Here is a 66035-nt window from a genome sequence, read left to right as displayed (position 1 = left end):
AAAGGCACCAGCCCTTAGGCTTAGGGAGCCCCAGGCCAGGGGCGCCACAGCCCTTAGGCTTTTGGCGACCCAGGCCTAGGGGGTCACAGAGCTTCGGCTTAGGGAGCCCCTGGCCTGGGGCGCACCAGCCCTTATGTTTAGGGATCCCTGGCCTGGGGCGCCCCAGCCCTTAGGCTTTGAGAGCCCCAGGCCTGGGGCGCCGCAGCCCTTAGGTTTTGGGAGCCCAAGGCCTGGGGCGCCCAATCCCTTAGGCTTCTTGAGCCCCAAACCTGGGGCGCCACACACCTTAGGTTTTGGGATCCCCAGGCCTGATGCGCCCCAGCCCTTAGCCTTAGGGCGCGCCAGACCTAGGGCGCCCCAGCCCTTAGGTTTTGGGAGCCCATGGCCTGGGGCGCCACAGCCCTTCAGCTTTGGGAGCCCCAGGCTTGGTGCGCCCCAGCTCTTAGGCTTTGGTAGCCCCCGGCCTGGGGCGCCCCAGCCCTTAGGCTTAGGGAACCCCAGGCCTGGGTGGGACCCAGCCCTTTAGCTTAGGGAGCCCCAGGCCTGGGGCGTCCCAGCCCTTAGGCTTAGGGAGCCCCAGGCCTGGGTAGCCACAGCCCTTAGGCTTAGTGTGCCCATGGCTTGGGACGCCCCACCCCTTCGTCTTAGGGCGCGCCAGGCCTAGGGCGCCCCAGCCTGAGGCTTTATGAGCCCCAGGTCTGGGGCGCTCCAGCCTTTAGGCTTAGGGAGCCCAAGGGCTGCGAAGCCCCAGCCCTTATGCTTTGGGAGGCCCAGGCCTGGGGCTCCCCAGCCCTTAGGCTTAGGGAGCCCAAGGCTTGCGACGCCCTAGCCCTTAGGCTTTCGGAGCCCGAGGCCTGAAAGGCCCCAGCCCTTAGGCTGAGGGAGCCCCACGCCTGGGGCGCCACAGCCCTTAGGCTTTTGGCGACCCAGACCTAGGGGCTCACAGCGCTTCGGCTTAGGGAGCCCCTGGCCTGGGGCGCACCAGCCCTTAGGTTTAGGGATCCCTGGCCTGGGTCGCCGCAGCCCTTAGGTTTTGGTAGTCCCAGGCCTGGGGCGCCAAATCCCTTAGCCTTTTGGAGCCCCAAACCTGGGGCGCCACACACCTTAAGTTATGGGATCCCCAGGCCTGATGCGCCCCAGCCCTTAGGCTTCAGGCGTGCCAGGCCTAGGGCGTCCCAGCCCTTAGGCTTTGGGAGACCCAGGCGGGGGCGCCCCAGCCCTTCAGCTTTGGGAGCCCCAGGCCTGAGGCGTCCCAGCCCTTCGGCTTAGGGAGCCCGGCCTGGGACGCCCCAGCCCTTAGGCTAAGGGTGCCCCAGGCCTGGGACGCCCCAGCCCTTAGGCTTAGGGAGCCCATGGCCTGGGACGCCACAGCCCTTCGGCTTTGGGAGCCCCAGGCTTGGTGCGCCCCAGCTCTTAGGCTTTGGTAGCTCCCGGCCTGGGGCGCCCCAGCCCTTAGGCTTAGGGAAACCCAGGCCTGGGGCGACCGAGCCCTTTGGCTTAGGGAGCCCCAGGCCTGGGGCGTCCCAGCACTTAGGCTTAGGGAGCGCCAGGCCAGGGGAGCCCCAGCCCTTAGGCTTAGGGTGCCCATGGCCTGGGACACCCTAGCCCTTCGGCTTCGGGCGCGCCAGGCCAAGGGGGCCCCAGCCCTTAGGCTTTATGAGCCCCAGGCCTGGGGCGCTCCAGTCTTTAGCCTTAGGGAGGCCCAGGCCTGGGGCACCCCAGCCCTTAGGCTTTTGGAGCCCCAGGCCTGGGGCGCCCAAGCCCTTAGGGTTAGGGAGCCCTAGGGCTGTGAAGCCCCAGCGCTTAGGCTTTGGGAGCCCCAGGCCTGGGGCTTCCCAACCCTTAGGCTTTGGGCGCACCAGGCCTAGGGGGCCCCAGCCCTTCGGTTTAGGGAGCCGCAGGCCTGGGGCGCCCCCGCCCTTAGGCTTAGGGTGCCCATAGCCTGGGACGCCATAGCCCTTCGGCTTAGGAAGCCCAAGGCCTGGGGCGTACCAGCCCTTAGGCTTAGTGAGCCCCAGGCCTGGGACGCCCCAGCCCTTAGTCTTAGGGTGCCCATGGCCTGGGACGCCCCAGCCCTTCGGCTTAGGGCGCGCCAGGCCTAGGGCACCCAAGCCTTTAGGGTTTGGGAGGCCCAGACCTGGGGTGCCCCAGCCCTTAGGCATAGGGAGCCCCAGGCCTGGGCCGCCCCAGCCCTTAGGCTTTGGGAGCCCCAGGCCTGGGGCTCTCCAGCCCTTAGGCTTAAGGAGGGCCAGGCCTGGGGCGCCTCTACTCTTAGGCTTTCGAAGCCCCAGGCCAGGGGCGCCCCAGCCCTTAGGCTTAGGGAGCCCAAGGTCTGCGAAGCACCAGCCCTTAGGCATTTGGAGCCCCAGGCCTAATGCGCCCCAGCCCTTAGGCTTAGGGAGCCCCAGGCCTGGGGCGCCCCAGCCCTTAGGCTTAGGGAGCCCATGGCCAGGGGCGCCACAGCACTTCGGCTTTGGGAGCCCCAGGCTTGGTTCGCCCTAGCTCTTAGTCTTTGGTAGCCCCCGGCCTGGGGCACCCCAGCCCTTAGGCTTAGGGAACCCCAGGCCTGGGGGGACCCAGCCCTTTGGCTTTGGGAGCCCCAGGCCTGGGGCATCCCAGCCCTTAGGCTTAGGGAGCCCCAGGCCTGGGTAGCCCAAGCCCTTAGGCTTAGGGTGCCCATGGCTTGGGACACCCCAGACATTCGGCTTAGGGCGCGCCAGGCCTAGGGCGCCCCAGCCCTTAGGCTTTATGAGCCCCAGGCCTGGGGCGCTCCATCCTTTAGGCTTAGGGAGGCCCAGGCCTGGGGCGCCCCAACCCTTAGGTTTAGGGAGCCCCAGGCCTAGGCCGCCCCAGCCCTAAGGCTTAGGGAGCCCAAGGGCTGCGATGCCCCAGCCCTTAGGCTTTGGGAGCCCCAGGCCTGATGCGCCCCAGCCCTTAGGTTTGGGAGCCCGGGCTCCCCAGCCCTTAAGCTTAGGAAGCCCAAGACTTGCGACGCCCCAGCCCTTAGGCTTTCGGAGCCCCAGGCCTGAAAAGCCCCAGCCCTTAGGCTTAGGGAGCCCCAGGCCTGGGTCACTCCAGCCCTTAGGCTTTTGGCGACCGAGGCCTAGGGGGTCACAGCGCTTCTGCTTAGCGAGCCCCTGGCCTGAGCGCACCAGCCCTTATGTTTAGGGATCACTGGCCTGGGGCGCCCCAGCCCTTAGGCTTTGGGAGCCCCAAGGTTGGGGCGCCGCAGCCCTTAGGTTTTGGGAGCCCCAGACCTGGGGCGCCCAATCCCTTAGGCTTTTGGAGCCCCAAAACTGGGGCGCCACACACCTTAGGTTTTGGGATCCCCAGGCCTGATGCGCCCCAGCCCTTAGGCTTAGGGCGCGCCAGGCCTAGGGCGCCCCAGCCCTTAGGCTTTGGGAGCCCCAGGCCTGGGGTGCCCCAGCCCTTCAGCTTTGGGAGCCCCAGGCCTGGGGCGTCCCAGCACTTCGGCTTAGGGAGCCCCGGCCTGGGACGCCCCAACCCTTAGGCTAAGGGAGCCCCAGGCCTGGGATGCCCCAGCCATTAGGCTTAGGGAGCCCATGGCCTGGGGGGCCACAGTCCTTAGGATTAGGGTGCCCATGACCTGGGACGCCCCACCCCTTCATTTTAGGGCGCGCCAGGCCTAAGCGCCACAGCCCTTAGGCTTAGGGAGCCCAAGGCTTGCGACGTCCCAGCCCTTAGGCTTTGGGAGCCCCAGGCCTGAAAAGCCCCAGCCCTTAGGCTTAGGGAGCCCCAGGCCTAGGGCACGCCAGCCCTTAGGCTTTGGGAGCCCCAGGACTTGGGAGCCCCAGACCTTTGGTTTTGGGAGCCCCAGGCCTTGGGCGCCCAATTACTTTGTGCTTTTGGAGCCCCAAACCAAGGGCGCCACACGCCTTAGGTTTTGGGATCCCCAGGCCTGGGACGCCCCAGCCCTTAGGCTATGGGAGCCCCAGGCCTGGGGCGCCCCAGCCCTTCGGCTTTGGGAGTCCCAGGCCTGGGACAACCCAGCCCTTAGGCTTAGGGAGTCCATGGCCTGGGGCGCCACAGCCCTTCGGCTTTGGTAGCCCCAGGCTTGGTGCGCCCCAGCTCTTAGGCGTTGGTAGCCCCAGTCCTGGGGTGCCCCAGCCCTTAGGCTTAGGGAACCCCAAGCATGGGGGGACCCAACCTTTGGCTTAGGGAGCCCCAGGCCTGGGGCGCCCCCGCTTTTAGGCTTAGGTGCCCATGGCCTGGGACGCCCCAGCCCTTCGGCTCAGGGCGCACCAGGCCTAGGGCGCCCCAGCCCTTAGGCTTTATGAACCCCAGGCCTGGGGCGCTCCAGCCTTTAGGTTTAGGGAGGCCCAGGCCTGGGGCGCCCCAACCCTTAGGCTTTGGGAGCCCCAGGCCTGGGGAGCCCCAGCCCTTAGGCTTAGGGAGCCCAAGAGCTGCGAAGTCCCAGCACTTAGGCTTTGGGAGCCCAAGCCTGATGCGCCCCAGCCCTTAGGCTTAGGGAGCCCCAGGCCTGGGGCGCCACAGCCCTTAGGCTTTGGGCACACCAGGCCTAGGGGGCGCCAGGCCTTCGGCTTAGGGAGCCCCAGGCCTGGGGCGCCCCAGCCCTTCGGCTTTGGGAGCGCCAGGCCTGGGATGCTCCAGCCTTTAGGCTTAGGGAGCCCCAGGCCTGGGATGCCCCAGCCCTTAGGCTTAGGGAGCCCATGGCCTGGGGCGCCACAGACCTTCGGCTTTGGGAGACCCAGGCTTGTGCGCCCCAGCCCTTAGGCTTTGGTAGCCCCAGGCCTGGGGCACCCTAGCCCTTAGGCTAAGGGAGCCCCAGGCCTGGGGGGACTCAGTCTTCGGCTTAGGGAGCCCCAGGCCTGGGGCGCCCCAGCCCTTAGGCTTAGGGTGCCCATGGCCTGGCATGCCCCAGCCCTTCGACTTAGGGCGTGTCAGGCCTAGGGCGCCCAGGACCTTAGGCTTTGGGAGGCCCAGGCCTGGGGCGTCCCAGCCCTTAGGCTTAGGGAGCCCCAGGCCTGGGGCGTCCCAGCCATTAGGCTTAGGGAGCCCCAGGCCTGGGGAGCCCCAGCTCTTAGGCTTAGGGTGCCCATGGCCTGGGACGCCCCAGCCCTTCAGCTTAGGGCGAGCCAGGCCTAGGGCGCCCGAGCCCTTAGTCTTTATGAGCCCCAGGCCTGGGGCGCTCCAACCTTTAGGCTTAGGTAGGCCCCTTAGGCTTAGGGAGCCCCAGCCCTTAGGCTTTGGGAGCCCCAGGCCTGATGCGCCCCAGCCCTTTGGCTTAGGGAGCCCCAGGCCTGGGGCTTCACAGCCCTTAGGCTTTGGCGCCCCAGGCCTAGGGGGCCCCAGTGCTTCGCTTTAGGGAGCCCCAGGCCTGGGGCGCCCCAGCCCTTTGGTTTTGGGAGCCCCAGGCCTACTGCGTCCCAGCCCTTCCGCTTTGGGAGCCCCAGGCCAGGGACGCCCCAGCTTTAGGCTTAGGGAGCCCAAGGGCTGCGAAGCCCCAGCCCTTAGTCTTTGGGAGCCCCAGGCCTAGGGCACGCCAGCCTTTAGGCTTTGGGAGCCCCAGGACTTGGGAGCCCCAGCCCTTAGGCTTTGGGAGCCCCAGCCCTGTGGCGCCGCAGCCCTTAGGTTTTGGGAGCCCTAGTCCTGGGGCGCCCCAGCACTTAGGTTTTGGGAGCCCCAGGCCTTGGGCGCCCAATCCCTTAGGCTTTTGGAGCCCCAAACCTAGGGCGCCACACACCTTAGGTTTTGGGATCCCCAGGCCTGGGGCGCCCCAGCCCTTAGGCTTAGGGCGCGCCAGGCCTAGGGCGCCCCAGCCCTTAGGCTTTGGGAGCCCCAGGCCTGGTGCACCCCAGCACTTTGGCTTTGGGAGCCCCAGGCCTGGGGCGTCCCAGCCCTTCGGCTTAGGGAGCCCCAGGCCTGGGACGCCCCAGACCTTAGGCTAACGGAGCCCCAGGCCTAGGACGCCCCAGCCCTTAGGATTAGGGAGCCCATGGCCTGGGGCGCCACAGCCCTTCGGCTTTGGGAGACCCAGGCTTGGTGCGCCCCAGCTCTTAGGCTTTGGTAGCCCCCGGCCTGGGGCGCCCCAGTCCTTGGGCTTAGGGAACCCCAAGCCTGGGGGGACCCAGCCATTTGGCTTAGGGAGCACAGGCCTGGGGTGTCCCAGCCCTTAGGCTTAGGGAGGCCCAGGCCTGGGGCGCCCCCTCCCTTAGGCTTAGGGTGCCCATGACCTGGGACGCCCCAACCCTTCGGCTTAGGGCGCACTAGGCCTAGGGCGACCCAGCCCTTAGGATTTATGAGCCCCAGGCCTGAGGGGCTCCAGCCTTTAGGCTTAGGGAGGCCCAGGCCTGTGGCGCCCCAACCCTTTGGCTTTGGGAGCCCCAGGCCTGGGGTGCCCCATCCCTTAGGCTTTCGGCGCACCAGGCCTAGTGGGCCCCAGGCCTTCGGCTTAGGGAGCCCCAGGCCTGGGGCGCCCCAGCCCTTCGGCTTTGGGAGCCCCAGGCCTGCTGCCTCCCAGCCCTTCGTCTTAGGGAGCCCCAGGCCTGGGACGCCCCAGCCTTTAGGCTTGGGGAGCCCCAGGCCTGGGATGCCCCAGCCCTTAGGATTAGGGAGACCCAGGCTTGGTGCGCCCCAGCTCTTAGGCTTTGGTAGCCCCAGGCCTGGGGCGCCCCAGCCCTTAGGCTTAGGAGGCCCCAGGCTTGGGGGGACCCAGTCTTCGTCTTAGGGAGCCCCAGGCCTGGGGAGTCCCAGCCATTAGGCTTAGGGAGCCCCAGGCCTGGGGCGCCACAGCCATTAGGCTTAGTGTGCCCATATCCTGGGACGCCCCAGCCCTTCGGCTTAGGGCGCGCCAGGCCTAGGGCGCCCCAGCCCTTAGGCGTAGGGAGCCCCAGGCCATGGAGGACCCAGCCCTTAGGTTTAGGGAGCCCCAGGCCTGGGGCGCCCCAGCTCTTATGCTTTGGGAGCCCCAGGCCTGGGGCACCCCAGCCCTTAGGCGTAGGGAGCCCCTGGCCTGGGAGGACCCAGCCCTTAGGCTTTAGGAGCCCCAGTCCTGGGGCGCTCCAGCACTTAGGCTTAGGGAGGTCCAGGACCGTGGCGCCCCTACCCTTAGGCTTTAGGAGCTCCAGGCCTGGGGGCCCCAGCCCTTAGGATTAGGGAGCCCAAAAGCTGCGAAGCCCCAGCCCTTAGATTTTGGGAGCCCCTGGCCTGATGCGCCCCAGCCTTTAGGCTTAGGGAGCTCCAGGCCTGGGGCGCCACCGCCCTTAGGCCTTGGGAGCCCCAGGCCTAGGGGGCCCCAGCCCTTCAACTTAGGGAGCCCCAGGCCTGGGGCGCCACAGCCCTTAGGCTTAGGGGGCCCCAGGCCTGTGGCGACCAAGCCCTAAGGCTTAGGGAGCCCATGGCCTGGTGCGCCCCAGCCCTTAGGCTTTAGGAGCCCGAGGCTTGGTGTGCCTCACCTATTAGGCTTTGGTAGCCCCAGGCCTGGGGCGCCCCAGCCCTAAGGCTTAGGGAGCCCCAGGCCTGGGAGGACCCAGCCCTTAGGCTTAGGGAGCCCCAGTCCTGGGGCGCCTCAGCCCTTAGGCTTAGGGAGCCCCAGGCCTGGGGGGACCCAGCCCTTAGGCTTAGGGAGCCCCAGGCCTGGGGCGCCCCAGCCCTTAGGATTAGGGTGCCCATGACCTGGGACGCCCCACCCCTTCGTTTTAGGGCGCGCCAGGCCTAAGCGTCACAGCCCTTAGGCTTTGGGGACCCCAGGCCTGGGTCACTCAAGCCCTTAGGCTTAGGGAGCCCAAGGCTAGCGACGCCCCAGCCCTTAGGCTTTTGGAGCCCCAGGCCTGAAAATCCCCAGCCCTTAGGCTTAGGGAGCCCCAGTCCTAAGGCACGCCAGCCCATAGGCTTTGGGAGCCCGAGGACTTGGTAGCCCCAGCCCTTAGGTTTTGGGCACCCAATCCCTTTGTGCTTTTGGAGCCCCAAACCTAAGGCGCCACACACCTTAGGTTTTGGGATCCCGAGGCCTGGGGAGCCCCAGCCCTTAGGCTTAGGGCGCGCCAGGCTTAGGGCGCCCCAGCCCTTAGGCTCTGGGAGCCCCAGGCCTGGGGCGCCCCAGCCCTTCGGCTTTGGTAGCTCAAGGCCTGGGGCGCCCCAGCCCTTAGGCTTAGGGAGCCCCAGGCCTGGGGGGACCCAGTCTTCGGCTTAGGGAGCCCCAAGCCTGGGGAGTCCCAGCCCTTAGGCTTAGGGAGCCCCAGGCCTGGGGCGCCCCAGCCCTTAGGCTTAGGGTGCCCATGGCCTGGGACGCCCCAGCCCTTAGGCTTAGGGTGCCCCAGGCCTGGGCCGCCCCAGCCCTTAGGCTTTGGGAGCCCCAGGCCTGGGGCGCTCCAGCCCTTAGGCTTAAGGAGGCCCAGGCCTGGGGCGCCCCAGCCCTTAGGCTTTGGGAGCCCCAGGCCTGGGGCACTCCAGCCCTTAGGCTTAAGGAGGCCCAGGCCTGGGGCGCCCCTACTCTTAGGCTTTGGAAGCCCCAGGCCTGGGGCGCCCCAGGCCTTAGGCTTAGGGAGGCCAGGCCTGATGCGCCCCAGCCCTTAGGCTTAGGGAGCCCCAGGCCTGGGGCGTCCCAGCCCTTAGGATTAGGGAGCCCCAGGCCTGGGGCGACCCAGCCCTTAGGCTTCGGGAGCCCATGGCCTGGGGCACCCCAGCCCTTAGGCTTTGGGAGCCCTAGGTTTGGTGCGCCCCAGCTATTAGGCTTTGGTAGCCCCAGGCCTGGGGCGTCCCAGCCCTTAGGCGTAGGAAGCCCCAGGCCTGGGAGGACCCAGCCCTTAGGCTTAGGGAGCCCCAGGTCTGGGGCGCCCCAGCCCTTAGGCTTAGGGAGCCCTAGTTGCGACGCCCCAACCCTTAGGCTTTGGGAGCCCCAGCCTGAAGCGCCCCAGCCCTTAGGCTTTGCGAGCCCCATGCCTGAGGCGCTACTGCCTTTTGGCTAAGGGAGGCCCAGGCCTGGGGCGCCCCAACCCTTAGGCTTTGGGAGCCCCAGGCCTGAGGCGCTCCAGCCTTTTGGCTAAGGGAGGCCCCGCCTGAGGCGCCCCCACCATTAGGCTTAGGGAGCCCCAGGCCTGGGGCGCCCCAGCCCTTCGGTTTACGGCTCGCCAGGCCTGGGGCACCCCAGCCCTTAGGCTTAGGTAGTCCCAGGCCTGGGGCGCCCCAGCCCTTCGGTTTACGGCTCGCCAGGCCTATGGCACCACAGCCCCTAGGCTTTGGGGGTCCCAGGCCTGGGGCGCCCCAGCCTTTAGGCGTAGGGAGTCACAGGCCTGGAGCGCCCCAGCCCTTAGCCTTTGGGAGCCGAAGGTCTGGGGCACCCCAGCCCTTAGGCTTTGGGAGCCCCAGGCCTGAGGCGCTCCAGCCTTTTGGCTAAGGGAGGCCCAGCCTGAGGCGCCCCAACCCTTAGGCTTAGGGCGCCCCAGGCCTGGGGCGCCACAGCCCTTAGGCTTTGGGCGCACCAGGCCTAGGGGGCCCAAGCCCTTCGGCTTAGGGAGCCCCAGGCCTGGGCCGCCCCAGCCCTTCGGCTTTGGGAGCCCTAGGCCTGCTGCGTCCCAGCCCTTTGCCTTAGGGAGCCCCAGGCCTGGGACGCCCCAGCCCTTAGGCTTAGGGAGCACCAGGCCTGGGACGCCCCAGCAATTAGGCTTAGGGAGCCCATAGCCTGGGGCGCCACAGCCCTTCGGCTTTGGGAGACCCAGGCTTGGTGCGCCCCAGCTCTCAGGCTAAGGGAGCCCCAGGCCTAGGGCTCCCCAGCCCTTAGGCTTTGGGAGCCCCAGGCCTGGTTCACTCCAGCCCTTAGGCTTTGGGAGGCCCAGGCCTGGGGCGCCCCAGCCCTTAGGCTTAGGGAGCCCAAGGGCTGCGAAGCCCCAGCCCTTAGACTTTGGGAGCCCCAGGCCTGATGCGCCCCAGCCCTTAGGCTTAGGGAGCTCCAGTCCTGGGGCGCCACAGCCCTTAGGCTTTGGGAGCCCCAGGCCTAGGGGGTCTTAGCCCTTCAGCTTAGGGAGCCCCAGGCCTGGGGCATCCCAGCCCTTAGGCTTAGGGAGCCCCAGTCCTGGGGCGCGCCAGCCCTTAGGCTTTGGGAGCCCCAGGCCAGGGGTGACCCAGCCCTTCGGCTTAGGGAGCCCCAGGCCTGGTTCGTCCCAGCCCTTAGGCTTAGGGAGCCCCAGGCCTGGGGCGCCCCAGCCCTTAGGCTTAGGGTGCCCATGACCTGGGACGCCCCACCCCTTCGGTTTTGGGTGCGCCAGGCCTAAGCGCCACAGCCCATAGGCTTTGGGGGCCTCAGGCCTGGGTCACTCCAGCCCTTAGGCTTAGGGAGCCCAAGGCTTGCGACGCCCCAGCCCTTAGGATCTTGGAGCCCCAGGCCTGAAAATCCCCAGCCCTTAGGCTTAGGGAGCCCCAGGCCTGCGGCGCCACAGCCCTTAGGCTTTGGGAGCCCCAGGCCGGGGTGCCCCAGCCCTTAGAATTTGGGAGCCCTAGGCCTGGGGCGCCCCAGCCCTTAGAATTTGGGAGCCCCAGGCCTGGGGCGCACCAGCCCTTAGGTTTAGGGATCCCTGGCCTGGGGCGCCCCAGCCCTTAGAATTTGGGAGCCCCAGGCCGGGGTGCCACAGCACTTAGAATTTGGGGGCCCCAGGCCTGGGGCGCCCCAGCCCTTAGGCTTAGGTAGTCCCAGGCCTGGGGCGCCCAAGCCCTTAGGCTTAGGTAGTCCCAGGCCTAGGGCGCCCAAGCCCTTAAGCTTTGGGAGCCCCAGGCCTGGAGACCCCAGCCCTTCGGCTTAGTGCACGCCAGGCCTAGGGCGCCCCATCCCTTAGGCTTTGGGTGCTCCAGTCCTGGGGTCACCCCATCCCTTAGGCTTTGGGAGCCCCTGGCCTTGGGCGCGAATGCCCTTAGGCTTTGGGAGCTCCAGGCCTGTGGCGCACCAGTCCTTTGCATTTGGAGGCCCAGGCCTGGGGCGCCCCAGCCCTTAGGCATTGGGAGCCCCAAGCCTGAGGAGCCCCAGCCCTTAGCCTTTTGGAGCCCCAGGCATGGGGCACGCCAGCCCTTAGGCTTTGGGAGCCCCAGGACTTAGGCGGCCCAGCCCTTAGGCTTTGGGAGCCCCATGCCTGGGGCGCCGCAGCCCTTAGGCTTTGGGAGCCCCATGCCTGGGGCGCCGCAGCCCTTACGTTTTGGGAGCCACAGGGCTGGGGCGCCCCAGCCCTTAGGCATTGGGAGCCCCAGGCTTGGTGCGCCCCAGCTATTAGGCTTTAGAAGCCCCAGGCCTGGGTCGCCCCACCCATAGGCTTAGGGAGCCCCAGGCCTGGGATGCCCCAGCTCTTTGGCTTAGGGTGCGCCAGGCCTAGGGCGCCCCAGCCATTAGGCTTTGGGAGCCCCAGACCTGGGGCGCCCCAGCCATTAGGCTTAGGGAGCCCCAGGCCTGGGGCGCCCAAGCCCTTAGGCTTTGGGAGTCCCAGGCCTTAGGCGCTCCAGTCCTTAGGCATAAGGAGTCCCAGGCCTGGGGAGCCCCTACTCTTAGGCTTTGGGAGCCCCAACTTGGTGCACCCCAGCTATTAGGCTTTGGTAGCCCCAGGCCTGGGCGCCGCAGCCCTTAGGCTTTGGAAGGCCCAGGCCTGGGGCGCCCCAGCCCTTAGGCTTAGGGAGCCCATGGCCTGGGGCGCCCCAGCCCTTAGGCTTTGGAAGGCCCAGGCCTGGGGCGCCCCAGCCCTTAGGCTTAGGGAGCCCATGGCCTGGGGCGCCCCAGCCCTTAGGCTTTGGGAGGCCCAGGCCGGGGCGCCCCAGCCATTAGACTTTGGTAGCCCCAGGCCTGTGGCGCCCCAGCCATTAGGCTTTGGTAGTCCCAGGCCTGGGAAGACCCAGCCCTTAGGCTTAGGGAGCCCATGGCCTGGGTTGCCCCAGCCCTTCGGTTTACGGTGTGCCAGGCCTAGGGTAGCCACAGCCCTTAGGCTTTGGGGGCCCCAGGCCTGGGGCGCCCCAGCCCTTAGGCTTAGGGAGCCCCAGGCCTGGGAGGACCCAGCCCGTAGGCTTAGGGAACCCCAGGTCTGGGGCGCCCCAGCCCTTAGGTTTAGGGAGCCCAATGCTTGCGACGCCCCAGCCCTTAGGCTTAGGGAGCCACAGGCCAGGGGCGCCACAGCCCTTAAGCTTTGGGCGCCCCAGGTCTAGGGGGTCACAGTGCTTCGGCATAGGGAGCCCCAGGTCTTGGGTGCACCAGCCCTTAGGTTTAGGGATCCCTGGCCTGGGATGCCCCAGCCCTTAGAATTTGGGAGCCCCAGGACTGGGGCACCACAGCCCTTAGGTTTAGGGAGTCCCAGGCCTGGGCCGCCCCAGCTCTTAGGCTTTTGGAGCCCCAGGTCTAGGGCGCCCCAGCCCTTAAGCTTTGGGAGCCTCAGGCCTGGGGCGCATCAGCCCTTCGGCTTAGTGTGCGCCAGGACTACGACGCCCCAGCCCTTAGGCTTTGGGAGCTCCAGTCCTGGGGCGCCCCATCCCTTAGACTTTGAGGGCCCCAGGCCTGGGTTGCGAATGCCCTTAGGCTTTGGGAACTCCAGGCCTGTGGCGCACCAGTCCTTAGCATTTGGAGGCCCAGGCCTGGGGCGCCCCAGCCCTTAGGCTTTGGGAGCCCCAGGCCTGTGGCGCCGCAGCCCTTACGTTTTGGGAGCCACAGGGCTGGGGCGCCCCAGCCCTTTGGTTTGGGAGCCCCAGGCTTGGTGCGCCCCAGCTATTAGGCTTTGGAAGCCCCACACCTGGGTCGCCCCAGCCCTTAGGCTTAGGGAGCCCCAGGCCTGGGAGGACCCAGCACTTAGGCTTAGGGAGCCCCAGGCCTGGGGCGCCCCAGCCCTTAGGCTTTGGGAGCCCCAGGCCTAGGTCACTCCAGCCCTTAGGCTTAGGGAGCCCCAGGTCTGGGGCGCCACAGCCCGTAGGCTTTGAGAGGCCTAGGCCTGGGGCACCCCAGCCCTTAGGCTTAGGTAGTCCCAGGCCAGGGGCGCCCCAGCCCTTCGGTTTGCGGCGAGCCAGGCCTAGGGCGCCACAGCCCCTAGGCTTTGGGGGCCCCAGCCCTGGGGCGCCCCAGCCCTTAGGCTTTTGGAGCCCCAGGCCTGGTTCACTCCAGCCCTTAGGCTTTGGGAGGCCCAGGCCTGGGGCGCCCCAGCCCTTAGGCTTAGGGAGCCCAAGGTCTGCGAAGCCCCAGCCCTTAGACTTTGGGAGCCCCTGACCTGATACTCCCCAGCCCTTAGGCTTAGGGAGCTCCAGTCCTGGCGCGCCACAGCCCTTAGGCTTTGCCAGTCCCAGGCCTAGGGGGCCCGAGCCCTTCAGCTTAGGGAGCCCCAGGCCTACGGCGTCCCAGCCCTTAGGCTTAGGGAGCCCCAGTCCTGGGGCGCGCCAGCCCTTAGGCTTTGGGAGCCCCAGGCCTGGGGCGCCCCAGCCCTTAGGCTTTGGGAGCCCCAGGCCTAGGTACCTCCAGCCCTTATGTTTAGGGAGCCCCAGGTCTGGGGCGCCTCAGCCCTTCGGTTTGCTGCGAGCCAGGCCTAGGGTGCCACAGCCCCTAGGCTTTGGGGGCCCCAGCCCTGGGGCGCCCCAGCCCTTAGGCTTTCGGAGCCCCAGGCCTAGGGGGTCACTGCGCTTCGGCTTAGGGAGCTCCTGGCCTGGGGCGCACCAGACCTTTGGTTTTGGTAGTCCCAGGCCAGGGGCTCCCCAGCCCTTCGGTTTACGGCGCGCCAGGCCTAGGGCGCCACAGCCACTAGGCTTTGGGGGCACCAGCCCTGGGGCGCCCCAGCCCTTAGGCTTTGGGAGCCCCAGGCCTGAGGCGCTCCAGCCTTTAGGCTTAGTAGCCCCAGGCGTGGGGCGCCCCAGCCCTTAGGCTTTTTGAGCCGACGGCCTGGGGCACCCCAGCCCTTAGGCTTTGCGAGCCCCATGCCTGAGGCGCTACTGCCTTTTGGCTAAGGGAGGCCCAGGCCTGGGGCGCCCCAACCCTTAGGCTTTGGGAGCCCCAGGCCTGAGGCGCTCCAGCCTTTTGGCTAAGGGAGGCCCCGCCTGAGGCGCCCCAACCCTTAGGCTTAGGGAGCCCCAGGCCTGGGGCGCCCCAGCCCTTCGGTTTACGGCTCGCCAGGCCTGGGGCACCCCAGCCCTTAGGATTAGGTAGTCCCAGGCCTGGGGCGCCCCAGCCCTTCGGTTTACGGCTCGCCAGGCCTAGGGCACCACAGCCCCTAGGCTTTGGGGGCCCCAGGCCTGGGGCGCCCCAGCCTTTAGGCGTAGGGAGCCACAGGCCTGGAGCGCCCCAGCCCTTAGGCTTTGGGAGCCGAAGGTCTGGGGCACCCCAGCCCTTAGGCTTTGGGAGCCCCAGGCCTGAGGCGCTCCAGCCTTTTGGCTAAGGGAGGCCCCGCCTGAGGCGCCCCAACCCTTAGGCTTAGGGCGCCCCAGGCCTGGGGCGCCACAGCCCTTAGGCTTTGGGCGCACCAGGCCTAGGGGGCCCAAGCCCTTCGGCTTAGGGAGCCCCAGGCCTGGGCCGCCCCAGCCCTTCGGCTTTGGGAGCCCCAGGCCTGCTGCGTCCCAGCCCTTTGCCTTAGGGAGCCCCAGGCCTGGGACGCCCCAGCCCTTAGGCTTAGGGAGCACCAGGCCTGGGACGCCCCAGCAATTAGGCTTAGGGAGCCCATAGCCTGGGGCGCCACAGCCCTTCGGCTTTGGGAGACCCAGGCTTGGTGCGCCCCAGCTCTCAGGCTAAGGGAGCCCCAGGCCTAGGGCTCCCCAGCCCTTAGGCTTTGGGAGCCCCAGGCCTGGTTCACTCCAGCCCTTAGGCTTTGGGAGGCCCAGGCCTGGGGCGCCCCAGCCCTTAGGCTTAGGGAGCCCAAGGGCTGCGAAGCCCCAGCCCTTAGACTTTGGGAGCCCCAGGCCTGATGCGCCCCAGCCCTTAGGCTTAGGGAGCTCCAGTCCTGGGGCGCCACAGCCCTTAGGCTTTGGGAGCCCCAGGCCTAGGGGGCCTTAGCCCTTCAGCTTAGGGAGCCCCAGGTCTGGGGCGTCCCAGCCCTTAGGCTTAGGGAGCCCCAGGCCTGGTTCGTCCCAGCCCTTAGGCTTAGGGAGCCCCAGGCCTGGGGCGCCCCAGCCCTTAGGCTTAGGGTGCCCATGACCTGGGACGCCCCACCCCTTCGGTTTAGGGTGCGCCATGCTTAAGCGCCACAGCCCATAGGCTTTGGGGGCCTCAGGCCTGTGTCACTCCAGCCCTTAGGCTTAGGGAGCCCAAGGCTTGCGACGCCCCAGCCCTTAGGATCTTGGAGCCCCAGGCCTGAAAATCCCCAGCCCTTCGGCTTAGGGAGCCCCAGGCCTGGGGCGCCCCAGCCCTTATGCTTAGGGAGCCCCAGGCCTGGGGCGACCGAGCCCTTAGGTTTAGGGAGCCAATGGCCTGGGGCGCCCCAGCACTTAGGCTTAGGGAGCTCCAGGCCTGTGGCGCCCCAGCCCTTAGGATTAGGGTGCCCATGACCTGGGACGCCCCACCCCTTCGTTTTAGGGCGCGCCAGGCTTAAGCGCCACAGCCCTTAGGCTTTGGGGGCCCCAGGCCTGGGTCACTCCAGCCCTTAGGCTTAGGGAGCCCAAGGCTTGGGACGCCCCAGCCCTTAGGCTTTGGGAGCCCCAGGCCTGAAAATCCCCAGCCCTTAGGCTTTATGAGCCCCAGGCCAGGGGCCCTCCAGCCTTTAGGCTTAGGGAGTCCCAGGCCTGGGGCGCCCCAACCCTTAGACTTAGGTAGCCCCAGGCCTGGGGGACCCAGTCTTCGGCTTAGGGAGCCCCAGGCCTGGGGCGCCCCAGCCCTTAGGCTTAGGGTGCCCATGGCCTGGGACGCCCCAGCCCTTCGTCTTAGGGCGCGCCAGGCCAAGGGCACGCAAGCCCTTAGGCTTTGGGAGCCCCAGGCCGAGGGCGCCCCAGCCCTTAGGCTTTGCGAGCCCCAGGCCTGCGGCATCCCAGGCCTTCGGCTTAGGGAGCCCCAGGCCTGGGACGCCCCAGCCCTTATGCTAAGGGAGCCCATGGCCTGGGGCGCCCCAGCCCTTCGTCTTTGGGAGCCCCAGGCTTGGTTCTCCCCAGCTCTTATGCTTTGGTAGGCCCCGTCCTGGGGCGCCCCAGCCCTTAGGCTTAGGGAACCCCAAGCCTGGGGGGACCGAGCCCTTTGGCTTAGGGAGCCCCAGGCCTGGGGCGTCCCAGACCTTAGTCTTAGGGAGGCCCAGGCCTGGGGCGGCCCCGCCCTACGGCTTAGGGTGCCCATGGCCTGGGACGCCCCAGCCCTTCGGCTTAGGGCGCCCCAGCCCTTAGGCTTTATGAGCCCCAAGCCTGGGGCCCTCCAGCCCTTAGGCTTAGGGAGTCCCAGGCCTGGGGCGCCCCAACCATAAGGCTTTGGGAGCCCCAGGCCTGGGGCGCCCCAGTCCTTAGGCTTAGGGAGCCCAAGGCCTGCGAAGCCCCAGCCCTTAGGCTTAGGGAGCCCCTTGGCCTGGGGCGCCACAGCCCTTAGGCTTTGGGCGTATCAGGCCTAGGGGGCCCCAGGCCTTCGGCTTAGGGAGCCCCAGGCCTGGGGCGCCCCAACCCATCGGCTTAGGGAGCCCCAGGCCTGGGGCGCCCCAGCCCTTAGGCTTTGGGAGCCCCAGGCCTGGGGGGACCCAGTCTTCGGCTTAGGGAGCCTCAGGCCTGGGGAGTCCCAGCCCTAAGGCTTAGGGCGCGCCAGGCCTGGGGCGCCCCAGCCCTTAGGCTTAGGGTGCCCATGGCCTGGGACTCCCCAGCCCTTCGGCTTAGGGCGCGCCAGGCCTAGGCGCCCCAGCCCTTAGGCCTGGGGATGCCCAGACCTGGGGCGCCCCAGCCCTTAGGCTTAGGGAGCCCCAGGCCTGGGCCGCCCCAACCCTTAGGCCTTGGGAGCCCCAGGCCTAGCGGGCCCCAGCCCTTCGGCTTAGGGAGCCACAGGCCTGGGGACCCCAGCCCATAGGCTTAGGGAGCACCAGGCCTGGGGCGACCGAGCCCTTTGGTTTAGGGAGCCCATGGCCTGGGGCGCCCCAGCCCTTAGGCTTTAGGAGCCCCAGGCTTGGTGTGCCCCAGCCATTAGGCTTAGGGAGCCCCAGACCTGGGAGGACCCAGCCCTTAGGCCTAGGGAGCCCAAGTCCTGGGGCGCCTCAGCCTTTAGGCTTTGGGAGCCCCAGGCCTGGGGGGACCCAGCCCTTAGGCTTAGGGAGCCCCAGGCCTGGGGCTCCCCAGCCCTTAGGATTAGGGTGCCCATGACCTGGGACGCCCCACCCCATCGTTTTACGGAGCGCCAGGCTTAAGCGCCACAGCCCTTAGGCTTTGGGGACCCCAGGCCTGGGTCACTCCAGCCCTTAGGCTTAGGGAGCCCAAGGCTTGCGACGCCCCAGCCCTTAGGCTTTGGGAACCCCAGGCCTGAAAAACCCCAGCCCTTAGGCTTAGGGAGCCCCAGGCCTAGGGCATGCCAGCCCTTAGGCTTTGGGAGCCCCAGGACTTGGGAGCCACAGCCCTTAGGTTTTGGGCGCCCAAACCCTTTGTGCTTTTGGAGCCCCAAACCTAGGGCGCCACACACCTTAGGTTTTGGGATCCCCAAGCCTGGGGCGCCCCAGCCCTTAGGCTTAGGGCGCGCCAGGCCTAGGACACCCCAGCCCTTAGGCTTTGGGAGCCCCAGGCCTGGGGCGCCCCAGCCCTTCGGCTTTGGGAGCCCCAGGCCTGGGACACCCCAGCCCTTAGGCTAAGGGAGCCCCAGGCCTGGGACGCCCCAGCCCTTAGGCTTAGGGTGCCCATGGCCGGGGACAACCCAGTCCTTCGGCTTAGGGCACACCAGGCCTAGGGCGCCCCAGCCCTTAGGCTTTATCAGCCCCAGGCCTGGGGCGCTCCAGCCTTTAGGTTTAGGGAGGCCCAGGCCTGGGGCGCCCCAACCCTTAGGCTTTGGTGGCCCCAGGCCTGGGGCACCCCAGCCTTTAGGCTTAGGGAGCCCAAGAGTTGCGAAGCCCCAGCCCTTAGGCTTTGGGAGCCCAGGCCTGATGCGCCCCAGCACGGAGGCTTAGGGAGCCCCAGTCCTGGGGTGCCACAGCCCTTAGGTTTTGGGCACACCAGGCCTAGGGGGCCCCAGGCCTTCGGCTTAGGGCGCCCCAGGCCTGGGGCGCCCCTGCCCTCTGTTTTGGGAGCCCCAGGCCTGGGGTGCCCCAGCCCATAGGCTTCGGGAGCCCATGGCCTGGGGCGCCCCAGCCCTTAGGCTTTGGGAGCCCTAGGCTTGGTGCTCCCCAGCTATTAGGCTTTGGTAGCCCCAGGCCTGGGGCGCCCCAGCCCTTAGGCGTAGGGAGCCCCAGGCCTGGGAGGACCCAGCCCTTAGGCTTAGGGAGCCCCAGGCCTGGGGCGCCCCAGGCCTTAGGCTTAGGGAACCCAAGCTTGCGATGCCCCAACCCTTAGACTTTGGGAGCCCCAGCCTGAAGCGCACCAGCCCTTAGGCTTAGGAAGCCCCAGCCTGGGGCACCCCAGCCCATAGGCTTTGGGAGCCCCAGGCCGGGGGCGCTCCAGCTCTTAGGCTTAGGGAGCCCAAGGCTTGGGATGCCCCAGCCCTTAGGCTTTGGGAGCCCCAAGCCTGAAAAGCCCCAGCCCTTAGCCTTAGGGAGTCCCAGGCCAAGGGCACTCAAGCCCTTAGGCTTTGGGAGCCCCAGGCCTAGGGCGCCCAGCCCTTTGGCTTTGTGATCTCCAGGCCTGGGGCGTCCCAGTCCTTCGGCTTAGGGAGCCCCAGGCCTGGGACGCCCCAGCCCTTAGGCTAAGGGAGCTCCAGGCCTGGGACGCCCCAGCCCTTAGGCTTAGGGAGCCCATGGCCTGGGGCGCAACAGCCCTTCGACTTTGGGAGCCCCAGGCTTGGTGCGCCGCAGCTCTTATGCTTTGGTAGCCCCCGTCCTGGGGCACCCCAGCCCTTAGGCTTAGGGAACCCCAAGCCTGGGGGGACCCAGCCCTTTGGCTTAGGAAGCCCCAGGCCTGGGGCGTCCCAGCCCTTAGTCTTATGGAGGCCCAGGCCTGGGGCGCCCCCGCCCTTAGGTTTAGGGTGCCCATGGCCTGGGACGCCCCAGCCCTTCGGCTTAGGGCGCACCAGGCCTAGGGCGCCCCAGCCCTTAGGTTTTATGAACCCCAGGCCTGGGGCCCTCCAGCCTTTAGGCTTAGGGAGTCCCAGGCCTGGGGCGCCCTAACCTTAGGCTTTGGGAGCCCCAGGCCTCTGCCGCCCCAGCCCTTAGGCTTAGGGAGCCCAAGGGCTGCGAAGCCCCAGCCCTTAGGCTTTGGGAGCCCAGGCCTGAAGCGCCCCAGCCCTTAGGCTTAGGGAGCCCCAGGCTTGGGGCGCCCCAGCCCTTCGGCTTTGGGAGCCCCAGGCCTGCTGCCTCCCAGCCCTTCGGCTTAAGGAGCCCTGGGACTGGGATGCTCCAGCCTTTAGGCTTAGGGAGCTCCAGGCCTGGGATGACCCAGCCCTTAGGCTTAGGGAGCCCATGGCCTGGGGCGCCAAAGACCTTCGGCTTTGGGAGACCCAGGCTTGGTGCGCCGCAACTCTTAGGCTTTGGTAGCCCCAGGCCTGGGGCGCCCCAACCCTTAGGCTTAGTGAGCACCAGGCCTGGGGGGACTCAGTCTTCGGCTTAGGGAGCCCCAGGCCTGGGGCTTCCCAGCCCTTAGGCTTAGGGTGCCCATGGCCTGGGACGCCCCAGCCCTTCGGCTTAGGGCGCGCCAGGCCTAGGTCGCCCCAGCCCTTAGGCTTTGGGAGGCCCAGACCTGGGGCGCCCCAGCCCTTAGGCTTAGGGAGCCCCAGGCCTGGGCCGCCCCAGCCCTAAGGCTTTGGGAGCCCCAGGCCTGGGGCGCTCCAGGCCTTAGGCTTAGGGAGCCCAAGGGCTGCGGAGCACCAGCCCTTAGGCTTTGGGAGCCCCAGGCCTGATGCGCCCCAGCCCTTAGTCTTAGGGAGCCCCAGGCCTGGGGCGACATAGCCCTTAGGCTTAGGGAGCCCCAGGCCTGGGGCGCCCCAGCCCTTAGGCTTAGGGAGCCCATGGCCTGGGGCGCACCAGCCCTTAGGCTTTGGGAGCCCTGGGCTTGGTGCGCCCCAGCTATTAGGCTTTGGTAGCCCCAGGCCTGGGGCGCCCCAGCCCTTGGGCTTAGGGAGCCCCAGGCCTGGGTCACTCCTGCCCTTAGGCTTTGGGAGGCCCAGGCCTGGGGCGCCCCAGCCCTTAGGCTTAGGGAGCCCAAGATTGCGACGCCCCAGCCCTTAGGCTTTGGGAGCCCCAGCCTGGGGCACCCCAGCCCTTAGGCTTTGGTAGCCCCAGGCCTGGGGCGCCCCAGCCCTTAGGCTTAGGGAGCACCAGGCCTGGGGGGACTCAGTCTTCGGCTTAGGGAGCCCCAGGCCTGGGGCTTCCCAGCCCTTAGGCTTAGGGTGCCCATGGCCTGGGACGCCCCAGCCCTTCGGCTTAGGACGCGCCAGGCCTAGGGCGCCCCAGCCCTTAGGCTTTGGGAGCCCCAGGCCTGGGCCGCCCCAGCCCTTAGGCTTAGGGAGGTCCAGGACCGAGCGCGCCCCTACCCTTAGGCTTTTGGAGCTCCAGGCCTGGGGCGCCCCAGCCCTTAGGCTTAGGGAGTCCAATGGCTGCGAAGCCCCAGCCCTTAGACTTTGGGAGCCCCAGGCCTGATGCGCCCCAGCCCTTAGGCTTAGGGAGCTCCGGTCCTGGGGCGCCACATCCCTTATGCTTTGGGAGCCCCAGGCCTAGGGGGCCCCAGCCCTTCGGCTTCGGGGGCCCCAGGCCTGGGGCGCCCCAGCCTTTAGGCTTAGGGAGCCCATTGCCTGGGGCGCCCCAGCCCTTATGCTTTAGGATCCCCAGGATTGGTGCGCCCCAGCTATTAGGAATTGGTAGCCCCAGGCCTGGGGCGCCCGAGCCCTTATGCTTAGGGAGCCCCAGGCTTGGGAGGACCCAGCCCTTAGGCTTAGGGAGTCCCAGTCCTGGGGCGCCACAGCCCTTAGGCTTAGGGAGCCCCAGGCTTGGTGCGCCCCAGCCCTTAGGCTTAGGGTGCCCATGACCTGGGACGCCCCACCCCTTCGGTTTAGGGTGGGCCAGGCCTAAGCGCCGCAGCCCTTAGGATTTGGGGGCCCCAGGCTTGGGTCACTCCAGCCCTTAGGCTTAGGGAGCCCCAGGCCTGAAAAGCCCCAGCCCTTAGGCTTAGGGAGCCCCAGGCCTGGGGCGCCCCAGCCCTTAGGCTTAGGGAGCCCATTGCCTGGGGCACCCCAGCCCTTAGGCTTTGGGAGCCCCAGGTTTGGTGCGCCCCAGCTATTAGGCTTTGGTAGCCCCAGGCCTGGGGCGCCCCAGCCTTTAGGCTTAGGGAGCCCAAGCTTGCGACGCCCCAACCCTTAGGCTTTGGGAGCCCCAGCCTGAAGCGCCCCAGCCCTTAGGCTTAGGGAGCCCAAGGGCTGCGGAGCACCAGCCCTTAGGCTTTGGGAGCCCCAGGCCTAATGCGCCCCAGCCCTTAGTCTTAGGGAGCCCCAGGCCTGGGGCGACATAGCCCTTAGGCTTAGGGAGCCCCAGGCCTGGGGCGCCCCAGCCCTTAGGCTTAGGGTGCCCATGGCCTGGGGCGCCTCAGCCCTTAGGCTTTGGGAGCCCTGGGCTTGGTGCGCCCCAGTTATTAGGCTTTGGTAGCCCCAGGCCTGGGGCGCTCCAGCGCTGGGGCTTAGGGAGCCCCAGGCCTGGGTCACTCCTGCCCTTAGGCTTTGGGAGGCCCAGGCCTGGGGCTCCCCAGCCCTTAGGCTTAGGGAGCCCAAGCTTGCGATGCCCCAGCCCTTAGGCTTTGGGAGCCCCAGCCTGGGGCACCCCAGCCCTTAGGCTTTGGTAGCCCCAGGCCTGGGGCGCCCCAGCCCTTAGGCTTAGGGAGCACCAGGCCTGGGGGGACTCAGTCTTCGGCTTAGGGAGCTCCAGGCCTGGGGCTTCCCAGCCCTTAGGCTTAGGGTGCCCATGGCCTGGGACGCCCCAGCCCTTCCGCTTAGGGCGCGCCAGGCCTAGGGCGCCCCAGCCCTTAGGCTTTGGGAGGCCCAGACCTGGGGCGCCCCAGCCCTTAGGCTTAGGGAGCCCAAGGGCTGCGAAGCCCCAGCCCTTAGACTTTGGGAGCCCCAGGCCTGATGCGCCCCAGCCCTTAGGCTTAGGGAGCTCCGGGCCTGGGCGCCACTGCCCTTATGCTTTGGGAGCCCCAGGCTTAGGGGGCACCAGCACTTCGGCTTCGGGGGCCCCAGGCCTGGGGCGCCCAAGCCTTTAGGCTTAGGCAGCCCATGGCCTGGGGCGCCCCAGCCCTTATGCTTTAGGATCCCCAGGATTGGTGCGCCCCAGCTATTAGGAATTGGTAGCCCCAGGCCTGGGGCGCCCGGGCCCTTATGCTTAGGGAGCCCCAGGCTTGGGAGGACCCAGCCCTTAGGCTTAGGGAGTCCCAGTCCTGGGGCGTCCCAGCCCTTAGGCTTTGGTAGCCCCAGGCCTGGGGCGCCCCAGCCCTTAGGCTTAGGGTGCCCATGACCTGGGATGCCCCACCCCTTCGGTTTAGGGTGGGCCAGGCCTAAGCGCCGCAGCCCTTAGGATTTGGGGGCCCCAGGCCTAGGTCACTCCAGCCCTTAGGCTTAGGGAGCCCCAGGGATGAAAAGCCCCACCCCTTAGGTTTAGGGAGCCCCAGGCCTGGGGCGCCCCAGCCCTTAGGCTTAGGGAGCCCATTGCCTGGGGCACCACAGCCTTTAGGCTTTAGGAACCCCAGGCCTGAAAAGCCCCAGCCCTTAGGCTTAGGGAGCCCCAGCCCTGGGGCGCCCCAGCCCTTAGGCTTAGGGAGCCCATTGCCTGGGGCACCCCAGCCCTTAGGCTTTGGGAGCCCCAGGTTTGGTGCGCCCCAGCTATTAGGCTTTGGGAGCCCCAGGTTTTGTGCGCCCCAGCTATTAGGCTTTGGTAGCCCCAGGCCTGGGGCGCCCCAGCCCTTAGGCTTAGGGAGCCCAAGCTTGCGACGCCCCAACACTTAGGCTTTGGGAGCCCCAGCCTGAAGCGCCCCAGCCCTTAGGCTTAGGGAGCCCAAGCCTGGGGCACCCCAGCCCGTAGGCTTTGGGAGCCCCAGGCCGGGGGCGCTCCAGCCCTTAGGCTTAGGGAGCTCCAGGCAGTGGGGCGCCCCAGCCCTTAGGATTAGGGTGCCCATGACCTGGGACGCCCCACCCCTTCGTTTTAGGGTGCGCCAGGCCTAAGCGCCACAGCCCTTAGGCTTTGGGGGCCCCAGGCATGGGTCACTCCAGCCCTTAGGCTTAGGGAGCCCAAGGCTTGGGACGCCCCAGCCCTTAGGCTTTGGGAGCCCCAAGCCTGAAAAGCCCCAGCCCTTATCCTTAAGAAGCCCCAGGCCAAGGGCACTCAAGCCCTTAGGCTTTGGGAGCCCCAGGCCTAGGGCGCCCCAGCCCTTTGGCTTTGCGAGCCCCAGGCCTGGGGCGTCCCAGTCCTTCGGCTTAGGGAGCCCCAGGCCTGGGACGCCCCAGCCCTTAGGCTAAGGGAGCCCCAGGCCTGGGGCGTCCCAGCCCTTAGTCTTAGGGAGGCCCAGGCCTGGGGCGCCCCCGCTTTTAGGCTTAGGGTGCTCATGGCCTGGGACGCCCCAGCCCTTCGGCTTAGGGCGCACCAGGCCTAGGGCGCCCCAGCCCTTAGGCTTTATGAGCCCCAGGCCTGGGGCCCTACAGTCTTTAGGCTTAGGGAGTCCCAGGCCTGGGGCGCCCTAACCCTTAGGCTTTGGGAGCCCCAGGCTTGGGGCACCCCAGCCCTTAGGCTTAGGGAGCCCAAGGGCTGCGAAGCCCCAGCCCTTAGGCTTTGGGAGCCCAGGACTGAAGCGCCCCAGCCCTTAGGCTTAGGGAGCCCCAGGCCTGCGGCACCACAGCCCTTAGGCTTTGGGCGCATCAGGCCTAGGTGGCCCCAGGCCTTCGGATTAGGGAGCCCCAGGCCTGGGGCACCCCAGCCCTTCGGCTTTGGGAGCCCCAGGCCTCCTGCCTCCCAGCCCTTCGGCTTAGGGAGCCCTGGGCCTGGGACGCTCCAGCCTTTAGGCTTAGGGAGCTCCAGGCCTGGGATGCCCCAGCCCTTAGGCTTAGGGAGCCCATGGCCTGGGGCGCCACAGACCTTCGGCTTTGGGAGACCCAAGCTTGGTGCGCCGCAACTCTTAGGTTTGGTAGCCCCAGGCCTGGGGCGCCCCAGCCCTTAGGCTTAGGGAGCACCAGGCCTGGGGGAACTTATTCTTCGGCTTAGGGAGCCCCAGGCCTGGGGCTTCCCAGCCCTTAGGCTTAGGGTGCCCATGGCCTGGGACGCCCCAGCCCTTCGGCTTAGGGCGCGCCAGGCCTAGGGCGCCCCAGCCCTTAGGCTTTGGGAGGCCCAGACCTGGGGCGCCCCAGCCCTTAGGCTTAGGGATACCCAGGCCTGGGCCTCCCCAGCCCTTAGGCTTTGGGAGCCCCAGGTCTGGGGCGCTCCAGCCCTTAGGCTTAAGGAGGCCCAGGCCTGGGGCGACCCTACTCTTAGGCTTTGGAAGCCCCAGGCCTGTGGCGCCCCAGCCCTTAGGCTTAGGGAGCCCAAGGGCTGCGGAGCACCAGCCCTTAGGCTTTGGGAGCCCCAGGCCTAATGCGTCCCAGCCCTTAGGCTTAGGGAGCCCCAGGCCTGGGGCGACATAGCCCTTAGGCTTAGGGAGCCCCAGGCCTGGGGCGCCCCAGCCCTTAGGCTTAGGGAGCCCAAGGGCTGCGAAGCCCCAGCCCTTAGGCTTTGGGAGCCCAGACCTGAAGCGCCCCAGCCCTTAGGCTTAGGGAGCCCCAGGCCTGGGGCGCCACAACCTTAGGCTTTGGGCGCATCAGGCCTAGGGGGCCCCAGGGCTTCGGATTAGGGAGCCCCAGGCCTGGGGCGCCCCAGCCCTTCAGGTTTGGGAGCCCCAGGCCTCCTGCCTCCCAGCCCTTCGGCTTAGGGAGCCCTGGGCCAGGGACGCTCCAGCCTTTAGGCTTAGGGAGCTCCAGGCCTGGGATGCCCCAGCCCTTAGGCTTAGGGAGCCCATGGCCTGGGGCGCCACAGACTTTTGGCTTTGGGAGACCCAAGCTTGGTGCGCCGAAACTCTTAGGCTTTGGTAGCCCCAGGCCTGGGGCGCCCCAGCCCTTAGGCTTAGGGTGCCCATGGCCTGGGACGCCCCAGCCCTTCGGCTTAGGGCGCGCCAGGCCTAGGGCGCCCCAGCCCTTAGGCTTTGGGAGGCCCAGACCTGGGGCGCCCCAGCCCTTAGGCTTAGGGAGCCCCAGGCCTGGGCCGCCCCAGCACTTAGGCTTTGGGAGCCCCAGGCCTGGGGCGCTCCAGCCATTAGGCTTAAGGAGGCCCAGGCCTGGGGCGACCCTACTCTTAGGCTTTGGAAGCCCCAGGCCTGGGGCGCCCCAGCCCTTAGACTTAGGGAGCCCAAGGGCTGCGGAGCACCAGCCCTTAGGCTTTGGGAGCCCCAGGCCTAATGCGCCCCAGCCCTTAGGCTTAGGGAGCCCCAGCCTGGGGCACCCCAGCCCTTAGGCTTTGGTAGCCCCAGGCCTGGCGCGCCCCAGCCCTTAGATTTAGGGAGCACCAGGACTGGGGGGACTCAGTCTTCGCCTTAGGGAGCCCCAGGCCTGGGCCGCCCCAGCCCTTAGGCTTAGGGAGCCCAAGGGCTGCGAAGACCCAGCCCTTAGACTTTGGGAGCCCCAGGCCTGATGCGCCCCAGCCCTTATGCTTAGGGAGCCCCAGGCTTGGGAGGACCCAGCATTTAGGCTTAGAGAGCCCCAGTCCTGGGGCGCCACAGCCCTTAGGCTTAGGGAGCCCCAGGCTTGGTGCGCCCCAGCCTTTAGGCTTAGGGTGCCCATGACCTGGGACGCCCCACCCCTTCGGTTTAGGGTGGGCCAGGCCTAAGCGCCGTAGCCCTTAGGCTTTGGGGGCCCCAGGCCTGGGTCACTCCAGCCCTTAGGCTTAGGGAGCCCCAGGCCTGAAAAGCCCCAGCCCTTAGGCTTAGGGAGCCCAAGGCCTGGGGCGCCCCAGCCCTTAGGCTTAGGGAGCCCATTGCCTGGGGCACCCCAGCCCTTAGGCTTTGGGAACCCCAAGCCTGAAAAGCCACAGCCCTTAGGCTTAGGGAGCCCCAGGCCTGGGGCGCCCCAGCCCTTAGGCTTAGGGAGCCCATTGCCTGGGGCACCCCAGCCCTTAGGTTTTGGGAGCCCCAGGTTTTGTGCGCCCCAGCTATTAGGCTTTGGTAGCCCCAGGCCTGGGGCGCCCCAGCCCTTAGGCGTAGGGAGCCCCAGGCCTGGGAAGAACCAGCCCTTAGGCTTTGGGAGCCCCAGGCCTGGGTCACTCCAGCCTTTAGGCTTTGGGAGGCCCAGGCCTGGGGCGCCCCAGCCCTTAGCCTTAGGGAGCCCAAGCTTGCGACGCCCCATCCCTTAGGCTTTGGGAGCCCCAGCCTGGGGCGCCCCAGCCCTTAGGCTTAGGGAGCCCAAGCTTGCGACGCCCCAGCCCTTAGGGTTTGGGAGCCCCATCCTAGGGCGCCCCAGCCCTTAGGCTTAGGGAGCCCAAGGCTTGCGACGCCCCAGCCCTTAGGATCTGTGAGCCCCAGGCCTGAAAAGCCCCAGCCCGTAGGCTTAGGAAGCCCAAGGCCTGCGGCGCCACAGCCCTTAGGCTTTTGGCGCCCCAGGCCTAGGGGGTCACAGCGCTTCGGCTTAGGGAGGCCCAGGCGTGGGGCGCCCCAGCCCTTCGGCTTTGGGAAACCCAGGCCGGGGTGCCCCAGCCCTTAGAATTGGGGAGCCCTAGGCCTGGGGCGCCCCAGCCCTTAGAATTTAGGAGCCCCAGGCCTGGGGAGCGCCAGCTCTTAGGTTTAGGGATCCACAGGGATGGGACGCCCCAGCCCTTAGGCTTTGGGAGCCCCAGGCCTGGGGCGCCCCAGCCCTTCGGCTTAGGGCGCGCCAGGCCTAGGTCGCCCCAGCCCTTAGGCTTTGGGAGCTCCAGGCCTGTGGCGCACCAGTCCTTTGCATTTGGAGGCCCAGGCCTGGGGCGCACCAGCCCTTAGGCATTGGGAGCCCCAGGCCTGAGGAGCCCCAGCCCTTAGCCTTTGGGAGTCCCAGGCATGAGGCACGCCAGCCCTTAGGCTTTGGGAGCCCCAGGACTTAGGCGACCCAGCCCTTAGAATTTGGGAGCCCCAGGCCTGGGGGGCCGCAGCCCTTACGTTTTGGGAGCCACAGGGATGGGAAGCCCCAGCCCTTAGACTTTGGGAGCCCCAGGCCTGGGGCGCCCCAGCCCTTCGGCTTAGGGCGCGCCAGGCCTAGGTCGCCCCAGCCCTTAGGCTTTGGGAGCTCCAGTCCTGGGGCGCCCCATCCCTTAGACTTTGGGGGCCCCAGGCCTGGGGTGAGCCAAACCTTAGTCATTGGGAGCCCCAGGCCTGGGACGCCCCAGCCCTTAGGCTTAGGGAGCTCAAGGGCTGCGAAGCCCCAGCCCTTAGGCTTTGGGAGCCCCAGGCCTGATGCGCCCCAGCCCTTAGGCTTTGGGAGCTCCAGGCCTGTGGCGCACCAGTCCTTTGCATTTGGAGGCCCAGGCCTGGGGCGCCCCAGCCCTTAGGCTTTAGGAGCCCCACGCCTGGGGTGCCCCAGCCCTTAGGCATTAGGAGCCCCAGGCCTGAGTAGCCCCAACCCTTAGGCTTTGGGAGCCCCAGGCATGGGGCACGCCAGTCCTTAGGCTTTGGGAGCCCCAGGACTTAGGCGGCCCAGCCCTTAGATTTTGGGAGCCCCAAGCCTGGGGCGCCGCAGCCCTTAGGCTTTGGTAGCCCCAGGCCTGGGTCGCCCAAGCCCTTAGGCTTAGGGAGCCCCAGACCTGGGAGGACCAAGTCCTTAGGCTTTCGGAGCCCCAGGCCTAGGGGGTCAATGCGCTTCGGCTTAGGGAGCCCATGGCTTGGGGCGCACCAGACCTTAGGTTTAGGTAGTCCCAGGCCAGGGGCCCCCCAGCCCTTCGGTTTACGGCGCGCCAGGCCTAGGGCGCCACAGCCCCTAGGCTTTGGGGGCCCCAGCCCTGGGGCGCCCCAGCCATTAGGCTTTGGGAGCCCCAGGCCTGAGGCGCCCCAGCCTTTAGGTTTAGGGAGCCCCAGGCGTGGGGCGCCCCAGCCCTTAGGCTTTTTGAGCCGAAGGCCTGGGGCACCCCAGCCCTTAGGCTTTGGGAGACCCAGGCCTGAGGCGGTACTGCCTTTTGACTAAGGGAGGCCCAGGCCTGAGGCGCCCCAACCCTTAGGCTTAGGGAGCCTCAGGTCTGGGGCGCCCCAGCCCTTAGGCGTAGGGAGCCCCAGGCCTGGGAAGAACCAGCCCTTAGGCTTAGGGAGCCCCAGGCCTGCGGCGCCACAGCCCTTAGGCTTTTGGCGCCCCAGGCCTAGGGGGTCACAGCGCTTCGGCTTAGGGAGGCCCAGGCCTGGGGCGCCCCAGCCCTTCGGCTTTGGGAAACCCAGGCCGGGGTGCCCCAGCCCTTAGAATTGGGGAGCCCTAGGCCTGGGGCGCCCCAGCCCTTAGAATTTAGGAGCCCCAGGCCTGGGGCGCACCAGCCCTTAGGTTTAGGGATCCCTGGCCTGGGGCGCCCCAGCCCTTAGGCTTTGGGAGCCCCAGGCCGGGGTGCCCCAGCCCTTAGAATTTGGGAGCCCCAGGCCTGGGGTGCACCAGCCCTTAGGCTTTTGGAGCCCCAGGCCTAGGTCGCCCAAGCCCTTAAGCTTTGGGAGCCCCAGTCCTGGGGCCCCCAGTCCTTCGGCTTAGTGCGCGCCAGGCCTAGGGTGCCCCAGCCCTTAGGCTTTGGGTGCTCCAGTCCTGGGGTCGCCCCATCCCTTAGAATTTGGGAGCCCCTGGCCTGGGGCGCGAATGCCCTTAGGCTTTGGGAGCTCCAGGCCTGTGGCGCACCAGTCCTTTGCATTTGGAGGCCCAGGCCTGGGGCGCACCAGCCCTTAGGCATTGGGAGCCCCAGGCCTGAGGAGCCCCAGCCCTTAGCCTTTGGGAGTCCCAGGCATGAGGCACGCCAGCCCTTAGGCTTTGGGAGCCCCAGGACTTAGGCGACCCAGCCCTTAGAATTTGGGAGCCCCAGGCCTGGGGGGCCGCAGCCCTTACGTTTTGGGAGCCACAGGGATGGGAAGCCCCAGCCCTTAGACTTTGGGAGCCCCAGGCCTGGGGCGCCCCAGCCCTTCGGCTTAGGGCGCGCCAGGCCTAGGTCGCCCCAGCCCTTAGGCTTTGGGAGCACCAGTCCTGGGGCGCCCCATCCCTTAGACTTTGGGGGCCCCAGGCCTGGGGCAAGCCAAACCTTAGTCATTGGGAGCCCCAGGCCTGGGACGCCCCAGCCCTTAGGCTTAGGGAGCTCAAGGGCTGCGAAGCCCCAGCCCTTAGGCTTTGGGAGCCCCAGGCCTGATGCGCCCCAGCCCTTAGGCTTTGGGAGCTCCAGGCCTGTGCCGCACCTGTCCTTTGCATTTGGAGGCCCAGGCCTGGGGCGCCCCAGCCCTTAGGCTTTAGGAGCCCCAGGCCTGAGGAGCCCCAACCCTTAGGCTTTGGGAGCCCCAGGCATGGGGCACGCCAGTCCTTAGGCTTTGGGAGCCCCAGGACTTAGGCGGCCCAGCCCTTAGATTTTGGGAGCCCCAGGCCTGGGGCGCCGCAGCCCTTAGGCTTTGGTAGCCCCAGGCATGGGTCGCCCAAGCCCTTAGGCTTAGGGAGCCCCAGGCCTGGGAGGACCAAGTCCTTAGGCTTAGGGAGCCCCAGGCCTGGGGCACCACAGCCCTTAGGCTTTCGGAGCCCCAGGCCTAGGGGTTCACTGCGCTTCGGCTTAGGGAGCCCATGGTCTGGGGCGCACCAGACCTTAGGTTTAGGTAGTCCCAGGCCAGGGGCCCCCCAGCCCTTCGGTTTACGGCGCGCCAGGCCTAGGGCGCCACAGCCCCTAGGCTTTGGGGGCCCCAACCCTGGGGCGCCCCAGCCCTTAGGCTTTGGGAGCCCCAGGCCTGAGGCGCTCCAGCCTTTAGGTTTAGGGAGCCCCAGGCGTGGGGCGCCCCAGCCCTTAGGCTTTTTGAGCCGAAGGCCTGGGGCACCCCAGCCCTTAGGCTTTGGGAGACCCAGGCCTGAGGCGGTACTGCCTTTTGGCTAAGGGAGGCCCAGGCCTGAGGCGCCCCAACCCTTAGGCTTAGGGAGCCCTAGGCCTGGGCGCCCCAGCCTTAGGCTTAGGTAGTCCCAGGCCTGGGGCGCCCCAGCCCTTCGGTTTACGGCGCGCCAGGCCTAGGGCGCCACATCCCCTAGGCTTTGGGGGCCCCAGGCCTGGGGCGCCCCAGCCTTTAGGCGTAGGTAGCCACAGGCCTGGAGCGCCCCAGCCCTTAGGCTTTGGGAGCCGAAGGCGGGGGCACCTCCGCCCTTAGGCTTTGGGAGCCCCAGGCCTGAGGCGCTCCAGCCTTTTGGCTAAGGGAGGCCCCGCCTGAGGCGCCCCAACCCTTAGGCTTAGGGCGCCCCAGGCCTGGGGCGCCACAGCCCTTAGGCATTGTGCGCACCAGGCCTAGGGGGCCCAAGCCCTTCGGCTTAGGGAGCCCCAGGCCTGGGCCGCCCCAGCCCTTAGGGTTTTGGCGCCCCAGGCCTAGGGGGTCACAGCGCTTCGAATTAGGGAGCCCCAGGCCTGGGGCGCCCCAGCCCTTCGGCTTTGGGAGCCCCAGGCCGGGGTGCCCCAGCCCTTAGAATTTGGGAGCCCTAGGCCTGGGGCGCCCCAGCCCTTAGAATTTGGGAGCCCCAGGCCTGGGGCGCACCAGCCCTTAGGTTTAGGGATCCCTGGCCTGGGGTGTCCCAGCCCTTAGGCTTTGGGAGCCCCAGGCCGGGGTGCCCCAGCACTTAGAATTTGGGAGCCCCAGGCCTGGGGCGCCCCAGCCCTTAGGCTTAGGTAGTCCTAGGCCTGGGGCGCCCAAGCCCTTAGGCTTAGGTAGTCCCAGGCCTAGGGCGCCCAAGCCCTTAAGCTTTGGGAGCCCCAGGCCTGGAGACCCCAGCCCTTCGGCTTAGTGCACGCCAGGCCAAGGCGCCCCAGCCCTTAGGCTTTGGGTGCTCCAGTCCTGGGGTCACCTCAACCCTTAGGCTTTGGGAGCCCCTGGTCTGGGGCGCGAATGCCCTTAGGCTTTGGGAGCTCCAGGCCTGTGGCGCACCAGTCCTTTGCATTTGGAGGCCCAGGCCTGGGGCGCCCCAGCCCTTAGGCATTGAGAGCCCCAAGCCTGAGGATCCCCAGTCCTTAGCCTTTGGGAGCCCCAGGCATGGGGCACGCCAGCCCTTAGGCTTTGGGAGCCCCAGGACTTAGGCGGCCCAGCCCTTAGGCTTTGGGAGCCCCATGCCTGGGGCGCCGCAGCCCTTACGTTTTGTAAGCCACAGCGATGGGGCGCCCCAGCCATTAGGCATTGAGAGCCCCAGGCTTGGTGCGCCCCAGCTATTAGGCTTTGGAAGCCCCAGGCCTGGGTCGCCCCAGCACTTAGGCTTAGGGAGCCCCAGGCCTGGGATGCCCCAGTCCTTCGGCTAAGGGTGCGGCAGGCCTAGGGCGCCCCAGCCATTAGGCTTTGGGAGCCCCAGACCTGGGGCGCCCCAGTCATTAGGCTTAGGGAGCCCCAGGCCTGGGGCGCCCAAGCCCTTAGGCTTTGGGAGCCCCAGGCCTGGGAAGACCCAGCCCTTAGGCTTAAGGAGTCCCAGGCCTGGGGCGCCCCTACTCTTAGGCTTTGGGAGCCCCAGGCTTGGTGCACCCCAGCTATTAGGCTTTGGTAGCCCCAGGCCTGGGCGCCCCAGCCCTAAGGCGTAGGGAACCCCAGGCCTAGGGCTCCCCAGCCCTTAGGCTTTGGGAGCCCCAGGCCTGGGTCACTCCAGCCCTTAGGCTTTGGAAGGCCCAGGCCTGGGCCCCCCCAGCCCTGAGGCTTAGGGAGCCCATGGCCTGGGGCGCCCCAGCCCTTAGGCTTTGGGAGCCCCAGGCCGGGGCGCCTAAGCCATTAGGCTTGGGTAGCCCCAGGCCTGTGGCGCCCCAGCCATTAGGCTTTGGTAGTCCCAGGCCTGGGAAGACCCAGCCCTTAGGCTTTAGGAGACCCAGGCCTGGGGGACCCAGCCCTTCGGCTTAGGGAGCCCCAGGCAGGGGCGTCCCAGCCCTTAGGCTTAGGGTGCCCATGGCCTGGGATGCCCCAGCTCTTCGGTTTACGGTGTGCCAGGCCTAGGGTAGCCACAGCCCTTAGGCTTTGGGGGCCCCAGGCCTGGGGCACCCCAGCCCTTAGGCTTAGGGAGCCCCAGGCCTGGGGCGCCCCAGCCCTTTGGCTTAGGGAGGCCCAGGCCTGGGTCGCCCCTACCCTTAGGCTTAGGGAGCCCCAGGCCTGGGAGGACGCAGCCCTTAGGCTTACGGAACCCCAGGTCTGGGGCGCCCCAGCCCTTAGGTTTTGGGAGGCCACGCCTGGTGTGCCCCAGCCCTTAGGCTTAGGGAGCCCAATGCTTGCGACGCCCCAGCCCTTAGGCTTTGGGAGCCCCAGGCCTGAAAAGCCCCAGCCCTTAGGCTTAGGGAGCCCCAGGCCTTGGGCGCCACAGCCCTTAAGCTTTGGGCGCCCCAGGTCTAGGGGGTCACAGCGCTTCGGCTTAGGGAGCCCCAGGTCTGGGGTGCACCAGCCCTTAGGTTTAGGGATCCCTGGCCTGGGGCGCCCAAGCCCTTCGGATTTGGGAGCCCCATGCCCGGGTGCCCCAGCCCTTAGAATTTGGGAGCCCTAGGCCTGGGGCGCCCCAGCCCTTAGAATTTGGGAGCGCCAGGCCTGGGGCGCACCAGCCCTTAGGTTTAGGGATCCCTGGCCTGGGGCGCCCCAGCCCTTAGGCTTTGGGATCCCCAGGCCGGGGTGCCCCAGCACTTAGTATTTGGGATCCCCAGGCCTGGGGCGCCCCAGCCCTTAGGCTTAGGTAGTCCCAGGCCTGGGGCGCCCAATCCCTTAGGCTTAGGTAGGCCCAGGCCTAGGGCGCCCAAGCCATAAAGCTTTGGGAGCCCCAGGCCTGGAGCCCCCAGCCCTTCGGCTTAGTGCACGCCTGGCCTAGGGCGCCCCAGCCCTTAGGCTTTGGGTGCTCCAGTCCTGGGGTCACCCCATCCCTTAAGCTTTGGGAGCCTCTGGCCTGGGGCGCGAATGCCCTTAGGCCTTGGGAGCTCCAGGCCTGTGGCGTACCAGTCCTTTGCATTTGGAGGCCCAGGCCTGGGGCGCCCCAGCCCTTAGGCATTGGGAGCCCCAAGCCTGAGGAGCCCCAGCCCTTAGCCTTTGGGAGCCCCAGGCATGGGGCACGCCAGTCCTTAGGCTTTGGGAGCCCCAGGACTTAGGCGGCCCAGCCCTTAGGCTTTGGGAGCCCCATGCCTGGGGCGACGCAGCCCTTACGTTTTGGGAGCCACAGGGCTGGGGCGCCCCAGCCCTTAGGCTTTGGGAGCCCCAGGCTTGGTGCGCACCAGCTATTAGGCTTTGGAAGCCCCAGGCCTGGGGCGCCCCAGCCCTTAGGCTTTGTGTGCCCATGACCTGGGACGCCCCACCCCTTCGGTTTAGGGTGCGCCAGGCTTAAGCGCCACAGCCCATAGGCTTTGAGGGCCCCAGGCCTGGGTCACTCCAGCCCTTAGGCTTAGGGAGCCCAAGGCTTGCGACTCCCCATCCCTTAGGATCTTGGAGCCCCAGGCCTGAAAAGCCCCAGCCCTTAGGATTAGGTGCCCCAGGCCTGGGGCGCCACAGCCCTTAAGCTTTGGGCGCCCCAGGTCTAGGGGGTCACAGCGCTTCGGCTTAGGGAGCCCCAGGACTTGGGTGCACCAGCCCTTAGGTTTAGGGATCCCTGGACTGGGGTGCCCCAGCCCTTAGAATTTGGGAGCCCCAGGCCTGGGGCACCACAGCCTTTAGGTTTAGGGAGTGCCAGGCCTGGGGCGCCCCAGCTCTTAGGCTTTTGGAGCCCCAGGTCTAGGGCGCCCAAGCCCTTAAGTTTTGGGAGCCTCAGGCCTGGGGCGCATCAGCCCTTCGGCTTAGTGGCGCGCCAGGACTAGGACGCCCCAGCCCTTAGGCTTTGGGAGCCCCAGGCCCTGAGGCGCGACTGCCTTTTGGCTAAGGGAGGGCCCAGGCCTGGGGCGCCCCAACCCTTAGGCTTTGGGAGCCCCAGGCCTGAGGCGCTCCAGCCTTTTGGCTAAGGGAGGCCCCGCCTGAGGCGCCCCAACCCTTAGGCTTAGGGAGCCCAAGGCCCTGGGGCACCCCAGCCTTAGGCTTAGGTAGTCCCAGGCCTGGGGCGCCCCAGCCCTTCGGTTTACGGCGCGCCAGGCTTAGGGCGCCACAGCCCCTAGGCTTTGGGGGCCCCAGGCTGGGGCGCCCCAGCCTTTAGGCGTAAGGAGCCACAGGCCTGGAGCGAACCAGCCCTTAGGCTTTGGGAGCCGAAGGCTTGGGGCACCCCAGCCCTTAGGCTTTGGGAGCCCAAGGCCTGAGGTGCTCCAGCCTTTTGGCTAAGGGAGGCCCCGCCTGAGGCGCCACAACCCTTAGGCTTAGGGCGCCCCAGGCCTGGGGCGCCACACCCCTTAGGCTTTGGGAGCCCCAGGCCTGGGCCGCCCCAGCCCTTCGGCTTTGGGAATCCCAGGCCTGCTGCGTCCCAGCCCTTCGGCTTAGGGAGCCCCAGGCCTGGGACGCCCCAGCCCTTAGGCTTAAGGAGCCCCAGGCCTGGGACGCCCCAGCAATTAGGCTTTGGGAGCCCCAGGCCTGGTTCACTCCAGCCCTTAGGCTTTGGGAGGCGCAGCCTGGTGCGCCCCAGCCCTTAGGCTTAGGGAGCCCAAGGGCTGCGAAGCCCCAGCCCTTAGACTTTGGGAGCCCCAGGCCTGATGCGCCCCAGCCCTTAGGCTTAGGGAGCTCCAGTCCTGGGGCGCCACAGCCCTTAGGCTTTGGGAGCCCCAGGCCTAGGGGGCCCTAGCCCTTCAGCTTAGGGAGCCCCAGGCCTGGGGCGTCCCAGCCCTTAGGCTTAGGAGCCCCAGTCCTGGGGCACGCCAGCCCTTAGGCTTTGGGAGCCCCAGGCCAGGGGGACCCAGCCCTTCGGCTTAGGGAGCCCCAGGCCTGGTTCGTCCCAGCCCTTAGGCTTAGGGAGCCCCAGGCCTGGGGCGCCCCAGCCCTTAGGCTTAGGGTGCACATGACCTGGGACGCCCCACCCCTTCGGTTTAGGGTGCGCCAGGCCTAAGCGCCACAGCCCATAGGCTTTGGGGCCCCAGGCCTGGGTCACTCCAGCCCTTAGGCTTAGGGAGCCCAAGGCTTGCGACGCCCCAGCCCTTAGGATCATGGAGCCCCAGGCCTGAAAAGCCCCAGCCCTTAGGCTTAGGGAGCCCCAGGCCTGCGGTGCCACAGCCCTTAGGCTTTTGGCGCCCCAGGCCTAGGGGGTCACAGCGCTTCGGCTTAGGGAGCCCCAGGCCTGGGGCGCCCCAGCCCTTCGGCTTTGGGAGCCCCAGGCCGGGGTGACCCAGCCCTTAGAATTTGGGAGCCGTAGGCCTGTAGCACCCCAGCCCTTAGAATTTGGGAGCCCCAGGCCTGGGGCGCCCCAGCCCTTAGGCTTAGGTAGTCCCAGGCCTGGGGCGCCCAAGCCCTAAGGCTTAGGTAGTCCCAGGCCTAGGGCGCCCAAGCCCTTAAGCTTTGGGAGCCCCAGGCCTGGAGCCCCAGCCCTTCGGCTTAGTGCACGCCAGGCCTAGGGCGCCCCAGCCCTTAGGCTTTGGGTGCTCCAGTCCTGGGGTCACCCCATCCCTTAGGCTTTGGGAGCCCCTGGCCTTGGGCGCGAATGCCCTTAGGCTTTGGGAGCTCCAGGCCTGTGGCGCACCAGTCCTTTGCATTTGGAGGCCCAGGCCTGGGGCGCCCCAGCCCTTAGCCTTTGGGAGCCCCAGGCATGGGGCACGCCAGCCCTTAGGCTTTGGGAGCCCCAGGACTTAGGCGGCCCAGCCCTTAGGCTTTGGGAGCCCCATGCCTGGGGCGCCGCAGCCCTTACGTTTTGGGAGCCACAGGGCTGGGGCGCCCCAGCCCTTAGGCATTGGGAGCCCCAGGCTTGGTGTGCCCCAGCTATTAGGCTTTACAAGCCCCAGGCCTGGGTCGCCCCAGCCCTTAGGCTTAGGGAGCCCCAGGCCTGGGATGCCCCAGCCCTTTGGCTTAGGGTGCGCCAGGCCTAGGGCGCCCCAGCCATTAGGCTTTGGGAGCCCCAGACCTGGGGCGCCCCAGCCATTAGGCTTAGGGAGCCCCAGGCCTGGGGCGCCCAAGCCCTTAGGCTTTGGGAGTCCCAGGCCTTAGGCGCTCCAGCCCTTAGGCTTAAGGAGTCCCAGGCCTGGGGCGCCCCTAATCTTAGGCTTTGGGAGCCCCAGGCTTGGTGCACCCCAGGTATTAGGCTTTGGTAGCCCCAGGCCTGGGCGCCCCAGCCCTTAGTCTTTGGAAGTCCCAGGCCTGGGGAGCCCCAGCCTTTAGGCTTAGGGAGCCCATGGCCTGGGGCGCCACAGCCCTTAGGCTTTGGGAGCCCCAGGCCGGGGCGCCCCAGCCATTAGACTTTGGTAGCCCCAGGCCTGTGGCGCCCAACCATTAGGCTTTGGTAGTCCCAGGCCTGGGAAGACCCAGCCCTTAGGCTTAGGGAGCCCCAGGCCTGGGGCGCCCCAACCCTTCGGGTTACGGTGTGCCAGGCCTAGGGTAGCCACAGCCCTTAGGCTTTGGGGGCCCCAGGCCTGGGGCGCCCCAGCCCTTAGGCTTAGGGAGCCCAAGGCTTGCGACGCCCCAGCCCTTAGGATCATGGAGCCCCAGGCCTGAAAAGCCCCAGCCCTTAGGCTTAGGGAGCCCCAGGCCTGCGGCGCCACAGCCCTTAGGCTTTTGGCGCCCTAGGCCTAGGGGGTCACAGCGCTTCGGCTTAGGGAGCCCCAGGCCTGGGGCGCCCCAGCCCTTCGGCTTTGGGAGCCCCAGGCCGGGGTAACCTAGCCCTTAGAATTTGGGAGCCGTAGGCCTGGGGCGCCCCAGCCCTTAGAATTTGGGAGCCCCAGGCCTGGGGCGCACCAGCCCTTAGGTTTAGGGATCCCTGGCCTTGGGCGCCCCAGCCCTTAGGCTTTGGGAGCCCCAGGCCGGGTGCCCCAGCACTTAGAATTTGGGAGCCCCAGACCTGGGGCGCCCCAGCCCTTAGGCTTAGGTAGTCCCAGGCCTGGGGTGCCCAAGCCCTTAGGCTTAGGTAGTCCCAGGCCTAGGGCGCCCAAGCCCTTATGCTTTGGGAGCCCCAGGCCTGGAGCCCCCAGCCCTTCGGCTTAGTGCACGCCAGGCCTAGGGCGCCCCAGCCCTTAGGCTTTGGGTGCTCCAGTCCTGGGGTCACCCCATCCCTTAGGCTTTGGGAGCCCCTGGCCTTGGGCGCGAATGCCCTTAGGCTTTGGGAGCTCCAGGCCTGTGGCGCACCAGTCCTTTGCATTTGGAGGCCCAGGCCTGGGGCGTCCCAGCCCTTAGGCATTGGGAGCCCCAAGCCTGAGGAGCCCCAGCCCTTAGCCTTTGGGAGCCCCAGGCATGGGGCACGCCAGCCCTTAGGCTTTGGGAGCCCCAGGACTTAGGCGGCCCAGCCCTTAGGCTTTGGGAGCCCCATGCCTGGGGCGCCGCAGCCCTTACGTTTTGGGAGCCACAGGGCTGGGGCGCCCCAGCCCTTAGGCATTGGGAGCCCCAGGCTTGGTGCGCCCCAGCTATTAGGCTTTAGAAGCCCCAGGCCTGGGTCGCCCCAGCCCTTAGGCTTAGGTAGCCCCAGGCCTGGGATGCCCCAGCCCTTTGGCTTAGGGTGCGCCAGGCCTAGGGCGCCCCAGCCATTAGGCTTTGGGAGCCCCAGACCTGGGGCGCCCCAGCCATTAGGCTTAGGGAGCCCCAGGCCTGGGGCGCCCAAGCCCTTAGGCTTTGGGAGTCCCAGGCCTTAGGTGCTCCAGCCCTTAGGCTTAAGGAGTCCCAGGCCTGGGGCGCCCCTACTCTTAGGCTTTGGAAGCCCCAGGCTTGGTGCCCCCCAGCTATTAGGCTTTGGTAGCCCCAGGCCTGGGCGCCGCAGCCCTTAGGTTTTGGAAGGCCCAGGCCTGGGGCGCCCCAGCCCTTAGGCTTAGGGAGCCCATGGCCTGGGGCGCCCCAGCCCTTAGGCTTTGGGAGGCCCAGGCCGGGGCGCCCCAGCCATTAGACTTTGGTAGCCCCAGGCCTGTGGCGCCCCAGCCATTAGGCTTTGGTAGTCCCAGGCCTGGGAAGACCCAGCCCTTAGGCTTAGGGAGCCCATGGCCTGGGTTGCCCCAGCCCTTCGGTTTACGGTGTGCCAGGCCTAGGGTAGCCACAGCCCTTAGGCTTTGGGGGCCCCAGCCCTTAGGCTTCGGGAGCCCCAGGCCTGGGGCTCCCCTACCCTTTGGCTTAGGGAGCCCCAGGCCTGGGAGGACCCAGCCCGTAGGCTTAGGGAACCCCAGGTCTGGGGCGCCCCAGCCCTTAGGTTTAGGGAGCCCAATGCTTGCGACGCCCCAGCCCTTAGGCTTAGGGAGCCCAGGCCAGGGGCGCCACAGCCCTTAAGCTTTGGGCGCCCCAGGTCTAGGGGGTCACAGCGCTTCGGCTTAGGGAGCCCCAGGTCTTGGGTGCACCAGCCCTTAGGTTTAGGGATCCCTGGCCTGGGGTGCCCCAGCCCTTAGAATTTGGGAGCCCCAGGCCTGGGGCACCACAGCCCTTAGGTTTAGGGAGTCCAGGCCTGGGCCGCCCCAGCTCTTAGGCTTTTGGAGCCCCAGGTCTAGGGCGCCCCAGCCCTTAAGCTTTGGGAGCCTCAGGCCTGGGGCGCATCAGCCCTTCGGCTTAGTGTGCGCCAGGACTACGACGCCCCAGCCCTTAGGATTTGGGAGCTCCAGTCCTGGGGCGCCCCATCCCTTAGACTTTGGGGGCCCCAGGCCTGGGTTGCGAATGCCCTTAGGCTTTGGGAACTCCAGGCCTGTGGCGCACCAGTCCTTAGCATTTGGAGGCCCAGGCCTGGGCGCCCCAGCCCTTAGGCTTTGGGGAGCCCCAGGCCTGTGGCACCGCAGCCCTTACGTTTTGGGAGCCACAGGGCTGGGGCGCCCCAGCCCTTTGGTTTGGGAGCCCCAGGCTTGGTGCGCCCCAGCTATTAGGCTTTGGAAGCCCCACACCTGGGTCGCCCCAGCCCTTAGGCTTAGGGAGCCCCAGGCCTGGGAGCACCAAGCACTTAGGCTTAGGGAGCCCCAGGCCTGGGGCGCCCCAGCCCTTAGGCTTTGGGAGCCCCAGGCCTAGGTCACTCCAGCCCTTAGGCTTAGGGAGCCCCAGGTCTGGGGCGTCACAGCCCGTAGGCTTTGAGAGGCCTAGGCCTGGGGCACCCCAGCCCTTAGGCTTAGGTAGTCCCAGGCCAGGGGCGCCGCAGCCCTTCGGTTTGCGACGAGCCAGGCCTAGGGCGCCACAGCCCCTAGGCTTTGGGGGCCCCAGCCCTGGGGCGCCCCAGCCCTTAGGCTTTGGGAGCCCCAGGCCTGGTTCACTCCAGCTCTTAGGCTTTGGGAGGCCCAGGCCTGGGGCGCTCCAACCCTTAGGCTTAGGGAGCCCAAGTTCTGCGAAGCCCCAGCCCTTAGACTTTGGGAGCCCCAGGCCTGATACTCCCCAGCCCTTAGGCTTAGGGAGCTCCAGTCCTGGCGCGCCACAGCCCTTAGGCTTTGGCAGTCCCAGGCCTAGGGGGCCCGAGCCCTTCAGCTTAGGGAGCCCCAGGCCTACGGCGTCCCAGCCCTTAGGCATAGGGAGCCCCAGTCCTGGGGCGCGCCAGCCCTAAGGATTTGGGAGCCCCAGGCCTGGGGCGCCCCAGCCCTTAGGCTTTGGGAGCCCCAGGCCTAGGTACCTCCAGCCCTTATGTTTAGGGAGCCCCAGGTCTGGGGCGCCTCAGCCCTTCGGTTTGCTGCGAGCCAGGCCTAGGGCGCCACAGCCCCTAGGCTTTGGGGGCCCCAGCCCTGGGGCGCCCCAGCCCTTAGGCTTTCGGAGCCCCAGGCCTAGGGGGTCACTGCGCTTCGGCTTAGGGAGCTCCTGGCCTGGGGCGCACCAGACCTTAGGTTTTGGTAGTCCCAGGCCAGGGGCTCCCCAGCCCTTCGGTTTACGGCGCGCCAGGCCTAGGGCGCCACAGCCACTAGGCTTTGGGGGCACCAGCCCTGGGGCGCCCCAGCCCTTAGGCTTTGGGAGCCCCAAGCCTGAGGCACTCCAGCCTTTAGGCTTAGTAGCCCCAGGCGTGGGGCGCCCCAGCCCTTAGGCTTTTTGAGCCGACGGCCTGGGGCACCCCAGCCCTTAGGCTTTGCGAGCCCCATGCCTGAGGCGCTACTGCCTTTTGGCTAAGGGAGGCCCAGGCCTGGGGCGCCCCAACCCTTAGGCTTTGGGAGCCCCAGGCCTGAGGCGCTCCAGCCTTTTGGCTAAGGGAGGCCCCGCCTGAGGCGCCCCCACCATTAGGCTTAGGGAGCCCCAGGCCTGGGGCGCCCCAGCCCTTCGGTTTACGGCTCGCCAGGCCTGGGGCACCCCAGCCCTTAGGCTTAGGTAGTCCCAGGCCTGGGGCGCCCCAGCCCTTCGGTTTACGGCTCGCCAGGCCTAGGGCACCACAGCCCCTAGGCTTTGGGGGTCCCAGGCCTGGGGCGCCCCAGCCTTTAGGCGTAGGGAGTCACAGGCCTGGAGCGCCCCAGCCCTTAGGCTTTGGGAGCCGAAGGTCTGGGGCACCCCAGCCCTTAGGCTTTGGGAGCCCCAGGCCTGAGGCGCTCCAGCCTTTTGGCTAAGGGAGGCCCCGCCTGAGGCGCCCCAACCCTTAGGCTTAGGGCGCCCCAGGCCTGGGGCGCCACAGCCCTTAGGCTTTGGGCGCACCAGGCCTAGGGGGCCCAAGCCCTTCGGCTTAGGGAGCCCCAGGCCTGGGCCGCCCCAGCCCTTCGGCTTTGGGAGCCCTAGGCCTGCTGCGTCCCAGCCCTTTGCCTTAGGGAGCCCCAGGCCTGGGACGCCCCAGCCCTTAGGCTTAGGGAGCACCAGGCCTGGGACGCCACAGCAATTAGGCTTAGGGAGCCCATAGCCTGGGGCGCCACAGCCCTTCGGCTTTGGGAGACCCAGGCTTGGTGCGCCCCAGCTCTCAGGCTAAGGGAGCCCCAGGCCTAGGGCTCCCCAGCCCTTAGGCTTTGGGAGCCCCAGGCCTGGTTCACTCCAGCCCTTAGGCTTTGGGAGGCCCAGGCCTGGGGCGCCCCAGCCCTTAGGCTTAGGGAGCCCAAGGGCTGCGAAGCCCCAGCCCTTAGACTTTGGGAGCCCCAGGCCTGATGCGCCCCAGCCCTTAGGCTTAGGGAGCTCCAGTCCTGGGGCGCCACAGCCCTTAGGCTTTGGGAGCCCCAGGCCTAGGGGGTCTTAGCCCTTCAGCTTAGGGAGCCCCAGGCCTGGGGCATCCCAGCCCTTAGGCTTAGGGAGCCCCAGTCCTGGGGCGCGCCAGCCCTTAGGCTTTGGGAGCACCAGGCCAGGGGTGACCCAGCCCTTCGGCTTAGGGAGCCCCAGGCCTGGTTCGTCCCAGCCCTTAGGCTTAGGGAGCCCCAGGCCTGGGGCGCCCCAGCCCTTAGGCTTAGGGTGCCCATGACCTGGGACGCCCCACCCCTTCGGTTTTGGGTGCGCCAGGCCTAAGCGCCACAGCCCATAGGCTTTGGGGGCCTCAGGCCTGGGTCACTCCAGCCCTTAGGCTTAGGGAGCCCGAGGCTTGCGACGCCCCAGCCCTTAGGATCTTGGAGCCCCAGGCCTGAAAATCCCCAGCCCTTAGGCTTAGGGAGCCCCAGGCCTGCGGCGCCACAGCCCTTAGGCTTTGGGAGCCCCAGGCCGGGGTGCCCCAGCCCTTTGAATTTGGGAGCCCTAGGCCTGGGGCGCCCCAGCCCTTAGAATTTGGGAGCCCCAGGCCTGGGGCGCACCAGCCCTTAGGTTTAGGGATCCCTGGCCTGGGGCGCCCCAGCCCTTAGAATTTGGGAGCCCCAGGCCGGGGTGCCACAGCACTTAGAATTTGGGGGCCCCAGGCCTGGGGCGCCCCAGCCCTTAGGCTTAGGTAGTCCCAGGCCTGGGGCGCCCAAGCCCTTAGGCTTAGGTAGTCCCAGGCCTAGGGCGCCCAAGCCCTTAAGCTTTGGGAGCCCCAGGCCTGGAGACCCCAGCCCTTCGGCTTAGTGCACGCCAGGCCTAGGGCGCCCCATCCCTTAGGCTTTGGGTGCTCCAGTCCTGGGGTCACCCCATCCCTTAGGCTTTGGGAGCCCCTGGCCTTGGGCGCGAATGCCCTTAGGCTTTGGGAGCTCCAGGCCTGTGGCGCACCAGTCCTTTGCATTTGGAGGCCCAGGCCTGGGGCGCCCCAGCCCTTAGGCATTGGGAGCCCCAAGCCTGAGGAGCCCCAGCCCTTAGCCTTTTGGAGCCCCAGGCATGGGGCACGCCAGCCCTTAGGCTTTGGGAGCCCCAGGACTTAGGCGGCCCAGCCCTTAGGCTTTGGGAGCCCCATGCCTGGGGCGCCGCAGCCCTTAGGCTTTGGGAGCCCCATGCCTGGGGCGCCGCAGCCCTTACGTTTTGGGAGCCACAGGGCTGGGGCGCCCCAGCCCTTAGGCATTGGGAGCCCCAGGCTTGGTGCGCCCCAGCTATTAGGCTTTAGAAGCCCCAGGCCTGGGTCGCCCCACCCTTAGGCTTAGGGAGCCCCAGGCCTGGGATGCCCCAGCTCTTTGGCTTAGGGTGCGCCAGGCCTAGGGCGCCCCAGCCATTAGGCTTTGGGAGCCCCAGACCTGGGGCGCCCCAGCCATTAGGCTTAGGGAGCCCCAGGCCTGGGGCGCCCAAGCCCTTAGGCTTTGGGAGTCCCAGGCCTTAGGCGCTACAGTCCTTAGGCTTAAGGAGTCCCAGGCCTGGGGCGCCCCTACTCTTAGGCTTTGGGAGCCCCAACTTGGTGCACCCCAGCTATTAGGCTTTGGTAGCCCCAGGCCTGGGCGCCGCAGCCCTTAGGCTTTGGAAGGCCCAGGCCTGGGGCGCCCCAGCCCTTAGGCTTAGGGAGCCCATGGCCTGGGGCGCCCCAGCCCTTAGGCTTTGGAAGGCCCAGGCCTGGGGCGCCCCAGCCCTTAGGCTTAGGGAGCCCATGGCCTGGGGCGCCCCAGCCCTTAGGCTTTGGGAGGCCCAGGCCGGGGCGCCCCAGCCATTAGACATTGGTAGCCCCAGGCCTGTGGGGCCCCAGCCATTAGGCTTTGGTAGTCCCAGGCCTGGGAAGACCGAGCCCTTAGGCTTAGGGAGCCCATGGCCTGGGTTGCCCCAGCCCTTCGGTTTACGGTGTGCCAGGCCTAGGGTAGCCACAGCCCTTAGGCTTTGGGGGCCCCAGGCCTGGGGCGCCCCAGCCCTTAGGCTTAGGGAGCCCCAGGCCTGGGAGGACCCAGCCCGTAGGCTTAGGGAACCCCAGGTCTGGGGCGCCCCAGCCCTTAGGTTTAGGGAGCCCAATGCTTGCGACGCCCCAGCCCTTAGGCTTAGGGAGCCACAGGCCAGGGGCGCCACAGCCCTTAAGCTTTGGGCGCCCCAGGTCTAGGGGGTCACAGTGCTTCGGCATAGGGAGCCCCAGGTCTTGGGTGCACCAGCCCTTAGGTTTAGGGATCCCTGGCCTGGGATGCCCCAGCCCTTAGAATTTGGGAGCCCCAGGCCTGGGGCACCACAGCCCTTAGGTTTAGGGAGTCCCAGGCCTGGGCCGCCCCAGCTCTTAGGCTTTTGGAGCCCCAGGTCTAGGGCGCCCCAGCCCTTAAGCTTTGGGAGCCTCAGGCCTGGGGCGCATCAGCCCTTCGGCTTAGTGCGCGCCAGGACTACGACGCCCCAGCCCTTAGGCTTTGGGAGCTCCAGTCCTGGGGCGCCCCATCCCTTAGACTTTGAGGGCCCCAGGCCTGGGTTGCGAATGCCCTTAGGCTTTGGGAACTCCAGGCCTGTGGCGCACCAGTCCTTAGCATTTGGAGGCCCAGGCCTGGGGCGCCCCAGCCCTTAGGCTTTGGGAGCCCCAGGCCTGTGGCGCCGCAGCCCTTACGTTTTGGGAGCCACAGGGCTGGGGCGCCCCAGCCCTTTGGTTTGGGAGCCCCAGGCTTGGTGCGCCCCAGCTATTAGGCTTTGGAAGCCCCACACCTGGGTCGCCCCAGCCCTTAGGCTTAGGGAGCCCCAGGCCTGGGAGGACCCAGCACTTAGGCTTAGGGAGCCCCAGGCCTGGGGCGCCCCAGCCCTTAGGCTTTGGGAGCCCCAGGCCTAGGTCACTCCAGCCCTTAGGCTTAGGGAGCCCCAGGTCTGGGGCGCCACAGCCCGTAGGCTTTGAGAGGCCTAGGCCTGGGGCACCCCAGCCCTTAGGCTTAGGTAGTCCCAGGCCAGGGGCGCCCTAGCCCTTCGGTTTGCGGCGAGCCAGGCCTAGGGCGCCACAGCCCCTAGGCTTTGGGGGCCCCAGCCCTGGGGCGCCCCAGCCCTTAGGCTTTGGGAGCCCCAGGCCTGGTTCACTCCAGCCCTTAGGCTTTGGGAGGCCCAGGCCTGGGGCGCCCCAGCCCTTAGGCTTAGGGAGCCCAAGGTCTGCGAAGCCCCAGCCCTTAGACTTTGGGAGCCCCAGACCTGATACTCCCCAGCCCTTAGGCTTAGGGAGCTCCAGTCCTGGCGCGCCACAGCCCTTAGGCTTTGGCAGTCCCAGGCCTAGGGGGCCCGAGCCCTTCAGCTTAGGGAGCCCCAGGCCTACGGCGTCCCAGCCCTTAGGCTTAGGGAGCCCCAGTCCTGGGGCGCGCCAGCCCTTAGGCTTTGGGAGCCCCAGGCCTGGGGCGCCCCAGCCCTTAGGCTTTGGGAGCCCCAGGCCTAGGTACCTCCAGCCCTTATGTTTAGAGAGCCCCAGTTCTGGGGCGCCTCAGCCCTTCGGTTTGCTGCGAGCCTGGCCTAGGGTGCCACAGCCCCTAGGCTTTGGGGGCCCCAGCCCTGGGGCGCCCCAGCCCTTAGGCTTTCGGAGCCCCAGGCCTAGGGGGTCACTGCGCTTCGGCTTAGGGAGCTCCTGGCCTGGGGCGCACCAGACCTTTGGTTTTGGTAGTCCCAGGCCAGGGGCTCCCCAGCCCTTCGGTTTACGGCGCGCCAGGCCTAGGGCGCCACAGCCACTAGGCTTTGGGGGCACCAGCCCTGGGGCGCCCCAGCCCTTAGGCTTTGGGAGCCCCAGGCCTGAGGCGCTCCAGCCTTTAGGCTTAGTAGCCCCAGGCGTGGGGCGCCCCAGCCCTTAGGCTTTTTGAGCCGACGGCCTGGGGCACCCCAGCCCTTAGGCTTTGCGAGCCCCATGCCTGAGGCGCTACTGCCTTTTGGCTAAGGGAGGCCCAGGCCTGGGGCGCCCCAACCCTTAGGCTTTGGGAGCCCCAGGCCTGAGGCGCTCCAGCCTTTTGGCTAAGGGAGGCCCCGCCTGAGGCGCCCCAACCCTTAGGCTTAGGGAGCCCCAGGCCTGGGGCGCCCCAGCCCTTCGGTTTACGGCTCGCCAGGCCTGGGGCACCCCAGCCCTTAGGCTTAGGTAGTCCCAGGCCTGGGGCGCCCCAGCCCTTCGGTTTACGGCTCGCCAGGCCTAGGGCACCACAGCCCCTAGGCTTTGGGGGCCCCAGGCCTGGGGCGCCCCAGCCTTTAGGCGTAGGGAGCCACAGGCCTGGAGCGCCCCAGCCCTTAGGCTTTGGGAGCCGAAGGTCTGGGGCACCCCAGCCCTTAGGCTTTGGGAGCCCCAGGCCTGAGGCGCTCCAGCCTTTTGCTAAGGGAGGCCCCGCCTGAGGCGCCCCAACCCTTAGGCTTAGGGCGCCCCAGGCCTGGGGCGCCACAGCCCTTAGGCTTTGGGCGCACCAGGCCTAGGGGGCCCAAGCCCTTCGGCTTAGGGAGCCCCAGGCCTGGGCCGCCCCAGCCCTTCGGCTTTGGGAGCCCCAGGCCTGCTGCGTCCCAGCCCTTTGCCTTAGGGAGCCCCAGGCCTGGGACGCCCCAGCCCTTAGGCTTAGGGAGCACCAGGCCTGGGACGCCCCAGCAATTAGGCTTAGGGAGCCCATAGCCTGGGGCGCCACAGCCCTTCGGCTTTGGGAGACCCAGGCTTGGTGCGCCCCAGCACTCAGGCTAAGGGAGCCCCAGGCCTAGGGCTCCCCAGCCCTTAGGCTTTGGGAGCCCCAGGCCTGGTTCACTCCAGCCCTTAGGCTTTGGGAGCCCCAGGCCTGGGGCGCCCCAGCCCTTAGGCTTAGGGAGCCCAAGGGCTGCGAAGCCCCAGCCCTTAGACTTTGGGAGCCCCAGGCCTGATGCGCCCCAGCCCTTAGGCTTAGGGAGCTCCAGTCCTGGGGCGCCACAGCCCTTAGGCTTTGGGAGCCCCAGGCCTAGGGGGCCTTAGCCCTTCAGCTTAGGGAGCCCCAGGTCTGGGGCGTCCCAGCCCTTAGGCTTAGGGAGCCCCAGGCCTGGTTCGTCCCAGACCTTAGGCTTAGGGAGCCCCAGGCCTGGGGCGCCCCAGCCCTTAGGCTTAGGGTGCCCATGACCTGGGACGCCCCACCCCTTCGGTTTAGGGTGCGCCATGCTTAAGCGCCACAGCCCATAGGCTTTGGGGGCCTCAGGCCTGTGTCACTCCAGCCCTTAGGCTTAGGGAGCCCAAGGCTTGCGACGCCCCAGCCCTTAGGATCTTGGAGCCCCAGGCCTGAAAATCCCCAGCCCTTAGGCTTAGGGAGCCCCAGGCCTGCGGCGCCACAGCCTTTAGGCTTTGGGAGCCCCAGGCCGGGGTGCCCCAGCCCTTAGAATTTGGGAGCCCTAGGCCTGGGGCGCCCCAGCCCTTAGAATTTGGGAGCCCCAGGCATGGGGCGCACCAGCCCTTAGGTTTAGGGATCCCTGGCCTGGGGCGCCCCAGCCCTTAGAATTTGGGAGCCCCAGGCAGGGGTGCCACAGCACTTAGAATTTGGGGGCCCCAGGCCTGGGGCGCCCCAGCCCTTAGGCTAGGTAGTCGTAGGCCTGGGGCGCCCAAGCCCTTAGGCTTAGGTAGTCCCAGGCCTAGGGCGCCCAAGCCCTTAAGCTTTGGGAGCCCCAGGTCTGGAGCCCCCAGCCCTTCGGCTTAGTGCACGCCAAGCCTAGGGCGCCCCATCCCTTAGGCTTTGGGTGGTCCAGTCCTGGGGTCACCCCATCCCTTAGGCTTTGGGAGCCCCTGGCCTTGGGCGCGAATGCCCTTAGGCTTTGGGAGCTCCAGGCCTGTGGCGCACCAGTCCTTTGCATTTGGAGGCCCAGGCCCGGGGCGCCCCAGCCCTTAGGCATTGGGAGCCCCAAGCCTGAGGAGCCCCAGCCCTTAGCCTTTGGGAGCCCCAGGCATGGGGCACGCCAGCCCTTAGGCTTTGGGAGCCCCAGGACTTAGGCGGCCCAGCCCTTAGGCTTTGGGAGCCCCATGCCTGGGGCGCCGCAGCCCTTACGTTTTGGGAGCCACAGGGCTGGGGCGCCCCAGCCCTTAGGCATTGGGAGCCCCAGGCTTGGTGCGCCCCAGCTATTAGGCTTTGGAAGCCCCAGGCCTGTGTTGCCCCAGCCCTTAGGCTTAGGGAGCCCCAGGCCTGGGATACCCCAGCCCTTCGGCTTAGGGTGCGCCAGGCCTAGGGCGCCCCAGCCATTAGGCTTTGGGAGCCCCAGACCTGGGGCGCCCCAGCCATTAGGCTTAGGGAGCCCCAGGCCTGGGGCGCCCAAGCCCTTAGGCTTTGGGAGCCCCAGGCCTGAGGCGCTACAGCCCTTAGGCTTAAGGAGTCCCAGGCCTGGGGCGCCCCTACTCTTAGGCTTTGGGATCCCCAGGCTTGGTGCACCCGAGCTATTAGGCTTTGGTAGCCCCAGGCCTGGGCGCCCCAGCCCTTAGGCTTAGGGAGCCCAAGGGCTGCGAAACCCCAGCCCTTAGACTTTGGGAGCCCCAGGCCTGATGCGCCCCAGCCCTTAGGCTTAGGGAGCTCCAGTCCTGGGGCGCCACAGCCCTTAGGCTTTGGGAGCCCCAGGCTTAGGGGGCCCGAGCCCTTCAGCTTAGGGAGCCCCAGTCCTGGGGCGTCCCAGCCCTTAGGCTTAGGGAGCCCCAGTCTTGGGGCGCGCCAGCCCTTAGGCTTTGGGAGCCCCAGGCCAGGGGGGACCCAGCCCTTCGGCTTAGGGAGCCCCAGGGCTGGTTCGTCCCAGCCCTTAGGCTTAGGGAGCCCCAGGCCTGGGGCGCCCCAGCCCTTAGGCTTAGGGTGCCCATGACCTGGGACGCCCCACCCCTTCGGTTTAGGGTGCGCCAGGCCTAAGCGCCACAGCCCATAGGCTTTGGGGGCCCCAGGCCTGGGTCACTCCAGCCCTTAGGCTTAGGGAGCCCAAGGCTTGCGACTCCCCATCCCTTAGGATCTTGGAGCCCCAGGCCTGAAAAGCCCCAGCCCTTAGGCTTAGGGAGCCCCAGGCCTGCGGCGCCACAGCCCTTAGGCTTTTGGCGCCCCAGGCCTAGGGGGTCACAGCGCTTCGGCTTAGGGAGCCAAAGGCCTGGGGCGCCCCAGCCCTTCTAATTTGGGAGCCCCAGGCCGGGGTGCCCCAGCCCTTAGGCTTAGGTTGTCCCAGGCCTGGGACGCCCAAGCCATTAGGCTTAGGTAGTCCCAGGCCTATGGCGCCCAAGCCCTACAGCTTTGGGAGCCCCAGGCCTGGTGCCCCCAGCCCTTCGGCTTAGTGCACGCCAGGCCTAGGGCGCTCCAGCCCTTAGGCTTTGGGTGGTCCAGTCCTGGGGTCACCCCATCCCTTAGGCTTTGGGATCCCCTGGCCTGGGGCGCGAATGCCCTTAGGCTTTGGGAGCTCCAGGCCTGTGGCGCACCAGTCCTTTGCATTTGGAGGCCCAGGCCTGGGGCGCCCCAACCCTTAGGCATTGGGAGCCCCAAGCATGAGGAGCCCCAGCCCTTAGCCTTTGGGAGCCCCAGGCATGGGGCACGCCAGCCCTTAGGCTTTGGGAGCCCCAGGACTTAGGCGGCCCAGCCCTTAGGCTTTAGGAGCCCCATGCCTGGGGCGCCGAAGCCCTTACTTTTTTGGAGCCACAGGGCTGGGGCGCCCCAGCCCTTAGGATTTGGGTGCCCCAGGCTTGGTGCGCCCCAGCTATTAGGCTTTGGAAGCCCCAGGCCTGGGTCGCCCCAGCCCTTAGGCTTAGGGAGCCCCAGGCCTGGGATGCCCCAGCCCTTCGTATTAGGGTGCGCCAGGTCTAGGGCGCCCCAGCCATTAGGCTTTGGGAGCCCCAGACCTGGGGCGCCCCAGCCATTAGGCTTAGGGAACTGCAGGCCTGGGGCGCCCAAGCCCTTAGGCTTTGGGAGCCCCAGGCCTGGGAAGACCCAGCCCTAAGGCTTTGGGAGACCCAGGCCTGGTGCACCCCAGCTATTAGGCTTTGGTAGCCCCAAGCCTGGGCGCCCCAGCCCTAAGGCGTAGGGAACCCCAGGCCTAGGGCTCCCCAGCCCTTCGGCTTTGGAGCCCCAGGCCTGGGTCAATCCAGCCCTTAGGCTTTGGAAGGCCCAGGCCTGGGGCGCCCCAGCCCTTAGGCTTTGGGAGCCCCAGGCCTGTGGCGCCCCAGCCATTAGGCTTTGGTAGCCCCAGGCCTGGGAAGACCCAGCCCTTAGGCTTTGGGAGACCCAGGCCTGGTGGACCCAGCCTTCGGCTTAGGGAGCCCCAGGCAGGGGCGTCCCAGCCATTAGGCTTAGGGTGCCCATGGCCTGGGATGCCCCAGCCCTTCAGTTTACGGTGTGCCAGGCCTAGGGTAGCCCCAGCCCTTAGGCTTTGGGGGCCCCAGGCCTGGGGCGCCCCAGCCCTTAGGCTTAGGGAGCCCCAGGCCTGGGTCGCCGCTACCCTTAGGCTTAGGGAGCCCCAGGCTTGGGACGACCCAGCACTTAGGCTTAGGGAACCCCAGGTCTGGGGCGCCCCAGCCCTTAGGTTTTGGGAGGCCAAGGCCTGGTGCGCCACAGCCCTTAGGCTTAGGGAGCCCAATGCTTGCGACGCCCCAGCCCTTAGGCTTAGGGAGCCCCAGGCCTGGGGCGCCACAGCCCTTAAGCTTTGGGCGCCCCAGGTCTAGGGGGTCACAGCGCTTCGGCTTAGGGAGCCCCAGGTCTTGGGTGCACCAGCCCTTAGGTTTAGGGATCCCTGGACTGGGGTGCCCCAGCCCTTAGAATTTGGGAGGCTCAGGCCTGGGGCACCACAGCCCTTAGGTTTAGGGAGTCCCAGGCCTGGGTCGCCCCTGCTCTTACGCTTTTGGAGCCCCAAAGTCTAGGGCGCCCCAGCCCTTAAGCTTTGGGAGCCTCAGGCCTGGGGCGCATCAGCCCTTCGGCTTAGTGCGCGCCAGGACTAGGACGCCCCAGCCCTTAGGCTTTGAGAGCCCCAGGCCAGTGGCGCCCCAGCTCTTAGGCATTTGGAGCCCCAGGACTTAGGCGGCCCAGCCCTTAGGCTTTGGGAGCCCCAGGCCTAGGTCACTCCAGCCCTTAGGCTTAGGGAGCCCCAGGTCTGGGGCGCCAAGCCCGTAGGCTTTGAGAGGCCCAGGCCTGGGGCACCCCAGCCCTTAGGCTTAGGTAGTCCCAGGCCTGGGGCGCCCCAGCCCTTCGATTTGCGGCGAGCCAGGCCTAGGGCGCCACAGCCCCTAGGCTTTGGGGGCCCCAGCCCTGGGGCGCCCCAGCCCTTAGGCTTTGGGAGCCCCAGGCCTGAGGCACTCCAGCCTTTAGGCTTAGGGAGCCCCAGGCCTGGGGCGCCCCAGCCATTAGGCTTTGGGAGCCCCAGGCCTGGGGCGCTCCAGACTTTAGGCTTAAGGAGGTCCAGGCCTGGGTCGCCCCTACCCTTAGGCTTAGGGAGCCCCAGGCCTCGGAGGACCCAGCCCTTAGGCTTAGGGAACCCCAAGTCTGGGGCGCCCCAGCCCTTAGGCGTTGGGAGGCCAAGGCCTGGTGCGCCCCAGCCCTTAGGCTTAGGGAGCCCAATGCTTGCGACGCCTCAGCCCTTAGGCTTTGGGAGCCCCAGGCCTGAAAAGCCCCAGCCAATAGGCTTAGGGAGCCCCTGGCCTGCTGCGCCACAGCCCTTAAGCTTTGGGCGCCCCAGGTCTAGGGGGTCACAGCGCTTCGGCTTAGGGAGCCCCAGGTCTGGGGTGCACCAGCCCTTAGGTTTAGGGATCCCTGGCCTGGGGTGCCCCAGCCCTTAGAATTTGGAGCCCCAGGCCTGGGGCGCCACAGCCCTTAGGTTTAGGGAGTCCCAGGCCTGGGGCGCTCCGGCTCTTAGGCTTTTGGAGCCCCAGGTCTAGGGCGCCCCAGCCCTTAAGCTTTGGGAGTCTCAGGCCTGGGGCGCAGCAGCCCTTCGGCTTAGTGCGCGCCAGGACTAGGACGCCCCAGCCCTTGGGCTTTGGGAGCTCCATTCCTGGGGCGCCGCAAACCTTAGACTTTGGGGGCCCCAGGCCTGGGTTGCAAATGCCCTTAGGCTTTGGGAACTCAAGGCCTGTGGCGCACCAGTCCTTAGCATTTGGAGGCCCAGGCCTGGGGCGCCCCAGCCCTTATGCTTTGGGGGCCCCAGGCCAGGGGCGCCCCAGCCCTTAGGCTTAGGGAGCCCCAGGCCTGGGGTGCCCCAGCCCTTAGGCTTCGGGTGCCCATGACCTGGGACGCCCCACCCCTTCGGTTTAGGGTGCGCCAGGCCTAAGCGCCACAGCCCATAGGCTTTGGGGGCCCCGGCCTGGGTCACTCCATCCCTTAGGCTTAGGGAGCCCAAGGCTTGCGACGCCCCAGCCCTTAGGATCTTGGAGCCCCAGGCCTGAAAAGCCCCAGCCCTTAGGCTTAGGGAGCCCCAGGCCTGCGGCGCCACAGCCCTTAGGCTTTTGGCGCCCCAGGCCTAGGGGGTCACAGCCCTTCGGCTTTGGGAGCCCCAGCCCGGGGTACCCCAGCCCTTAGAATTTGGGAGCCCTAGGCCTGGGGCGCCCCAGCCCTTAGAATTTGGGAGCCCCAGGCCTGGGGCGCACCAGCCCTTAGGTTTAGTGATCCCTGGCCTGGGGCGCCCGAGCCCTTAGGCTTTGGGAGCCCCAGGCCGGGGTGCCCCAACACTTAGAATTTGGGAGCCCCAGGCTGGGGCGCCCAAGCACTTAGGCTTAGGTAGTCCCAGGCCTGGGGCGCCCCAGCGCTTAGGCCTTTGGAGCACCAGGCCTAGGGCGCCCAAGCCCTTAAGCTTTGGGAGCCCCAGGCCTGGAGCCCCCAGCCCTTCGGCTTAGTGCACGCCAGGCCTAGGGCGCCCCAGCCCTTAGGTTTTGGGTGCTCCAGTCCTGGGGTCACCCCATCCCTTAGGCTTTGGGAGCCCCTTGCCTGGGGCGCGAATGCCCTTAGGCTTTGGGAGCTCCAGGCCTGTGGCGCACCAGTCCTTTGCATTTGGAGGCCCAAGCCTGGGGCACCCCAGCCCTTAGGCATTGGGAGCCCCAAGCCTGAGGAGCCCCAGCCCTTAGCCTTTGGGAGCCCCAGGCATGGGGCACACCAGCCCTTAGGCTTTGGGAGCCCCAGGACTTTGGCGGCCCAGCCCTTAGGCTTTGGGAGCCCCATGCCTGGGGCGCCGCAGCCCTTACGTTTTGGGAGCCACAGGGCTGGGTCGCCCCAGCCCTTAGGCTTTGGGAGCCCCAGGCTTGGTGCGCCCCAGCTATTAGGCTTTGGAAGCCCCAGGCCTGGGTCGCCCCAGCCCTTAGTCTTAGGTAGCCCCAGGCCTGGGATGGCCCAGCCCTTCGGCCTAGTGCGCGCCAGACCTAGGGCGCCCCAGCCATTAGGCTTAGGGAGCCCCAGGCCTGGGGCGCCCCTACCCTTAGGCTTAGGGAGCCCCAGGCCTGGGAGGACCCAGCCCTTAGGCTTAGGGAACCCCAGGTCTGGGGCGCCCCAACCCTTAGCTTTTGGGGGGCCAAGTCCTGGTGTGCCCCAGCCCTTAGGCTTAGGGACCCCAATGCTTGCGACGCCCCAGCCCTTAGGCTTTGGGAGCCCCAGGCCTGGGGCGCCACAGCCCTTAAGCTTTGGGCGCCCCAGGTCTAGGGGGTCACAGCGCTTCGGCTTAGGGAGCCCCAGGTCGTGGGTGCACCAGCCCTTAGGTTTAGGGATCCCTGGCCTGGGGTGCCTCAGCCCTTAGAATTTGGGAGCCCCTTGCCTGGGGCGCCACAGCCCTTAGGTTTAGGGAGTCCCAGACCTGGGGCGCCCCAGCTCTTAGGCTTTTGGAGCCCCAGGTCTAGGGCGCCGCAGCCCTTACGTTTTGGGAGCCTAGGGCTGGGGCGCCCCAACCCTTAGGTTTGGGAGCCCCAGGCTTGGTGCGCCCCTGCTATTAGGCTTTGGAAGCCCCACACCTGGGTCGCCCCAGCCCTTAGGCTTAGGGAGCCCCAGGCCTGGGAGGACCCAGCCCTTAGGCTTAGGGAGCCCCAGCCCTGGGAAGACCCAGACCTTAGGCTTAGGGAGCCGCATGCCTGTCGCGCCCCAGCCCTTAGGCTTTGGGAGCCCCAGGCCTGGGGGACCCAGCCCTTAGGCTTAGGGGGCCCATGGCCTGGGACGCCCCACCCCTTCGGTATCGGGCGCTCCAGGCCTAGGGGGCCACAATCCTTAGGCTTTGGGTTCCCAAGCCTGGGGTGCCCCAGCCCTTGGGCTTAGGGAGCCCCAGGCCTGGGGCACCCCAGCCCTTAGGTTTTGGGAGCCCCAGACCTGGGGCGCCCCAGCCCTTAGGCTTTGGGAGCCCCAGGCCTGGGGACCTCCAGCCCTTAGCCTTAAGGAGGCCCAGGCCTGGGGCCCCTACTCTTAGGCTTTGGGAGCCCCAGGCCTTGGGGGCCCCAGCTATTAGGCATTGGTAGCCCCAGGCCTGGGGCGCCCCACCCCTTAGGCTTAGGGTGCCCCAGGCCTGGGGGGACCCAGTCTTCGGCTTAGGGAACCCCAGGCCTGGGCGTCCCAGCCCTAGGCTTAGGGAGCCCCAGGCCTGGGATGCCCCAGCCCTTCGGCTTAGGGCGCGCCAGGCCTAGGGGGCCCCAGCCCTTAGGCTTTGGGAGCCCCAAACCTGGGGAGCCCCAGCTCTTAGGCTCAGGGAGCCCCTGGCCTGGGGCACCCCAGCCCATAGGTTTGGGAGCCCCAGGCCTGGGGCGCTCCAGCCCTTAGGCTTAAGGAGGCCCAGGCTTGGGGCTCCCCTACTCTTAGTCTTTGGGAGCCCCAGGCCTGGGGCGCCCCAGCCCTTAGGCTTAGGGCGCCTACGGCCTGGGGCGCCCCTGCCCTTAGGCTTAGGGAGCCCATGGCCTGGGGCGCCCCATTCCTTAGACTTTGGGAGCCCCAGGGTTGGTGTGCCCCAGCTATTAGGCTTTGGTAGCCCCAGGCCTGCGGCGCCCCAGCCCTTAGGCGTAGGGATCCTCAGGCCTGGGAGGATCCAGCACTTAGGCGTATGGAGCCCCAGGCCTAGGGCGCCCCAGCCCTTAGGCTTTGGGAGCCCTAGCCCTTAGGCTTCGGGAGCCCATGGTCTGGGGCGCCCCAGCCCTTAGGCTTTGGTAGCCCCAGGCCTGGAGCGCCCCATCCATTAGGCTTTGGTTGCCCCAACCCTGGGAGGACCTAGCCCTTAGGCTTAGGGAGCCCCAGCCCTGGGAAGACCCAGCCCTTAGGCTTAGGGAGCCGCAGGCCTGGCGCGCCCCAGCCCTTAGGCTTTGGGAGCCCCAGGCCTGGGGGACCCAGCACTTAGGCTTAGGGGGCCCATGGACTGGGACGCCCCACCCCTTCGGTATAGGGCGCTCCAGGCCTAGGGCGCCACAATCCTTAGGCTTTGGGTTCCCAAGCCTGGGGCGCCCCAGCCCTTGGGCTTAGGGAGCCCCAGGCCTGGGACACCCCAGCCCTTAGGTTTTGGGAGCCCCAGACCTGGGGCGCTCCATCCCTTAGGCTTAGGGAGGCCCAGGCTTGGGCGCCCCTACCCTTAGGCTTTGGGAGCCCCAGGCCTGGGGTGCCCCAGCCCTTCGGCTTAGGGGGCCCCAGGCCTGGGGCGCCCTACCCCTTAGGGTTTGGGATTCACAGGCCTGGGGCTCTCATGCCCTTAGGCTTAAGGAGGCCCAGGCTTGGGGCGCCACTACTCTTAGGCTTTGGGAGCCCCAGGCCTCGGGCGCCCCAGCCCTTAGGATTAGGGAGCCTATGGCCTGGGGCACCCCAGCCCTTAGGCTTTGGGAGCCCCAGGCTTGGTGCGCCCCAGTATAGGCTTTGGTAGCCCCAAGCCTGGGGCGCCCCAGCCCTTATTCGTAGGGAGCCCCAGGCCTGGGAGGACCCAGCCCATAGGCTTTGGGAGCCCCAGGCCTGGGTCACTCCAGCCCTTAGGCTTAGGGAGCCCCAGGTCTGGGGCGCCCCAGCCCTTAGGCTTAGGGAGCCCAAATGCTGCGAAGCCCCAGCCCTTAGGCTTTGGGAGCCCCAGGCCTGAAGCGCCCCAGCCCTTAGGCTTAGGGAGCTCCAGGCCTTAGGCTTTGGGAGCCCCCGGCCTGGGGCGCCCCAGCCCTTAGGCTTTGGAGCCCCAGGCGTGGGGGGATCTAGTCCTTCGGCTTAGGGAGCCCCAGGCCTGGGGCTTCCCAGCCCTTAGGTTTTGGAACTCCAGGCTGGGTGTGCCCCAGCTATTAGGCTTTGGTAGCCCCAGGCCTGGGGCGCCCCAGCCCTTAGGCTTAGGGAGCCCCAAGCCTGGGAGGACGCAGCCCTTAGGCTTAGGGAGCCCAAGGCTTGCGACGCCCCAGCCCTTAGGCTTAGTGAGCCCATGGACTGGGGCGCCCCAGCCCTTAGGCTTTGGGAGCACCAGGCTTGGTGCGCCCCAACTATTAGGCATTGGTCGCTCCATGCCTGGGGCGCCCCAGCCCTTACGCTTAGGGTGCCCCAGGCCTGGGGGGACCCAGTCTTCGGTTTAGGGAGCCCCAGGCCCGGGGCGTCCCAGCCCTTAGGCTTAGGGAGCCCATGGCCTGGGGCGCCCCAGCCCTTAGGCTTTGGGAGCCCCAGGCTTGGTGCGCCCCAGCTATTAGGCTTTGGTAGCCCTAGGCCTGGGGCGCCCCAGCCCTTAGGCGTAGGAAGCCCCAGGCCTGGTGCGCCCCAACCCTTAGGCTTAGGGAGGCCAGGCCTGGGGCGCCCCACCCTTAGGCTTTGGGAGCCCCAGGCCTGGGTCGCCCGAGTTCTTAGGCTTAGGGAATCCAAGGGCTGCGAAGCCCCAGCCCTTACGCTTTGGGAGCCCCAGGCCTGGGGCGCCCCAGCCCTTAGGCTTTGGTAGCCCCAGGTCTGGGGAGCTCCAGCCCTTAGGCTTAAGGAGGCCCAGGCCTGGGGCCCCTACTCTTAGGCTTTGGGAGCCCCAGGCCTTGGGGGCCCCAGCTATTAGGCATTGGTAGCCCCAGGCCTGGGGCGCCCCACCCCTTAAGCTTAGGGTGCCCCAGGCCTGGGGGGACCCAGTCTTCGGCTTAGGGAACCCCAGGCCTGGGCGTCCCAGCCCTAGGCTTAGGGAGCCCCAGGCCTGGGATGCCCCAGCCCTTCGGCTTAGGGCGCGCCAGGCCTAGGGCGCCCCAGCCCTTAGGCTTTGGGAGCCCCAGACCTGGGGAGCCCCAGCTCTTAGGCTTAGGGAGCCCCTGGCCTGGGGCACCCCAGCCCTTAGGTTTGGGAGCCCCAGGCCTGGGGCGCTCCAGCCCTTAGGCTTAAGGAGGCCCAGGCTTGGGGCTCCCCTACTCTTAGTCTTTGGGAGCCCCAGGCCTGGGGCGCCCCAGCCCTTAGGCTTAGGGCGCCTACGGCCTGGGGCGCCCCTGCCCTTAGGCTTAGGGAGCCCATGGCCTGGGGCGCCCCATTCCTTAGACTTTGGGAGCCCCAGGGTTGGTGTGCCCCAGCTATTAGGCTTTGGTAGCCCCAGGCCTGGGGCGCCCCAGCCCTTAGGCGTAGGGATCCCCAGGCCTGGGAGGATCCACCACTTAGGCGTATGGAGCCCCAGGCCTAGGGCGCCCCAGCCCTTAGGCTTTGGGAGCCCTAGCCCTTAGGCTTCGGGAGCCCATGGTCTGGGGCGCCCCAGCCCTTAGGCTTTGGTAGCCCCAGGCCTGGGGCGCCCAATCCATTAGGCTTTGGTTGCCCCAGCCCTGGGAGGACCTAGCCCTTAGGCTTAGGGAGCCCCAGCCCTGGGAAGACCCAGACCTTAGGCTTAGGGAGCCGCATGCCTGTCGCGCCCCAGCCCTTAGGCTTTGGGAGCCCCAGGCCTGGGGGACCCAGCCCTTAGGCTTAGGGGGCCCATGGCCTGGGACGCCCCACCACTTCGGTATCGGGCGCTCCAGGCCTAGGGCGCCACAATCCTTAGGCTTTGGGTTCCCAAGCCTGGGGCGCCCCAGCCCTTGGGCTTAGGGAGCCCCAGGCCTGGGGCACCCCAGCCCTTAGGTTTTGGGAGCCCCAGACCTGGGGCGCTCCAGCCCTTAGGCTTAGAGGGCCCCAGGCCTGGGGCGCCCCACCCCTTAGGGTTTGGGATTCCCAGGCCTCGGGCTCTCATGCCCTTAGGCTTAAGGAGGCCCAGGCCTGGGGCGCCCCTACTCTTAGGCTTTGGGAGCCCCAGGCCTCGGGCGCCCCAGCCCTTAGGATTAGGGAGCCTATGGCCTGGGGCGCCCCAGCCCTTAGGCTTTGGGAGCCCCATGCTTGGTGCGCCCCAGCTATTAGGCTTTGGTAGCCCCAAGCCTGGGGCGCCCCAACCCTTAGGCTTATGGAGCCCCAGTCCTGGGAGGACCCAGCCCTTAGGTTTTGGGAGCCCCAGGCCTGGGTCACTCCAGCCCTTAGGCTTAGGGAGCCCCAGGTCTGGGGCACCCCAGCCCTTAGGCTTTGGGAGCCCCAGGCTTGATGCGCCCCAGCCCTTAGGCTTAGGGAGCTCCAGTCCTTAGGCTTTGGGAGCCCCCGTCCTGGGGTGCCCCAGCCCTTAGGCTTAGGGAACCCAAGGGCTGCGAAGCCCCAGCCCTTAGGCTTTGGGAGCCCCAGGCCTAGGGTCCCCAACCCTTCGGCTTAGGGAGCCCCAGGCCTGGGGTGCCCATGCCCTTAGGTTTAGGGAGCCCATGCCCTGGGGCGCCCCAACCCTTAGGCTTTGGGAGCCCCAGGCTTGGTACGCCCCAGCTATTAGGCTTTGATAGCCCCAGGCCTGGGTCGCCCCAGCACTTTGGCTTAGGGAGCCCCAGGCCTGATAGGACGCAGCCCTTAGGCTTAGGGAGCCCCAGGCCTGGGGCGCCCCAGCCCTTAGGCTTTGGAGCCCCAGGCGTGGGGGGATCTAGTCCTTCGGCTTAGGGACCCCCAGGCCTGGGGCTTCCCAGCCCTTAGGCTTTGGGAGCTCCAGGCTGGGTTCGCCCCAGCAATTAGGCTTTGGTAGCCCCAGGCCTGGGGCGCCCCAGCCCTTAGGCTTAGGGAGCCCCAGGTCTGGGAGGACGCAGCCCTTAGGCTTAGGGAGCCCAGGCCTGGGGCGCCCCAGCCCTTATTCGTAGGGAGCCCCAGGCCTGGGAGGACCCAGCCCATAGGCTTTGGGAGCCCCAGGCCTGGGTCACTCCAGCCCTTAGGCTTAGGGAGCCCCAGGTCTGGGGCGCCCCAGCCCTTAGGCTTAGGGAGCCCAAATGCTGCGAAGCCCCAGCCCTTAGGCTTTGGGAGCCCCAGACCTGATGCGCCCCAGCCCTTAGGCTTAGGGAGCTCCAGGCCTTAGGCTTTGGGAGCCCCCGGCCTGGGGCGCCCCAGCCCTTAGGCTTTGGAGCCCCAGGCGTGGGGGGATCTAGTCCTTCGGCTTAGGGAGCCCCAGGCCTGGGGCTTCCCAGCACTTAGGCTTTGGGAGCTCCAGGCTGGGTGTGCCCCAGCTATTAGGCTTTGGTAGCCCCAGGCCTGGGGCACCCCAGCCCTTAGGCTTAGGGAGCCCCAAGCCTGGGAGGACGCAGCCCTTAGGCTTAGGGAGCCCAAGGCTTGCGACGCCCCAGCCCTTAGGCTTAGGGAGCCCATGGCCTGGGGCGCCCCAGCCCTTAGGCTTTGGGAGCACCAGGCTTGGTGCGCCCCAACTGTTAGGCATTGGTCGCTCCATGTCTGGGGCGCCCCAGCCCTTACGCTTAGGGTGCCCCAGGCCTAGGGGGACCCAGTCTTCGGTTTAGGGAGCCCCAGGCCTGGGGCGTCCCAGCCCTTAGGCTTAGGGAGCCCCAGGCCTGGGATTCCACACTCTTCGGCTTAGGGCGCGCCAGGCCTACGGCGCCCCAGCCCTTAGGCTTTGGGAGCCCCAGACCTGGGGTGCCCCAGCCCATAGGCTTAGGGAGCCCCAGGCCTGGAGCGCCCCAGCCCTTAGGCTTTCGGATCCCCCGGCCTGGGGCGCTCCAGCCCTTAGGCTTAAGGAGGCCCAGGCCTGGGGCTCCCCTACTCTTAGGCTTTGGGAGCCCCAGGCCTGGGGCGCCCCAGCCCTTAGGCTTAGGGAGCCCATGGCCTGGGGCGCCCCAGCCCTTAGACTTTGGGAGCCCCAGGCTTGGTGCGCCCCAGCTATTAGGCTTTGGTAGCACTAGGCCTGGGGCGCCCCAGCCCTTAGGCGTAGGAAGCCCCAGGCCTGGTGCGCCCCAACCCTTAGGCTTAGGGAGGCCCAGGCCTGGGGCGCCCCACCCTTAGGCTTTGGGAGCCTCAGGCCTGGGTCGCCCGAGTTCTTAGGCTTAGGGAATCCAAGGGCTGCGAAGCCCCAGCCCTTAGGCTTTGGGAGCCCCAGGCCTGGGGCGCCCCAGCCCTTAGGCTTTGGTAGCCCCTGGCCTGGGGAGCTCCAGCCCTTAGGCTTAAGGAGGCCCAGGCCTGGGGCCCCTACTCTTAGGCTTTGGGAGCCCCAGGCCTTGGGGGCCCCAGCTATTAGGCATTGGTAGCCCCAGGCCTGGGGCGCCCCACCCCTTAGGCTTAGGGTGCCCCAGGCCTGGGGGGACCCAGTCTTCGGCTTAGGGAACCCCAGGCCTGGGCGTCCCAGCCCTAGGCTTAGGGAGCCCCAGGCCTGGGATGCCCCAGCCCTTCGGCTTAGGGCGTGCCAGGCCTAGGGCGCCCCAGCCCTTAGGCTTTGGGAGCCCCAAACCTGGGGAGCCCCAGCTCTTAGGCTCAGGGAGCCCCTGGCCTGGGGCACCCCAGCCCTTAGGTTTGAGAGCCCCAGGCCTGGGGCGCTCCAGCCCTTAGGCTTAAGGAGGCCCAGGCTTGGGGCTCCCCTACTCTTAGTCTTTCGGAGCCCCAGGCCTGGGGCGCCCCAGCCCTTAGGCTTAGGGCGCCTACGGCCTGGGGCGCCCCTGCCCTTAGGCTTAGGGAGCCCATGGCCTGGGGCGCCCCATTCCTTAGACTTTGGGAGCCCCAGGGTTGGTGTGCCCCAACTATTAGGCTTTGGTAGCCCCAGGCCTGGGCGCCCCAGCCCTTAGGCGTAGGGATCCTCAGGCCTGGGAGGATGCAGCACTTAGGCGTATGGAGCCCCAGGCCTAGGGCGCCCCAGCCCTTAGGCTTTGGGAGCCCTAGCCCTTAGGCTTCGGGAGCCCATGGTCTGGGGCGCCCCAGCCCTTAGGCTTTGGTAGCCCCAGGCCTGGGGCGCCCCATCCATTAGGCTTTGGTTGCCCCAACCCTGGGAGGACCTAGCCCTTAGGCTTAGGGAGCCCCAGCCCTGGGAAGACCCAGCCCGTAGGCTTAGGGAGCCGCAGGCCTGGCGCGCCCCAGCCCTTAGGCTTTGGGAGCCCCAAGCCTGGGGGACCCAGCCCTTAGGCTTAGGGGGCCCATGGACTGGGACGCCCCACCCCTTCGGTATAGGGCGCTCCAGGCCTAGGGCGCCACAATCCTTAGGCTTTGGGTTCCCAAGCCTGGGGCGCCCCAGCCCTTGGGCTTAGGGAGCCCCAGGCCTGGGACACCCCAGCCCTTAGGTTTTGGGAGCCCCAGACCTGGGGCGCTCCAGCCCTTAGGCTTAGGGAGGCCCAGGCTTGGGCGCCCCTACACTTAGGCTTTGGGAGCCCCAGGCCTGGGGCGCCCCCGCCCTTAGGCTTAGGGGGCCCCAGGCCTGGGGCGCCCCACCCCTTAGGGTTTGGGATTCCCAGGCCTCGGGCTCTCATGCCCTTAGGCTTAAGGAGGCCCAGGCCTGGGGGACCCAGCCCTTAGGCTTTGGGAGCCCCAGTCCTGGGAGGACCCAGCCCTTAGGTTTTGGGAGCCCCAGGCCTGGGTCACTCCAGCCCTTAGGCTTAGGGAGCCCCAGGTCTGGGGCGCCCCAGCCCTTAGGCTTAGGGAGCCCAAAAGCTGTGTAGCCCCAGCCCTTAGGCTTTGGGAGCCCCAGGCTTGATGCGCCCCAGCCCTTAGGCTTAGGGAGCTCCAGTCCTTAGGCTTTGGGAGCCCCCGGCCTGGGGTGCCCCAGCCCTTAGGCTTAGGGAGCCCAAGGGCTGCGAAGCCCCAGCCCTTAGGCTTTGGGAGCCCCAGGCCTAGGGTCCCCAACCCTTCGGCTTAGGGAGCCCCAGGCCTGGGGTGCCCATGCCCTTAGGTTTAGGGAGCCCATGCCCTGGGGCGCCCCAACCCTTATGCTTTGGGAGCCCCAGGCTTGGTACGCCCCAGCTATTAGGCTTTGATAGCCCCAGTGCTGGGTCGCCCCAGCACTTTGGCTTAGGGAGCCCCAGTCCTGATAGGACGCAGCCCTTAGGCTTAGGGAGCCCCAGGCCTGGGGCGCCCCAGCCCTTAGGCTTTGGAGCCCCAGGCGTGGGGGGATCTAGTCCTTCGGTTTAGGGACCCAAAGGCCTGGGGCTTCCCAGCCCTTAGGCTTTGGGAGCTCCAGGCTGGGTGCGCCCCAGCAATTAGGCTTTGGTTGCCCCAGGCCTGGGGCGCCCCAGCCCTTAGGCTTAGGGAGCCCCAGGTCTGGGAGGACGCAGCCCTTAGGCTTAGGGAGCCCAGGCCTGGGGCGCCCCAGCCCTTAGGCTTTGGGAGGCCCAGGCCAGGGGCTCCCAAGCCCTTAGGCTTAGGGAGCCCAAGGCTTGCGACGCCCCAGCCCTTAGGCTTTGGGAGCCCCAGGCCTGAACAGCCCCAGCCCTTAGGCTTAGGAAGCCCCAGGCCTGGGGCTCCACAGCCCTTAGGCTTTGGGCGCACCAGGCCTAGGGGGTCACAGCGCGTCGTGTTAGGGAGCCACAGGTCTCGGGCGCACCAGCCCTTAGGTTTAAGGATCCCTGGCCTGGTGCGCCCCAGCCCTTTGGCTTTGGGAGCCCCAAGCCGGGGCGTCCCAGCCCTTAGAATTTGGGAGCCCCAGGCCTGGGGCGCCCAAGCCCTTAGTCTTAGGTAGTCCCAGGCCTGGGGCGCCCCAGCCCTTAGGCTTTTGGAGCCCCAGGCCAAGGGCACCCAAGCCCTTAAGCTTTGGGAGCCACAGGCCTGGGGCGCCCCAGCCCTTCGGCTTAGTTCGCGCCAGGCCTAGGGCGCCCCAGCACTTAGGCATTGGGAGCTCCAGTCCTGGGGCGCCCCATCCCTTATGCTTTGGGAGCCCCTCGCCTGGGGCGCGAATGCCCTTAGGCTTTGGGAGCTCCAGGCCTGTGGCGCACCAGTCCTTAACATTAGGAGGCCCAGGCCTGAGGCGCCCCAGCCCATAGGCTTTGGGAGCCCCAGGCTTGGGGCGCCCCAGCTCTTAGGCCTTGTGAGCCCCAGGCCTGAGGCGCCCCAGCGCTTAGGCTTTGGGATCCACAGGCCTGGGGCGCCGCAGCACTTATGTTTTGGGAGCCACAGGGCAGGGGCGCCCCAACCCTTAGGCTTTGGAGCCCCAGGCCTGGAGCGCCCCAGCCATTCGGCTTAGGGCGCGCCAGGCCTATGGCGCCCCAGCCCTTAGGCTTTGGGAGCGGAAGTCCTGGGGCGCCCCAGCCCTTAGGCTTTGGGTGCCACAGGCCTGGGGAGCCCCAGCCCTTAGGCTTTGGGAGCTCCAGTCCTGGTGCGCCCCATCCCTTAGGCTTAGAGAACCCCAGGCCTGGGTCGCCCGAGCTCTTAGGCTTAGGGAGCCCCAGACCTGTGACGCCCCAGCCTTAGGCTTTGGGAGCTCCAGGCCTGGGGCGCCCCAGCCCATAGGCTTTGGGAGCCCCAGGACTGGGGCGCTCCGGCCCTTAGGCTTTAGGTGCCCCAGGCCTGGGGAGCCCCAGCCCTTAGGCTTTGGGAGCCCCAGGCCTGGGGCGACCCAGCCCTTAGGCTTACGGAGGCCCAGGCCTGGGGCGCTCCGGCCCTTTGGCTTAGGTATCCCCAGCCCTGGGGCACCCAGCACTTAGGCTTTGGGAGCCCCAGTGTTGGGGTGCCCCGGGCCTTAGGCTTTGGGAGGCCCAGGTCTGCGGCGCCCCAGCCCTTAGGCGTTGGGACCCCAGCCCTGGGGCACCCAGCACTTAGGCTTTGGGAGCCCCAGTCTTGGGGTTCCCCAGCCTTTAGGCTTTTGGAGCTCAAGCCCTGGGGCACCCCAGCCCTTAGGCTTTGGGAGCCCCAGGCATGGTACGCCCCAACACTTAGTCTTAGGGAGCCCTTGCCCTGGGCGCCCCACCCCTTAGGCTTTGGGAGCCCCAGGCCTGGGGCGCCCCAGCCCTTAGGATTTGGGAGCCCCTGGCCTGTGGCCCCCCAGCCCTTTCTCTTAGGGAGCCCCTGGCCAGTGTCGTCCCAGCCTTAGGCTTTGGGAGCCCCAGGCCGGGGCGCCCCAGCCCTTTGGCTTTGGAAGCCCCAGGCCTGGGGCGCCCTAGCCTTTTGGCTTTGGGAGACCAAGGCCTGGGGCGCCCCAGCCCTTAGGATTTGGGAGCCCCAGGCCAGGGGCGCTCCAGCCCTTAGGCTTAGGGAGCCCCTGGCCTGGGGCGCACCAGCCCTTAGGCTTAGGGAGCCCATGGCCTGGGACGCCCCAGCCCTTAGGCTTTGGGAGCTCCAGGCCTGGGGCGCCCCAGCCTTTAGGCTTAGGGAGCCCCAGGCCTGTGGCCACCCAGCCCTTAGGCTTTGGGAGACCCATGACAGGGTCGCCCCAGCCTTTAGGTTTTAGGAGCTCCAGCCCTGGGGCACCCCAGCCCTTAGGCTTTGGGAGCCCCAGGCATGGTATGCCCCTGCCCTTAGGCTTTGGGTGCCCCAGGCCTGGGGCTCCCAGCCCCTAGGCTTTGGTAGCCCCAGGCCGGGGGCGCCTCAGCCCTTAGGTTTAGGGAGCCCCAGGCCTGGGGGGAATCAGCCCTTCGGCTTAGGGAGCCCCAGGCCTGGGGCGTCCCAGCCCTTAGGCTTTGGGAGCACCATGCCTGGGGCTCCCCAGCCCTTAAGATTAGGGAGCCCATGGCCTGGGACGCCCCAGCACTTCGGCTTAGGGCTCCCGAGTCCTAGGGCGCCCTAGCCCTTAGGCTTTGGGATCCCCAGGTCTGGGCGGCCCCAGCCCTTAGACTTAGGGTGCCCAAGGTCTGGGGCGCCCCAGCCCTTAGGCTTTTGGAGCCCCAGGCCTATGGCGTCCAAGCCCTTAGACTAAGGGAGACCCAGGCCTGGGAAGCTCCAGCCCTTAGGTTTAGTGGCCCCAGGCCTTAGGATTTGGGAGGCCCAGGTCTGCGGGGCCCAGCCCTTAGGCGTTGGGACCCCAGCCCTGGGGCACCCAGCACTTAGGCTTTGGGAGCCCCAGGCGTGGGGTGCCCCAGCCTTTAGGCTTTTGGAGTTCCAGCCCTGGGGCAACCCAGCCCTTAGGCTTTGGGAGCCCCAGGCCTGGGGCGACCCAGCCCTTAAGCTTTGGGAGCCCCAGGCATGGTACGCCCCAGCCCTTAGTCTTAGGGAGCCCTTGCCCTGGGCGCCCCAGCCCTTAGGCTTTGGGAGCCCCAGGCCTGGGGCGCCCCAGCCCTTAGGCTTTGGGAGCAGCTGGCCTGTGGCCCCCCAGCCCTTTGGCTTAGGGAGCCCCTGGACAGGGGCGTACCTACCTTAGGCTTTGGGAGCCCCAGGCCTGGGGCGCCCCAGCCTTTTGGCTTTGGGAGACCAAGGCCTGGGGCGCCCCAGCCCTTAGGATTTGGGAGCCCCAGGCCTGGGGCGCTCCAGCCCTTAGGCTTAGGGAGCCCTAGGCCTGGGGCGCACCAGCCCTTAGGCTTAGGGAGCCCATGGCCTGGGACGCCCAAGCCCTTAGGCTTTGGGAGCTCCAGGCCTTGGGCGACCCAGCCTTTAGGCTTTGGGAGCAGCTGGCCTGTGGCCCCCCAGCCCTTTGGCTTAGGGAGCCCCTGGACAGGGGCGCCCCAGCCCTTAGGATTTGGGAGCCCCAGGCCTGGGGCGCTCCAGCCCTTAGGCTTAGGGAGCCCTAGGCCTGGGGCGCACCAGCCCTTAGGCTTAGGGAGCCCATGGCCTGGGACGCCCAAGCCCTTAGGCTTTGGGAGCTCCAGGCCTTGGGCGACCCAGCCTTTAGGCTTAGGGAGCGCCAGGCCTGTGGCCCCCCAGCACTTAGGCTTTTGGACCCCAGGCATGGTACGCCCCAGACCTTAGGCTTAGAGAGCCCTTGGCCTGGGGCGCCCCAACCCTTAGCCTTTGGGAGCCCCAGGCCTGGGGCGTCCCAGACTTCGGCTTTGGGAGCCCCTGGCCTGGGGCGCCCCAGCCCTTAGGATTTGGGAGCCCCAGGCCTGGGTAGATCCAGCCCTTAGGCTTAGGGAGCCCCAAGCCTGGGGCGCACCATCCCTTAGGCTTAAGGAGCCCCAGGCCTGGGGCGTCCCAGCCCTTAGGCTTTGGGAGCCCCAGGCCGGGGCGCCCCAGCCCTTTGGCTTTGGAAGCCCCAGGCCTGGGGCGACCCAGCCTTTAGGCTTAGGGAGCGCCAGGCCTGTGGCCCCCCAGCCCTTAGGCTTTTGGAGCCCAGGCATGGTACGCCCCAGCCCTTAGGCTTAGAGAGCCCTTGGCCTGGGGTGCCCCAACCCTTAGCCTTTGGGTGCAACCAGGCCTGGGGCGTCCCAGCCCTTCGGCTTTGGGAGCCCCTGGCCTGGGGCGCCCAGCCCTTAGGATTTGGGAGCCCCATGCCTGGGGAGATCCAGCCCTTAGGCTTAGGGAGCCCCAGGCCTGGGGCGCACCATCCCTTAGGCTTAAGGAGCCCCAGGCCTGGGGCGTCCCAGCCCTTAGGCTTTGGTAGCCCCAGGCCTGGGGCGCCAGGCCTTAGGCTTTGGTAGCCCCAGGCCTGGGGCGCCTCAGCCCTTAGACTTA

Source organism: Tenrec ecaudatus, chromosome 11 (genome assembly GCF_050624435.1).
Source record: "Tenrec ecaudatus isolate mTenEca1 chromosome 11, mTenEca1.hap1, whole genome shotgun sequence".
Classification (NCBI taxonomy): domain Eukaryota; kingdom Metazoa; phylum Chordata; class Mammalia; order Afrosoricida; family Tenrecidae; genus Tenrec; species Tenrec ecaudatus.
This window is presented reverse-complemented; position numbering follows the sequence as displayed.